Source organism: Armigeres subalbatus, chromosome 2 (assembly GCF_024139115.2).
Source record: "Armigeres subalbatus isolate Guangzhou_Male chromosome 2, GZ_Asu_2, whole genome shotgun sequence".
Taxonomy (NCBI): Eukaryota; Metazoa; Arthropoda; class Insecta; order Diptera; family Culicidae; genus Armigeres; species Armigeres subalbatus.
Genome location: NC_085140.1, coordinates 462,790,197 through 462,843,454, shown reverse-complemented (window position 1 = coordinate 462,843,454; position 53,258 = coordinate 462,790,197). Strand labels below are relative to the sequence as shown.

The 53,258-nt window shown below is 40.3% G+C and overlaps 1 protein-coding gene and 2 long non-coding RNA genes across 3 annotated transcripts; 2 read left to right on the top strand and 1 right to left on the bottom strand.

Moving 5' to 3' along the window:
• Window positions 1-3,377: 3,377 nt before the first annotated feature.
• On the top strand, window positions 3,378-7,333 carry LOC134213883 (DNA-directed RNA polymerase I subunit RPA2). The gene is made up of 4 exons (XM_062693329.1): window positions 3,378-3,588; window positions 3,661-4,406; window positions 4,612-6,029; window positions 6,098-7,333. Exons 1-4 carry the CDS (start codon window positions 3,520-3,522, stop codon window positions 7,252-7,254), a joined length of 3,390 nt encoding a protein of 1,129 aa, XP_062549313.1. The 5' UTR covers window positions 3,378-3,519; the 3' UTR covers window positions 7,255-7,333.
• Window positions 7,334-12,618: 5,285 nt separating this feature from the next.
• Window positions 12,619-17,660, top strand: LOC134218344 (uncharacterized). The gene is made up of 4 exons (XR_009981310.1): window positions 12,619-12,779; window positions 12,882-13,213; window positions 13,281-13,711; window positions 17,551-17,660. It is a non-coding gene; the product is annotated as an uncharacterized LOC134218344 (long non-coding RNA).
• A 21,495-nt stretch (window positions 17,661-39,155) lies between these two features.
• LOC134213882 (uncharacterized) lies at window positions 39,156-43,060 on the bottom strand. The gene is made up of 2 exons (XR_009979554.1): window positions 41,667-43,060; window positions 39,156-41,599 (listed from the first exon to the last, which is right to left on the bottom strand). It is a non-coding gene; the product is annotated as an uncharacterized LOC134213882 (long non-coding RNA).
• Window positions 43,061-53,258: the final 10,198 nt, after the last annotated feature.

Here is a 53,258-nt window from a genome sequence, read left to right as displayed (position 1 = left end):
TCGATCTTCTCCTGAATCCGGGCTAGGATAATTTTGCACAGAACTTTGAGAACGATACACAGCAACATAATGCCTCGCCAGTTATCGCATACAGTCAGGTCACCCTTTTTGGGCACCTTCACTAAGATACCTTGCATCCAGTCGACCGGGAAAGTTGCGGTTTTCCAGATATTACGAAATAAACGATGCAGTAGTTGAGCGGATGTCATGGGGTCAGCTTTGAGCATCTCGGCTGATATGCGGTCGACCCCTGGGGCTTTATTCGATTTCATGCTTTGGATGGCTGTTTGAATTTCTAGCAGTGATGGAGCTTCGGTATTGACGCGTATTATACGTCGGATCCTAGGCAGATCATGCCGAGGTGGTGATGACCTGGCTGGCACTTGAAAAGGCCGCGTACACGATGTCTTTTGCAGTTGAAGATGACCTGAGGGCGCTCAATGTTCAGGGGCCAGGATCGAGTCCAAGTGGAAAAGGATACTCCATTCGGCGTAGGTTCATCGAAGAGCTGTAGCCCATCAAGTATCAAGTAGGTATTTTGACTTGAACATCACAAATGATGTCCAGTGACGCCCAATCCCATTTTCCGCGTTAACATTGAATTTTGACGTACGGTTGCTTTTTAGTTGGGCCATGACCCAGCCAGAGGCCCAATTGAAAAGTGACTCAAGTATTAAAATCCCAACCAGCGATTCCCGACTGTTTACAGTTCGGAAAACGTGTCCCGGGATTTGGTCTCCCATGTAATTTAAATGGGAGCGGGATTTGCGTTTCCCGCGACAGGAGCAGAAGTCTACATGAAAAAATATTTTCCTGAAGTGTAAACTCAATCGCGGGAAAAGTGTACGGTTAAAAATCCCATGTGTAGAGATGCAAATCCCGCGGGGAAACAATTCCGTTTGAATTGATTCCGCACGGGAAATGTGTAATCTATGACGGAAATTTATTATGGGAAAAATTTAGTGAAGTGGATAGTGAAAATTGAGAAATGTGAGAAGTGTGAAGAGAAAACTAACGAATGATAAGCGAGAAATGAAAAAATGAGTAAGTAAGCAATGAGCAATGAGTAATGAGAATAAGAAGTAAGAAGTGTAAAATTAGAAGTGAGAGTTGAGTAGTGAGAAATGAGTAGTGTAATAGGTAGTGAGAATGAGGCGCGAGAAGTGAAGAGTATGAAGTGATTTATGAAGAGTGAGAAAAGAAAAGTGAAAAGTGACTAATGGAAGTGAGAAGTGAAGAATGATAAGTGAAAAAATGAGTTGTGAGAAATGAAATGAATAGTGAGAAGTGGGAATTGAGAAGAGTAAAGTGAGAAATGAGTACTAAGAAGTGAGAAGTGCAAAGTAAGCTGAGAAAATTGAGAAATAGTGCATAGTGAGACCCGCTCTAACTCATTATCACTCACTCGCTCTAACTCATTCTCACTCACTCGTTCTAACTCATTATCACTCACTAGCTCTAACTCATTCTCACTCACTCGCTCTAACTCATTCTCACTCACTCGCTCTAACTCATTCTCACTCACTCGCACTAACTCATTCTCACTCACTCCCTTAACTCATTCTCCCCACTCACTCTAATACGCTCCAACTCATTCTCACTAACTCGCTCTAACTCATTCTCACTCACTCGCTCTAACTTATTCTCACTTACTCACTCTAACTCATTCTCACCACTCGCTCTAACTCATTCTCACTCACTCCCTTAACTCATTCTCACCACTCGCTCTAACTTATTCTCACTCACTCACTCTAACTCATTCTCACCACTCGCTCTAACTGATTCTCACGCACTCGCTCTAACTCATTCTCACTCACTCGCTCTAACTCATTCTCACTCACCTTCTCTCACTCATTCACTCTCTCATTCACTCACTCAATCTCACTCATTATACACACATTCTCACTCACAAGCTCAATCTCGCTCACTCCTCACATTCACTAACTCTGGCTCACTCTGGCTAACTCTTATTCACTCTCACTCAATCACTCACTAACTCTTTCTCACTCACTCACTCTCTCTCATTCACGTACTTTCACACACTCATTCTCACTCACTCACTCAACCTCACACACTCATTCTCATTTACTCACGAATTCTCACTTACTCATGAATTCTCACTCATTCGCTTTAACTCAATCACTCGTTCACTCACTCACTCACTTTGACTTACTCACCCACCCTCACTTACTCATTTTCACTCACTCGCTCACTCATTTCCTCTTTCTTTCCCACTCAATCGCTCTCTCTCACTCATTCTCTCCCTTTCTCTCGCTATATCTCCCTCTTCTCGTTATCTTTCCAACTCTTGTATAAAGAAATCCAAAAGATATTTTAGTTACTAGATAAAGATTGTCGCTTCTGTTCCCTTTGTTCTGCTGTCCGAAACATGTGTGGTACATACCTGTCAAATCGTATGGATTTTCCTTCTTTGACATTTAGCTCCCCTATCCTCGCCAGCAAAAGATGTTCCGGACAGCGACGACAGCGACAATCTTTATCTAGTAACTAAAATATCTTTTAGAAATCCGAACCAAACCGAATAACGGTGTAACGAACGGTGTAAACCGAAGTGTAAACTCAAGCACGGGCGAGGATACGCAGATTCTCAAATCCCGAAGCAAAATCCTGAAGTGTAAACCCAATCACGGAAAATGTTTTGACAGTGGAGACTTATCGGCGGAAAATTTTCCCTGACAAAACCCGGAGCAAAATCCCGTATCAAATCCTGCGGACACGTTTTCCGAACTGTAAACCAGTCTCTAAGGCGGATACTGTAATGTGAGTGTAAAGCCCCAAACGCAATACAACGGAACGGCGACGGAAACGGAAAATTTGACAGTTAATCCATATATTTTCTGTCAAATTTGCCGTTTCCGTCGCCGTTCTGTTGTATTGCGTTTGGGGCTTAAATTTTCGGAAGATTTCTTCGGGAACCTGCTTCAGACCATTAAAAATGGTTGAACGAGTATAATTTTGCCTCATATATTTACAATAAAGTACAAGTACAATGTACAAGAAGTATTGAGTTCTCCAAGCGCAGTTTTTTGCACACTAACGTCACTGTATAGAATATATAAAGTCAAAGTGGGTGGTAATCTTGTTGCGGCAAAAATATCACGAATACTTTTGGAGGAAGACAGCACACATTGACAGGAATACAGCGAAGTCACGCACACCTCCATTCATTTGGAGAAGTCAATTAATATCGAAGATATGAATCGATTGATCGATATATTTGGCGGTAAAGTCGATTTGAGTGAAGCGTCACCCAATCGTCACCAGTCTATTTGGTGAAAATCATGACCACCCTGTTATTTGTGCGACTCAGCGCTTGTTTACATTTACAACACACAACTACAACTACTCCTTGCCTGTTCTGTCACTTTTCATTCGCATTTTACCAAGCAAAGCAGCATGTTTTGGTCAACAGTGCTTCGATAGCGGAGGAAATTTTTTGGAATATTTCTTTAATATATTTAGTTTCATCTTGTGCTTAGGAACTCAATTGGATGTAAAATGAAAAACCTACCCAAACTTACCAATCTGCAGCCTCAATTCAGCAGAATTCCTGCCAAACAAAATGAGGTAAGTGAGGAATATTTCGATTTTGTAAATTAACCTCTACAAGTCACGTTTTTGTGTTGCACTAATTTCTAGATTCTGGCCAATCTCGGAACACCCCACGTTGATTCCTTTAATTATATGCTAGAGGAAGGTATTGGCGATGTGATAAGAAATCTAGATCCGGTAGAGTTTGAACTCCCGAACAAAAGTCGTATCAGTTTGCGCATCAGCAGTTGTTCGATAGCAAACCCAACGGTTCCACTGAATCAAATAAATGTGAGGGAGAAAAGGATCTTCCCTTCCGAGTGTCGACAGAAGAACGAAACGTACGCCGGAATGTGTACCATAGTAATCGACTGGGACGTGGATGGGCAGCCGAAACCTCCCATAACGAAAGACATTGGACACTTACCAGTTATGCTGAGGTCTAAGGCGTGTAATTTGGGAGGATTGTCCCCTCAAGAACTGGTTGAACGAGGCGAACATGAGGACGAATGGGGTGGTCACTTTATAGTAAGAGGACTGGAAAAATTAATTAGAATGCTAATCATGACACGGAGGAATTTTCCAATTGCCTTGAACAGAAACTCTTGGAAGGAACGTGGAAAAGAGTTTAGCAGCACCGGTGTATTAATTCGATGTGTAAGAACGGATCAAACATCTACGAATAATGTACTTCATTATCTGGTTAATGGATCGGCCAAATTGATGTTTTCCATCAAAAGATCGCTTTCGTTTGTTCCCCTCGTGATGCTGTTGAAAGCATTTTCGAATTATACCGATAACGAGATCTTCAAACGTTTGGCTGCAGGCTTCGAGAATAATCAATATTATAAGCAGTGAGTAATTAGTAAAACATTGAACGATAAAATGCGGTACACTAATCTGTTGGTAGTACCATACTTGTTGGATAAACTTATTTCTGCTCCAAGTTCATTGAAAAAAGTTTTTCCAGTCAAGAGGTTTATTGCAGATGCAGAATAGCGTCTTATCGTTCATTATCATTTGATTGCGGAAATACATGATACATTTTTACATTTTTAGTTGTATACAAAATATGCTCCGGGAACTGCATGAAGAGGGAATCCACAATCAAATCGAGTGCAAAAATTATATAGGAAATGTTTTCCGCCAACGACTGTACAGTTTACCGTCCTGGTACACAAACGAGGAAGCAGCCGATTATTTACTCAAAACCTGTGTGCTCATCCACCTGGATAACGACTTGGATAAGTTCAATCTACTTGTTTTCATGATGCAAAAACTGTTTACCGCTGCACAGGGCGCTTGCAAGCCGGAAGGAGCTGACAGTGTAATGATGCAAGAACTGCTCCTTGGAGGCCATCTCTACCAAAAATTGTTACGAGAACATTTGCATACGTTTTTAAACAGTGTAAAGTTCAATGTTTTGAAACTGTGCAATGATGCCGATGCTCACATCTCTCAAAACGAAATGCTTATGGCATGCAAAAATGCTGCAAACTTCGATCGTTCCTTTATCAATTTTCTTTCAACGGGGAATATGCCAAAGGCCAGTGAAATGGGTTTGATGCAGGATTCTGGATTGGTTATTGTGGCCGAGAATATCAATCGTATGCGTTATATGTCCCACTTTCGCGCTGTTCATCGTGGCTCATTTTTCGTTACGATGCGAACCACAGAAGCTAGACAGTTACTGCCCGATGCCTGGGGTTTCATTTGCCCTGTTCACACGCCAGATGGAACTCCTTGTGGTCTACTGAATCACATGACTTCCGATTGTGTTGTGTCTAAAAGTGCAGAGCCCAAAAAGATAGCAAACATTGAAAGATGCTTAATCCGATTCGGAATGACGCCCATCAACAGCATTAATTTTGACAGCCTTAACTTTGAGGACCGTTATTCGGTTATGCTGGAGGGAAGACTTATCGGACATATTCCTAAAAATATTGCGTCAAAAGTGGTCCAGAAATTACGTCTGCTGAAAATCGAGGGTCAAGAAATTCCGGAGGCAACCGAAATAGCCATGGTTCCATCGAAAGAAGGCGGTCAATATCCTGGACTGTACATCTTTGTTGGAGTAGCAAGAATGATGCGCCCTGTTCTAAATTTGTATGCCAATAAAATCGAGCTCATTGGAACGTTCGAGCAAGTCTATATGGACATTTGCATTACTCAGGAGGAAGCCTATCCAAATGTGACGACCCACATGGAACTATCAAAAACGTCATTCCTTAGCAACCTTGCGAAACTTATCCCCATGCCAGATTGCAATCAGTCACCACGAAATATGTACCAGTGTCAGATGGGTAAACAGACTATGGGGACGCCTTGCCACAATTGGCAGCTGCAATGTGTCGCCAAGTTCTATCGTCTGCAAACCCCGGCAACGCCTCTGTTCAGACCAGTTCATCACGATAACATTGATCTGGACAACTATGCCATGGGCACCAACGCAGTCGTTGCGGTTGTTTCTTATACAGGTTGGTCATGTGGATAATCCATTAGAAAAATAGTAAACTTTATTCCAATTTTTTTACCAACTTCACAGGTTACGATATGGAGGATGCTATGATCATCAACAAATCGGCATTCGAGCGTGGTTTTGCACATGGCAACATCTACAAAAATGAATTCATCGAACTCAAAGGGGATAGTTTCTTCGCACGTGATCCACGTGATGACAACCTGAAACCTTTCTTGGATAACGATGGCCTTCCCTTCAAAAGTTCTAAACTCACGTTGAAGTCTCCCCTTTACTGCTATTTCGATACAAACGACCACAGCTACCATGTGGTAAAATTCCACGGCCACGAAGATGCATTCGTCGACAACGTGAAGCTTTGTGGGTCCACATCATCTACCGCGCCTAAACGGGCAGTAATCACCTTCCGGATAGTAAGGAATCCCAACGTTGGTGACAAATTTGCTTCTCGAGCCGGCCAGAAAGGTATTTGCTCCCAAAAGTGGCCGGCCGTTGATCTACCCTTCACCGAGTCGGGTATGATTCCGGATATCATTTTCAACCCGCACGGTTTTCCGTCGCGAATGACAATTGCCATGATGATCGAGACAATGGCAGGGAAAACTGGTGCTTGCCACGGTCTGGTGCACGATGCTACACCCTTCAGATTTACCGAGAACAACACAGCCATCGACTATTTCGGACGGCTGTTGGAAGCTAGCGGGTACAATTACTTCGGTACTGAGCGGATGTACAGCGGCGTTGATGGTCGAGAAATGAAAGCTGATATATTTTTTGGGATAGTCCATTACCAACGGTTGCGTCACATGGTTTCGGATAAGTGGCAAGTCCGATCCACGGGGCCCTTGGATCAGCTAACCCATCAACCAAACAAGGGGCGATCCCGCGGAGGAGGAGTGCGATTTGGGGAGATGGAACGCGATGCTTTAATAGCGCACGGGGCATCATTCTTGCTTCAGGACCGATTGTTCCACGGATCGGATAAGATTACTACTCTGGTTTGCAGAAGCTGCGGGACACTGCTTGGGCCAATCAGTAGCATTACGAAAAAGGTAGCTTCAAACACCACGGAGACACAACGCACGCCTGCGACGTGCAGGCTCTGTCGTAGCGATAGAGAGATTGGGTACGTCGAAATACCGTACATTTTTAAGTTTTTGGTGTCACAACTGACGGCAATGAACATCAATGTTAAGCTGGACCTGGAAATGCCATTACTGTGAAAGGTAATTATAGATTATTTTTATTTTCCTTAGGATTGTTTCAATAAATGTTGATGAATTTATATTAATTCAAACGACAGCATTCGACTTTCTTCCTTCATTCGAGAAATTTCCCATCATATAACAGTGATTTCAGTCAATATCAGTCCCATGTGTTGATCTTAATATGTGAATTTAAAAAAAATAAGATTAAAAAAATCAATATCAGTCCCATACTGATTTATCCCACACTGTGATGTCATATCGTTTACAGACAACCGCGGCAATTACTTTACAGGCCGTGCTAAACCCTCTGCGACCTATTCATGGTGGCAAAGCAGGTTTGAGGAGAAAAATCTGTCTCGTTACCAACGAAAGGGAGTTCGCAGTGAGCCAGGCTAGAAAGGTTGCTTAAGAGACAGAGCGTTAGATCCGTCTCTTTACAAAAGAAAACCATATCGAGAAGTTGCGTTGATAATTGGCCGTCACAGATGCAAATCCCGGACTGAGTAAGGTCGTGCAGGTTGCCGATTCGAAATCTTAAGTAAACCAGCACCTCCGAAACGAAAGGCGGCGTAGAACACATGGAGAAGGTCATGCAAATTACCGACCCTGTGGAAAAGCACGAAACAGTGCCTCCGAAGTGAAGCGTAGTTGAAATTTGCTGCAAGGAATGTTGGACGACGCCTCGGATGAAGATGTGCAAGAAGCAGGCGCGGGTTAGTTGTAGTTGCTCTTAGGTAAAGATTAAGGAAATGTTTGTTATAGATGATTGTGTATACCCGTTGTGTTTGAATAAAAGAGAGCTGCAGCTGCTGGCAGAGTATCAATGTAGATAGGTGAGTTCTAGTTTTTGTTGTTCTTTGTGAGGGGGTTCCCTTCTTCGACCAACAAGGAAGGCCTGCCCTGGATGGAGGTCGTAATACAGCATCCGTTCGCTAACTGAGCTAAAACACCTGGGCGCCCAGTTAACGAACGCCGCTTTTAACTGGGCTGACGAGGAATTCACGATGCATTGTTGTGAACGTGTTTTACATGAAGCTTAAAGAATATGCCATTCAAAGTCCCCTCGTCAACGAGTCTTTGTTGTTGTTTTTTGACGGATAACTGCTTTTTAACTGGGCTTTGGCCCAGTTAGCGAACGCCCAGTTAAAAAACAGTCCAGTTAAAACGCGCCCAGTTAGCGAACTGTTGCTGTACCAAGAAGTGTGGCATGGCAGCGGAATTCAGTCCGAAGTACGTAGAAAGGCTAGATGACTCTCGTACAGGATACAGGTTGTACAGCAGGATGGTGCGGAAGAGTTAAGTTAAGAAGCCGCTTCTCACCTTATCTTTTTTTGTTTGAAGTAAACTAATGTCGTTTTCGGTTTTAGACCTGGGTCAGGTCCGACCCCGACTCTGAATAACCGAACGAAAAACGAATCGGGATCGAGTCAGTATGATGGTGTTAGTGAGATCTCAAGCCATATCATCTGTTTTGTTTTCAGTTCGCACTGCCAGCTGATAGGCAGAAATATAAATATTTTATCAGATTTCATACAGATTTCATTTTTTGAATTTTGTTATTAGTGTTATTTTGTTTCTTATTATATAAATTGAATGGGGAAGTCAGATTTTTCTTCTGTTTATTGTTTATTTTAAAAATGACAGTTAATCCATCAATAAATTTATGTGATTAAAAACTTGTGATGAATGGCGACGGCAATGTGGATTGCCGTGAAGGAATTTTGGCGCTCTGGAACATTTCCGGTAATTATGCCAATCCGTGTTTCCCGATAGTTATACTGGTTCTAAGTAGCGTTCTGGATAACAGTGATTGTGTTACATTTGAATTATCAATTATGCCATTCAAATGTAATAGAACAAGAAAATATGGAAACACTTTGTAAAAATCCAATAGAAAATTTATTGAGATTTGGGGCCTTTTAGTTTAAAATAAAGAATTAAATCGCACAAGAGTTGACTAACATTTTGTATTTTTCTCCCAAGAGGGATCCTTTGGGATAAACCGCGATTTCGCCAAAACTGCAAAACCAAATATACAAGAAAGGCGAATAATTTTTCTCTACATAATTTTCCACTACATAACAGGAGATTCAACATAATAAATATCAACGGGGTAAAATATGTCTTTGTCGGTTTTAACGAATTACAACTAAAAATCCTTCTTCGACTTTAAAATTATGCTCAATTCGTATGAAACTGTTCCTAAATTTACATTTGAATTTATTTTCTGGCCAAGTATCATCTGGAGTGTTACTAGGTAGCAAATATACCCTCTGCAAGGTAAATGATTAATAAAACTTTTGTAAATAATCAGAAAAACGTATCATTTGTTGATGGCAATATAGTTATCACTGCCTTATAAAGGGTTAATACATTATGTTTATATTCTTCAAATCCGTAACCTTAAACAAATTATTCATAGACCTGCAATAACGAATAAAATAATGGTATGAACATTTTGGTATAAATAATAATCCGATACTCCGGTACGCTATTTTCCCATTGAGAAAGCTATTATACCTAAAGCATATAATCGAAAACACAACGTAATAGTGAATAAGTAGCAGCTACAGCTACTTCTCGTCATTGCATTTATCAATCACATTTTCATCAAAATTTTTAACCACCATTTTGTTTATAACGGAGCTACCGTCTGAAGTAATCAGCAAAAAATATGTCGGTATCTGAATCCATTTCACCATCAGAGAAACTTGACAACACACAATTAAAATAATCCATTTTTACGTGCAAGACAGCAACACAATTGATAAATTCAACAAATGAAACAAAAACGATTAAAATACCCATACCCAAATACCCATCCGCACCCTTCCGTGTCTTTCATGTTTTCATGTTCCTTTAGCGTAAACATAAACACCTGTTTGACAGTTTGTGTTGGAATGTATTGGTGAACCTAGGTTCGATCTCGATAAATCGGCAGAGCGAACCTCGTTCGTTTTGGGTCGGATCTGGTGCGGATCGCGATCCAACCTGAACGAATAACCGAACGTTTTGACAGCTGTTAGAGCCGTTTTTCTGCTCTCAAGCGAGTAGAGGGATAGTTTGAAATCACTCCCATGAGCAAAATTATTTTGCAGTTACTTAGCTGTCAAACATTTCCCGCTCTTCGAATTTCTCTTTCCATGCTTCATGAGGGCGCTCAAATGCGTGAGACTCTACGTGACTTTATGATGGTTTACATACATTATTGCTCTAGTCAGCTGTTTAATCTCGTGAAAATTTGTAACGAGTGCTTTTTAATTGCATTCCTACTAATTTTCCACTCGAAATATAATGTGAAAATATTTGTTGCAAAGAATACAAAATTCAAACTAATATTATTTTTATATTTTTCCAAAATAATAACAATACTTCTCAATATAAGATCTGAAACGTACATAACCACAATCTTCAATGTTTGGCTCCGGCACAATAGAAACTTTTGGCTTCAGTTTGACAACCAAATTGATTCTATCCGCACCACCCAGGTTCGACCCAGCAATAACCGAAAACGACATAAGTGTTACGACCCCTCGGTCGGCGCATCTCACTACTATGTATAAATACAAATGTGTGGTGGTCAGCTGTGGTAACGGCAAACGTCATCACAACGAACCTTGGACAAAAGCTGAAAGCAAGAAGAGAAGACTTGTATGGAATGTGTTTTGGCTTCATGCGACTAATTTACAATTTATAAACAACTACTAGAAGTTTAGTGCGTTAACTTATTAGAATTCTAGTGCGAGAAGTTTACCCAATTCGCCTTATAGTATCGGATATGCTGTGTAATCCCAAATTAAATAATAAATTCGCTAATCGTGTATAACCTATTTCCTATAGCTAAACTGAATATATCATTCAGCCATAATAGACACTGTACTAGAATTGATAGTGTAGCTAGATTTCATAAGGGGGAATATATTCTATTGTTACAAGTCAAATTAATAAGATTTAGTTCAGCAGATCACACACTCAAATCCTAAGTCGTAAACAATAAGATCTATTTAGAACTAAACAAACTTAATCTAAGGTAATTCAACAACCATTTGGAACTGAGAAAACTTTATGATAACCAGTGTTCAATTGCGCAGAACCTTGAATTGTTCCTTCAGTAAGGTGAACGTCCCAACTAACAATTTTGGTGCTAAAAGCTTCAACTTCTAGCCTTTGGCTGTATAATATTTGAATAAAAGCAGCCAATGCTGAATAAAAGAAAGGCCTCCGCAAATAATCCCTTAAACTTCAACTCGACTATTACCCAAATATCTATCAGCTAGTCAGTTTGTACCGAATATATTTCATCTTTTATCGTTTATGCAGCTTTCATATATTCATAAAACAGCTCTGTCTGAATTAGCAACAAAGCTCATCGGTTAAGAGCTCATGTATGTAATTGAGTTGCTTGTTAGCAACTTCCCATATTACGGTGAGTAGCATTCACAATGAAAACGTTTTCGCAAAAACGTTAGAAGGGCCTACACGTGGAGGCGGTTCGAGCTGCTGCAGGAGATCGGTAGCGAAACGTCGTCGACGTCCGACATTGTGGATGAAGAAGAATTGTATAATGAGAAGCTTAATTCATGGTTGCAGTGTGACATGCCAAACCTCAATATTACTCGGAATTTGGCTCCTGCTTCTCAATTACAACACTTCAATCCTGTAAGATCAGCGTCCGCAGTTGTACCCCAAACCGGGGACATACCTATACCATTGACGAATACATAGACCGAAATGTCCGGTACAAAGCCATCAGAAAATCGGGCACCATGTCTTCTTCTTCATTTTGAAGAAAATACCCCTCGTGGGTGACGAATTACATAAATATTTTACGAGCGCTGACTTACCCCTCTCGACGTTTTGACAGTTTGTCTGATTTGTTTTTCTCCCTCACCTTGCGTCGTCGTTTCAGTTTTGAATCACATATTTCACATATTTGTGCCATAAAATCATTTAGTATCCTTATTCGTATTACATCACAAAGATCCGAGATATCCGGGACGAACAGAACGACATAAACTAGACAATAGTTCGCATCATAATGCTGGCAGTGTGGCCGCTCGCCTTGTTTGAAACTAGAACCATTAGAAGGTGTTCGGAATTAGCAGTTTGTACTGAAAAATACCCCGACGAAGTTGGACGAGATTCGCCGTTAATCTCGTCGTTTGATTTGGGTATCGTGCAGTCCTTAGGATGACATCAGCTCGAGCCAAAATCACTCTGGAAACACGGGAAACACAAATCCACTAGTATCAAAGAGGAAATACCGTATTCAACCCGATTCCCAGTAAAGCGGCTGGTAGCTCATTTACCATCGACCCATCTCCGCAGCCATCAAACCACATATTTTCCTGTATGGAAAAAGTGTTTCCCTTATGTACTGGTTTGTAAACTTTTCGACACAAAAATAATGTTCACCTCGGAATCAAAAAAGTATTTACCTGTGCATTTGTATACAAATAGAATACCTATAGGATTTGTTGGCACTAGCCGAAGCACTATTACGTCGATTACCTACCTGACAGCGTTTAGCATTGATCAAGGTGAGAACATTTTTATTATAATCGTAAAATACTGTGTAAATTAAAACACCCATTTCAGCACAGCTTTATTAATAAGGTTTGATTAATAGACTCAATGTTAAGATGGATGAAACCACGACACCAAGGAAGAAAACTTCACCACGATTTCTACTTCGAATTACAGCCTACTTTAATCAAAAGCTTTACTTCAAACGACGTCAGGATTAAGATTTCAGTGAAGTCGGAAACCATGGACAAGCTATATTTACATAGTTTTAAATATGCCGATCACATTTTCATTCACGACTGGCAAAAAAGACCCCCTCTGTTAACACCTGAAGGGAATCAAGTCGGTGGAGCCGCACAAGTTAGTTGACGGAGTTTACGGAATATTGCACCACCAGAAATAACAGTTCAAGGGAGTCTTCGTACTACCATCATTACAGCCGGCACAGGTAAAGTATTAATATGAAAGTATCTCATGTACATAATAATTCATCTTGTAATAATGATTCGTTACAGCTCCCCGGATGTCGCACAACTTAGTTCATCTATTGCATTTGCACCAGTCCCAGTTGCATTAATTCTGGGTATACCAATAGCTAATCAATTATTCGAATCAACCGGAAATCGATGTCCTACGCCTCGGGACCTCAACGAATGCTGTCAAACTTGGACCGAGATACTCGATGAAGCAAAAGCGCTCCCAATACACGCATAGACTACCAAAAATGAACTGAGATCCGGTGAAGCTTCCAATGAGGAAAATAGCGGATCATTGGAACCACTGCTATGCTGGATGTCAAAAAGTTTAGTTGCCGCCAGAGCAGATACAGTAACATTTACAGCAACAACATAGCGGCCAAAGCAATGAGCTGAAATACTAGGACCGAGGGAAAAGTATCCGGGTTTGAACCTGCCTACAGCAGTTGAGCATTTTGCAGTTGTAGACGGTAAGTGATAGGAATGTTCATCAATCGTTGTGCATTGTCAGATAGATGTTATATATGTACTACGATTTGACAGGACAAGTGAATTAATGAACTATAGGCTAATTTACAAATTACATAACACTTTAGAGAGTGGGTGACTCTTTGTTTGAGCAATACGGCCAATATACGTTTTCAAACTTTTCCTTAACAAAAGAGTTACGAGGGGTGGGTGCACCCATGGGTATACCCATGGGTATTGAAATGGTCAATTTTGGCGTAAGGGGCCGTACACTAATTACGTAAGCAATTTTTCAGGGTTTTTCAACCCCCCCTCCCCCCATGTAAGATTTTTCCCATACAAATGATTTTTTATTTATATGGAGCGTAAGAAAATGCAGACCCCCCTACCCCCATAAGTGCTTACGTAATTAGTGTACGACCCCTAATGTAATTTGTGAAAGAAGCCATTCAGTTGAATTCAATTGATTTACCAAAATGTGTAGTAGGTATTTACATATACAACTTTTTTTTTTCGTTCGAGTAGTTGAACGAAGTTTTTTTATACGTCCAATTCAAGCAACGAATAACATGACATTCAATGTGTAGTGCGAACGTAGGTATGATGAACACTAGAGAAATCTCGCTTAACTTTTCAAAAGGACCTAAGTAACATTTTTTTCATGAATTAATTTGAATAGCGCAATCAACAGAACAACATGAAAGCTATTGATTGCAGTATTCAAATTAATTCATGAAAAAAATGTTACTTAGGTCCTTTTGAAAAGTTAAGCGAGAAATATATATATTCGCGACTACTATACTATTATATTCAGCGACTATACTGCGTTGAGACCACAGATCCTCATGTTCAATGGTTTTGTAAAGACTGTCATTTCCGCTGAATGTTATATTCTTATGCAAGCGTAATATTGTTAATGAAAGTCTTCGTTTCTATATTCTAATTTGGAATCTATTTTTTCTAAATCATTTAGTCGTCAAACTGCATTCATACAAAACACCTAAATCATTTCCAGGGTTTCCAGGAGCTATTTAGCGAACCATAAAAATCAATTCAGGACCAATTTGCGATTTGGGCGTAACTTATTTTGTAAACAAACCTTGTTTTTTTTGGATTTGGATTTTTCTCCAAAACTAATTCCCTTACCTGCTAGAGGAAACCCTATTCTATAGGATACATACCGTGGTTTTCTCAGGCAATGCTTGCTGTAGCTGGAATTCACCTTCCAATGTTTATTTTCAAAATAAGCTACGCCCAATCAAAAATCAGTCCCGAATTGTAATTACGTAACTGTTATTCCGCTATGTTGGAAGTGCAATGAAACACAATGAGATTCTGTGTCAATGCACAGTTTTAATAAAACTAAAATTTATCAAGTAATTAAATTTAGCTGGACGAACAAAGATATCCATGTATAATTCAAACATTATACTTATGTAAACAGTTTATTTGAGTTCCTGAATATGATAATGATATAACATGCTTGCTATAAGCAAAGATAGCCCATTCTTCAATATTACATACATGCCACTGGTGAACCATTTTTATTGATACCAGCGCATCCTGGTGCTGAAAAGTCGGAACATTTTAGTGAAAATAATCAAGTTGACCACGAATTTTAATTTTTACTGAAATGTCACTGTTCCCTCGTAAACCTAATTGAACTGTTGTGATGGAAGACTTTGAAATCGACAACCATCAAGAACGGGCTTGTTCAGTGGGAAGAGCACCTCCTTTTTTTTTAACTAATTTTATTTGCTATTTATTTGTGTTTTCTTAACACTATCATCCTTAGGGCCGATGCCCACGTAGCGGTTTTTCAAGCTGTATACGTATGCATTACTCTATTTGATGCTGGGTACCTTGCGTGGACGCGACGTTAACGCAGCTTGAAAAACCGCTACGTGGACATCGGCCCTTATTTGCTATGTTACGTTTTCAGTTATTATTAATACATTTCAATTGCCTCTGGCAGTTAGAATGTTTCCTCTGGTTGAATTGAACCATGTAGGAATTACAATGTTTTCTACTTAAACTAAACTTAACCTAATTTATACTAAGGGTACAAGGAGCTAATCGTTGCAATAGAAGATTGCAACGATTTTTGTCTAAAATTGGAAATTATTTTATTGGGCATTTGTTGCAATGTCTCAATATTAGAAATTCTATGAAGTTCATTGGTACTATACCACGGAGGCAACTTCAGAATCATTTTCAAAATTTTATTTGCCTGAAGTGCCTTCTTTCTGGTATTGCAGCAACTAGTCCATATTGGCACAGCATACAACATGGCTGGTCTAAAAATTTGTTTGTAAATCAAAAGTTTGTTCTTAAGACAAAGTTTGGATTTTCTGTCCACTTAATATATTTGTTACATTTAGCTTGAAGGCCTTCGATGTGATTTTTAAAAGTCAGTTTTTGGTCCAGCAGAAGTCCTAAGTATTTGGTTTCGTTAGACCAATTAATTGGAACCCCATTCATAGTGACAATATGTCTGCTAGAAGGTTTCAAATAAGAAGCTCTCGGCTTATGTGGGAAAATTATAAGCTGAGTTTTGGAAGCATTCGGATTTTCCATTTGGATCAGTAGCTGAAGATTGTCGTCAATAATAATGGAGTTGAATTTAACTTCACATTTTGGAATTGCAATGCCTCTGGCTTCGACAATTAAATTTGTCAAAGATACGAGCGCATTATCAATATCACTTTTGGTATCCAAAGGAATATCAACGTCAAATTTCCTATCGATATATGTTTTATATAAATCCCAATCAGCAGAGATGATTGGATTATAAATGGCTTCTTGTGAGATTTCAAATGTCACAGGAAAGTGATCAGAGTCAAAGTCAGCATGAGTTACCAATTGGCCACACAGCTGACTTGAAGCAGTTAAAACCAAATCAATTGTCGAAGGATTTCGAGTGGAATAAAACAAGTTGGACCATTGGGATATTCAATAGTATAATATCCCGCAGAACAATCTTCAAATAAAATTTTGCCGTTGGAATTGCTTTGAGCATTATTCCATGAACGGTGTTTGGCATTGAAGTCACCATCTTCTTCTTCTTATTGGCATTACATCCCCACACTGGAGCCGCCTCGCAGCTTAGTGTTCATTAAGCACTTCCACAGTTATTAACTGCGAGGTTTCTAAGCCAAGTTACCATTTTTGCATTCGTATATCATGAGGCAAACACGATGATACTTTTATGCCCAGGGAAGTCGAGACAATTTCCAATCCGAAATTACCTAGACCGGCGCTGGAATCGAACCCAGCCACCCTCAGCATGGCTTGCTTTGTAGCCGTGCGTCTTACCGCACGGTTAAGGAGATTGAAGTCACCAATTACGAAGAATTTAGATTTGTTGCGAGTCAGAATTTGAAGATCAGCTTTCAACAAATTCTCTTGCTGCCCATTGCATTGAAAAGGCAAGTAGGCTGCAATGAAGGAAAATTGTCCAAAATTTGTTCCAACAGAAACTCCCAAGGTTTCAAAAACTTTGGATTCGAACGAAGAAAATAATTTATGTTTGATACGTCTATTAATGACAATGGCGACCCCACCACAGGCGCTGTAAAGACGATCATATCTATCCAGCTTTCCACGCTAGCCATAATGGCGGCTGCTATAAACAAATCTGACAGTAACTGTTTCCGACGCTGATCTGTAATCGACGCTATAGTCGTATCTTAGCGACCATTTTCACATTGTTTATATACTTTTGTTATCCGAAAACCTACAGCAGAAAACGAAAGTCTCGAAGAAAATATGAGAAAACAATTTGTTACAAGCTTCTGATAATTAGATTCAAGTCCCTAATTGATACGCTTTTTCTTTTTAGGTTGGAGTTATTGTCCTACCAATTTCAGCACGCTGCCTGTTGACATTGAATTTGGATATTCAACAATTATTCCAAACACAGATTTGCAAGCAGTGCAGCATTTTAGCATTCTGATCCGAGCAGTTTTTAGATGTTTCGACTTTAATCAGATGAACAGCTACACTTAGTACTTGGACGTATTTTAGCCATTCACCTAGCTCCACTGGATTACCAAGTAATAAATGAAAATTAATCTTGAAGAAATCCGATGTACAGCTAAATGCTGATGTGCGCAAAATTTGATGTGTTATGATTCTAGTGGCAATATTTTGTGTTCTGTTGCATATTAGAATACAGTTTAGACTCAATAAACGTCAACCACGCCACGCAGCATATTGTTTGGTTCAAATGATAACTTTCTACTCTCGTCTCTACGGAAGATCCATAAAGTACGTCACGCAAAAATTGGCGATTTTCGACCCCTCCCCTTCGTCGCACTTTTGTATTAAAGCTCTAAAATATTTGTATGAGTCGTCACGCTGCTCGAACCCCCCCTTCCCCTAGGAGCGTGACGTACTTTTGTGGATGGCCTTACCCAGTACTGCAATTTCCACATAGTTCACTTGAAACTAATCTACTTAAAATTCCATTCCTAGACTTGTATATTGGATACTTGAATTATTTAAAATATAAAAATATTGAACAATTTTAAAACAGTATTCATTTGTCACTGAATACTTCATTTAGACCGACAAAAGCTGATGAGGTAAATAAAACCTTACGTTCTTCTTCTTCTTATTGGCATTACATCCCCACACTGGGACATAGCTGCGCCTCGCAGCTTAGTGTTCATTAAGCACTTCCACAGTTATTAGCTGCGAGGTTTCTAAGCCAGGTAACCATTTTGCATTTGTATATCATGAGGCTAACACAATGATACTTTTATTGCCCAGGGAAGTCGAGACAATTTCCAATCCGAAAATTGCCTAGACCGGCACCGGGAATCGAACCCAGTCACCCTGAGCATGGTCTTGCTTTGTAGCCGCGCGTCTTACCGTACGGCTAAGGAGGGCCCTTACGTGTATTTTGAATTTAAGCCTTTTGAAAAAAAAAAACGATTTCTGAAAATATTTATTGACGTAGACAAAACAACATATTTTTTGAATTGTTTGTTTTCCGCATTGATGAGGCCGACGTTTGCCTTCCAGATTCTCTTTCAAATTCAAACGGATGTTTGTGACAGACATCATCGTCCGGATCTATCGCTAAACTGCTATGAACTAATGTGCTTCGTCCACTGAAGCATTGGTATACGGTCACCTTCTCGCACGTTCTATAGGAATTCGGATTTCAGGACCCCGTGAATGACAGTTACTGCCAGTAACTTACTGGTCTGCATGTGTAACCAATAAATAATTCGATGAAATCAGAACGCATATCTAAGTGCTTCGGCTCATCTAATTCAGATCAGAATCCCTCAGAACTACTACTACTTAAATCCTAAAATGGGCTGACATTAATTGCATCTACTTTCATTCAGTGAAACTCCACTTAACAGGAGTTATAAAGCTCACACGCAAATTGTTGTATGGGAAAATGGCTTCAACCTAAAACGAAAATGCGTATTATTTTTATGGCACTATAACAAGTTTGAAATTATCAGAAGCTTATTACAAAACAAAATCGATTTCCTCCGAGTCTTGTTTTTTCTGATAACAATCAATAAACAATGTGAAAATGGTTGCTGAGATACAACTAGCGTCGATTACAGTTCAGCGTCGGCTGTGCGTCGGAAGCAGTTACTGTCAGATTTATTTATAGCAGCCGCCATTATGGCTAGCGTGGAAAGCTGGATAGATAAAATAATTTGGATCTCTTTTAATGGAGAGTCCTGGTTTTAAATAGGTTTCAGTTATAATGGCAATATGCACATTATGAACTGTTAGGAAGTTGAATAATTTATCTTCCTTGCCCTTTAGAGAACGGGCATTCCAATTTAGAACTTTCACACAATTATTTGGATCCATTAAAACGGAGTCCGATAACAATTTTTTTGTGTGCACTTTATACCAACCTGAACAGCTTCAGGTATGGTATTCGCTTTGAACATTGCATCAATCATTTGATGCAATTGTTCAATTAAAAAATCGAAATCCGAAGCAGACATGCTACCTGAATTGGCAACATGACCGTTATTTTCCGTTGGGACATGGGTATAAACCTCATTTTGAGAAGAGAAATTTTGTCTACCAGCAGCGATATTTGCATACGTAGGTACATTCGAAAAATGGAATTTTACTCGTGCTCGCTACCCGGTGAGGAGCGGCAAGATTTGTTCGTGGATTGTGGTGGTGCGAATTGCTCGACCGGTAACTGGTTTCGAATTTTGAGCGTTTGAAAAATTTCTAGCCGTCGAATCTGGGATCCGATTAGAATTTCCCGTCATCAATTTCGCACGGAATTCAAAACTTTTCTGCGTGAATGGCATTCCCAGAAATTGATTTATGATTGCCCCCACAATTTGCGCACTTAAATTTATTGAATCTTTCTCTCACAGGACATGCGTCCTTGGCGTGAGAGGTTCCAACGCAAATCATGCATTTAGCATCCATGTGACAATGTTTGGTTCCATGACCCACTTTTACTTTTGGCACTTACGGCACTGGGTGGGGTTTTGAAATTTCCCCAGGCCTGCAGAAATGTTCTTATGTAACACGGACATGGGACATAATACAGGCCTTTTTCCAAACTTTTTCATATTATTTAGTTCACTTTTGTTAAAGTGAACTAAATAAAATTCTTGAGAAATGCCCTCTGGGAAGTACCAGACTGAGATTTCTTTTTCATCTCTTAATTACTTGGACTGGTGAAAATCCAGAAGTAATTGAGAAATTTCAATTTTAATATCATCCAGTGATTTATCAGCACTGGGAGACCTTTCAAGACGACTTCTTGAACAATCGCGCTCAGTTTTGTCGTCGTATGTGAAGAATTTATGGCGCTTCTCAGTTAAATACTGAAGAAGACGTTTGCGATCGTCAGAAGATCCCGGCAAAACGCGGCAGTCACCCTTCCTAGCAATCTGAAATGAAACCTTGATACCCTGAAGGTTACTCAAGATTTCATTCCGAAAGCCAGAAAACTCGGCAACAGATACACTCAACACTCTTTTAACGTCACTTATTGGGGTACGTGAACCGAATGTGACGTAAAAAGATTTTTTGCTGAAATTTCTAGTACTTCACTTAATTTATTGGTAGTGAGGATACTTTCAAATACATTCACTTGCGTCTTATATGAGGTACTGTAAGATCTCTGCGAATCCAGCAGATGTCATAAGATCTCCAAATTGTCTTTGGAGTTTGAATCAAATGGTCTACCGAATCAACCAAAGCCTTCTTGATGTGCCAAGTCGTGGTATCAACTCAGTTATGTCCTCCGAGGATTTGTCTTTCACTTGCGTCTCAAAAACAAGACATATGAGGTGTTGTAAGATCTCCAAATTGTCCTGAAGTTTGAATCAAAATGGTCCACCGAATCAACCAAGGCTTCCAGTATGATGTTCTCTAGTCTCGGTGTAAAAGCCTAATTTTGTCCTCCGATTATTTGTCTTTCACTTCCGTCTTAAATTCTTGCATGTATGAAGTTATAAGATATCCAAATTGCCCTGGAGTTCGAATCAAATGGTCTACCAAATCAACCAAGGCTTTCATGATTTCTTAACTCGCGGTATCAACTCAATTATATTCCCCGAGTGTTTGTCTTTCACTCGTCTCAATTCAAGGCATATGAGGTGTTGTAAGATCTCAAGAGTTTTCCTGAATTTGGATAGTTTGCGAATTGCGCCTCAAATTCTGACATGTAACATGTTGTAAGATCTCCCAATTGTTCTAAAGATTGAACCAAATGGTCTACCGAAGCAATCAAGGCTTCCATTATGTCCCCCGAGCATTACGAAGTCTAGACTTCAGATATTTCTTCGATGATCTGGAGTCGAATAATTGTTAAATGCGTATCTAATATGGATCTATGGATCAAAATGGATGAACCATTAAAAATAATAATCCTAAAGACCAGCACTCCATGACTTTCTTAAATTACCTGAATGGAACAATAAGTTGAAGAGGTATCCAATTTAGTCCTATGGATCAAAACGGGTATGAGCAAGTTTTTTTTAAAGAGATAACAGCCTTTTGGTTACGTGTAGACCGTAAAGCTTATATTTCAAGGGGATGGATGATATTCATGGATGTTCTGCAAATGGAACAATAGTTGAAGCCGTATTCGCTTTGGTTCTATGGATCAAAAAGGGCATGGCCCGTATATGAATTGCCGAATTTAGGTCACAATCAAATTGTTAGAACCATCCCTACAAACATTTTGTAGTTTTATGCTGATTTTACCAAATTCATGTAGAGCAAATCATGGTTTTTCATGACCATTATAGAACTAAAAATGTTCCTTGGGATGATTGGTTCTGACTTATTGCTGCGCAGGTTGTTACTGGGGTTGCTGTTGGGGACATCATAAAGGCCTTGGTTGATTCATTGCAAACCATTTGATTCAAGCTCCAGGACAATTTGGAGATCTTACAACAACTCATATGTCTGGATTTGAGACGCAAGTGAACGAAAATTACTCGGAGGACATAATTGGGTTGATACCACAGCTATGGACATCATGGAAGTTTCTTGGTTGATTCTGGCAGACCATTTATTCAAACTCCAAACTTAACTGAAGGTGTAATTAAATGGACAGTACTTAATTCGTCTTAGGCGGTTTAATACATTCCACTAAAAAGAGCTTAATATATTTTTCTAGAAGAGATGGCTAAGAGGTTGGTGAAAAAACTAGAGAAAATTGCTTGAAAACCACTGAGATATTATAGTCATTTAAAAATTTATTTACAACGATTTTCTGAACGAATGAATCCTAGTGTTAAAAACTTTCTTCCACAAAGAGAGAAACCACTGCACAGCACGAAAGTCATCAGTTTGGTACTGCGGCGAACTCTGTTCGATCGGAGCGTCTTGAGGAGTTCAAAGTACGTTCGATTTAATGCCACGATGCCTCTAAGAATTTACTCTGCTGGTATCGTTTATCGAAGGTCACCAGTGAGTCCAAGCACACGAATTCCCTTCAACCACCTCGATTTCCTGTCACCACCGATATAAACTCGTGGTGGGTGGCTCACATTGTCCTCTCTTGAGCCTCTTCCCTATCATATACTTCGTCTTCTTTGACGTATTGATCACTAGTCCACCTGCTTTGCTTCCTTTCAGCGTCTGATGAAGTGATCATCAAGGTTTCGAATAGAGCCGTACCAAACTGCAAAGAAAGACTGACTTGAAAGATCTCCATCCTGAGCGATGTCCAGCTTTCGCTTTAACTATACTTATTAATATATAACATTATATGGGTCTATTATAAGCATTAACTTTTAATTCGTGGTAAGAAAAAGGCAAAACGTTTCGCTACTTTGAAGAATGCCAACTTTGAAAATAATGTCTCAAAGTTGAAACCCCAGTTCTAGAAACCCTTTTGGAAATTAACTAAAATTCTTGAAATAAAAACCTCAAAAAGTCAATGGCAAAAGGTTCAAAAAACTTGCTCAGCAGTTTGACAGTGTCCATAATTTTTGTCTAGGTCCCACTAGTCCTATTGAGGATCAGGTCACAAGGAGGTTCGAAAACGTCCTCAATTTAGAGAATGTTTTGATCCTTCTTGGGGAACTTAGCTTGGATGAAGTGGAAGATCTATAACTAGAAAATTTAAAAATATGAAAGCCCCGGGTGACGATGGTATTTTTTACATTAAAATATACAATACAATACAAATACAGATTCATTTTTTCAGTGGGAGAAATTATCTTGGGTTTGAATTTTTTTCTCAAAGGTAACATGGGACAATTATGCGTAGAACGGCAGTATACCTATAAGTTCACATTTAAGCACTTCAAATCTGTAACTAGTGGATTTAAATTTGTTGTAGCAAACCAACAACAATATGCATAGTTTAGTTTAGTATGTAACTATTAGAATTATAGTGAGAAGTTACCCAATTCTTATAGTATCGGATATGCTGTTAATCCCAAATTAAATAATAAATTCGCTAATCGTATAACCCAAATCGTAAATCTATTTCAAGCTAAACTGAATTTATTCATCTAGCCATAAGACACTGTACTAGAATGATAGTGTAGCTAGATTTCATAGGGAATATATTCTATTGTTACAAGTCAAATTAATAAGATTTAGTTCAGCAGATCACACACTCAAATCCAGTCAAACAATAAGATCTATTTAGAAACTAAACAAACTTAATCTAAGGTAATTCAACAAACATTTGAAACTGAAAACTTATGATAAATCAGTGTTCAATTGCAGAACCTGAATTGTTCCTCCAGTAAGGTCCCAACTAACAATTTTGGTGCTAAAGCTTCAACTTCTAGCTTATAAATTTGAATAAAAGCAGCCAATGCTGAATAAAAGAAACCTTCCGCAAATAACCCTTAAACTTCAACTCGACTATTACCCAATATTCTATCAGCTAGTCAGTTTGTACCGAATATATTTCATCTTTATCGTTTATGCAGCTTAGTATTCATAAACAGATCTGTCTGAATTAGCAAAAAAGCTCATCGGTTAAGAGCTCGATGTAATTGAGTTGCTTGTTAGCAACTTCCCATTATGGTGAGTAGTATTCAATGAAAAGCTTTTCCAAAAACGTTAGAAGGGCCTACACGTGAGGCGGTTCGAGCTGCTGCAGGAGATGGGCGAAACGTCGTCGACTGTTGATATTGGATAAGAAAGAAATTAATGAGAAGCTTAATTATGGTTGCAGGTGAATGCAAACCTCAATATTACTCGAATTTCTCGCTTCCCAATTACAACACTTCAATCCTGTAAGATCAGCGTCCGCAGTTGTACCCCTAAACCGGGACATACCTATACCATTGACGAATACAGACGAAAGTGTCCGGTACAAAGCCATCAGAAAATCAGGCACCATGTCTTCTTCTTCATTTTGAAGAAAATACTCGTGGTTGACTGAATTACATAAATATTTTACGAGCGCTGACTTCTACCCTCTCGACGTTTTGACAGTTTGTCTGATTTGTTTTTCTCCCACCTTGCGTCGTCGTTTCAGTTTGAATCATATGTTTACATATTTGTGCCATAAAATCATTTAGTATCCTTATTCGTATTACATCACAAAGATCCGAGATATCCGGACGAACAGAACGACATAAACTAGACAATAGTTCGCATCATAATGCTGGCAGTGTGGCCGCTCGCCTTGTTTGAATCAGAACCATTAGAAGGTGTTCGGAATTAGCAGTTTGTACTGAAAATACCCCTGACCAGTTGGACGAGATTCGCCGTTAATCTCGTCGTTTGATTTGGGTATCGCAGTCCTTAGATGACATCAGCTGAGCAAAATCACTCTGGAAACACGGGAAACACAACCACTAGTATCAAGAGGAAATACCGTATCAACCCGATTCCAGTAAAGCGGCTAGTAGCTCATTTACCATCGACTCCATTCCACATCAAACCACATATTTTCCGTATGGAAAAAGTGTTTTGTACTGGTTGTAAACTTTTGACACAAAAATAATGTTCACCGGAATCAAAAAGATTTACTCTGCATTTGTATACAAATAGAATACCTAGATTTGTTAGTACAGCTGAAGTAATATTACGTCGATTACCTACCTGACAGCGTTTAGCATTGATCAAGGTGAGAACATTTTATTATAATCGAAATACTGTAAATTAAAACAATCTGTTTCAGCACAGCTTTATTAATAAGGTTTGATAATAGACTCAATGTTAACATTTATTTCAATCACAGATGGATGAAACCACGACACCAAGAGAAAATCTCACCACGATTTCTACTTCGAATTACAGCCTACTTTAATCAAAGTCTTTACTTCAAACGACGTCAGGATTAATATTTTAGTGAAGTCGGAAACGCGGATGCTATATTTACATAGTTTTTTATCTGATCCCATTTTCATTCACGATTGGCAAAAGACCCCTCTGTTAACACCTGAAGGAATCAGTCGGAGCCGCAGTTGACGGAGTTACGGAATATTGCCCACCAGAAATAACAGTTCAGGGAGTCTTCGTACTACCATCTACAGCCAAGCACAGGTAAAAGTATTAATATGAAAGTATCTCATGTACATAATTCATCTTGTAATAATGATTCGTTACAGCTCCCGGATGTCGCACAACTTAGTTCATCTATTGCATTGCACAGCCCAGTGTATTAATTCTGGGGTTACAATAGCAAACAATTTCTGAATCAACCGGAAATCGATGTCCTACGCCTGGACCTCAACGAATGCTGTCAAACTTGGACCGAGATACTCGATGAAGCAAAAGCGCTCCCAATAACCGCATAGACTACCAAAATGAACTGAGATCAGTGAAGCTTCCAATGAGAAATAGGATCATTGGAACCATCAGCGCTGGATGTAAACTTTGATTGCTGCCAGAGCAGATACAGTAACATTTACAGCAACAAAATAGGGCCAAAAGCAATGAGCTGAAATTAGGACCGAGGAAAGTATCGGTTTGAACCTGCCTACAGCAGTTGAGCATTTGCAGTTGTAGACAGTAAGGATAGGAATGTTCATCAATCGTTGTGCATTGTCAGATAGATATTATATATGTACTACGATTTGACAGGACAAGTGAATTAATGAATCAGGCTAATTTACAAATTACATAACACTTTGAGAGAGTGGGTGACTCTTTGTTTGACAATAGGCCAATATACGTTTCAAACTTTCCTTAACAAAAGAGTACGAGGGGTGGGTGCACCCTTGGTATACCATGGTATTGAAATGTATGCGTAAGGGCCGTACACCTAATTACGTAAGCAATTTTCAGGTTTTCAACCCCTCATGTGAAGATTTTTCCATACAAATGATTTTTATTTATATGGAGCGTAAGAAAAATGCAGACCCCCTCCCACCATAAGTGTTTACGTAATTGTACCCCCTAATGTAATTTGAAAAAGCCATTCAGTTGAATTCAATTGATTTACCAAAATGTAGTAGGTATTACATATACAACTTTTTTTTTTCTTCGAGATAGTGAATGAAGTTTTTATACGTCCAATTCAAGCAACGAATAAATGACATTCAATGTAGTGCGAATGTAGGATGATGAACTAGAGAATTGCTTAATCTTTAAAGGATTCGTACATTTTTTCATGAATTAATTTGAATGCAATCAACAGAACAAAATGAAGCTATTGATTGCAGTATTCAAATTAATTCATGAAAAATGTTACTAGGTCCTTTGAAAAGTTACGAGAAATTATATTCGCGACTACTATCATTATATTCAGCGACTATACTGCGTTGAGACCACAGATCCTCATGTTCAAGGTTTTGTAAAGACTGTCATTTCCGCTGAATGTTATATTCTTATGCAAGCGTATATTCTAATGAAAGTCTTCGTTTCTATATTCTAATTTGGAATCTATTTTCTAAATCATTTAGTCGTCAAACTGCATTCATACAAACACCTAAATCATTTCCAGGTTCAGAGAGCTATTTAGCGAACTGATAAAACTCTGGACCAATTTGCGATTTGGTAACTTATTTTGTAAACAAACCTTTGTTTTTTGGATTTGGATTTTCTCCAAAATTCCCTTACCTGCTAGAGGAAACCCTATTCTATAGGATACATACTCGTGGTTTCTTCAGGCATGCTTGCTGTAGCTGAATTCACCTTCCAATATTTGTTTACAAAATACATACCAAATCGCAAATCAGTCCAATTGTAATTACGTAACTGTTATTCCATGTTGGAAGTGCAATGAAACACAATGAGATTCTGTGTCAATGCACAGTTTTAATAAACAAAATTTATCAAGTAATTAAATTTAGCTGGACGAACAAAGATATCCATGTATAATTCAAAATATACTTAGGTAAACAGTTTATTTGAGTTCCTAAATGATAATGATATAACATGCGTATAAGCAAAGATAGTCCCTCTTTCAATATTACATACATGCCACTGGTGAACCATTTTATTGATACCAGCGCATCCGGTGTGAAAAGTCGGAACATTTTAGTGAAAATAATCAAGTTGACTCATATTTAATTTTACTGAAATGTCACTGTTCCTCGTAAACCTAATTGAACTGTTGTGATGGAAGACTTTGAATCACACCATCAAGAACGGCTTGTTCAGGGGGAAGAGCACTCCTTTTTTTTAACAATTTTATTTGCTATTTATTTGTGTTTTCTTAACACTATCATCCTTAGGGCCGATGCCCACGTGCAGTTTTCGTGACATGCTGTATTTACTCTATTTGATGTGGGTACCTTGCGGGACGCGACGTTAACGCAGCTTGAAAAACCATGGACATCGGCCCTTATTTGCTATTTACGTTTTCAGTATTATTAATACATTTCACGTTTCTGGCAGTTAGAATGCTTTCTGGTTGAATTGAACCATGTAGGAATTACAATGTTTCTACTTAAACTAAACTTAACCTAATTTATACTAAGGTACAGGATCAATGCGTTAAAGAAGATTGCAACGATTTTTTCTAAAATTGGAAATTATTTATTGGGCATTTGTGCAATGTCTCAATATTAGAAATTCTATGAAGTTCATTGGTATCTATACCACGAGGCAACTTCAGAATCATTTTCAAAATTTTATTTGCCTGAAGTGCCTTTTCTGGTATTGATAACTAGTCATATTGGCACAGCATACAACATGGCTGGTCTAAAAATTTGTTTGTAAATCAAAAGTTTGTTTTAAAAAAAGTTTGATTTTCTGTCACTTAATATATTTGTTACATTTGCTTGAAGCCTTATGTGATTTTTAAAGTCTTTTTGGTCCAGAGAAGTCCTAATATTTGCTCGTTAGACACCAATTGGAACCTATCATAGTGACAATATGTTGCTAGAAGGTTTCTAAGAAGCCTCGGCTTATGTGGGAAAATTATAAGCGAGTTTTGAAGCATTGGATTTTCCATTTGGATCATCTGAAGATTGTCGTCGTCATAATAATGGAGTTGAATTTAACTTACATTTGGAATTGTACGCCTCTGGCTTCGACAATTAAATTTGTCAAAGATACGAGCGCATTGTCAATATCACTTTTGGTATCCAAGGAATATCAACGTCAAATTTCCTATCGATATGTTTGAAGAAATCCCAATCAGCAGAGCTGATATATAAATGCATTCTGTGAGATTTCAAAGTCACAGGAAGGTGATCAGAGTCAAAGTCAATGAGTTACCATGGCACACATCTGACTTGAATCAGTTAAAACCAAATCAATTGTCGAAGGATTTTCGAGTGGAGGAAAAACAAGTTGGACCATTGGGATATTCAATAGTATAATATCCCGCAGAACAATCTTCAAATAAAATTTGCTGTTGAATTGCTTTGAGCATTATTCCATGAACGGTGTTTGGTCATTGAAGTCACCATCTTCTTCTTATTGGCATTACATCCCACACTGGAGCCGCCTCCAGCTTAGTGTTCATTAAGCACTTACAGATTAACTGCGAGGTTTCTAAGCCAGTTACCATTTTTTCTCATATCATGAGGCTAAAACGATGATACTTTTATGCCCAGGGAAGTCGAGACATTCAATCCGAAAATTACCAGACGGCCCGGGAATCGAACCCAGCCACCCTCAGATGGCCTTGTTGTAGCCGTGCGTCTTACGCACGGTTAAGGAGATAGTCACCAATTACGAAGAATTTAGATTTGTTGCGAGTCAGAATTTGAGATCAGCTTCAAAATTCTCTCTGCCCATTGCATTGAAAGGCAAGTAGGCTGCAATGAAGGAAAATTGTCCAAAATTTGTTCCAACAGAAACTCCTAGTTTCAAAACTTTGATTCGAACGAAGAAAAAATTTATGTTTGATACGTCTATTAATGACAAATGGCGACCCCACCCAGGCGCTTGTAAAGACGATCATATCTATCCAGCTTTCCACGCTAGCCATAATGGGCTGCTATAAACAAATCGACAGTAACTGTTTCCGACGCTGACTCGTAATCGACGCTATAGTCGTATCTTAGCGACCATTTTCACATTGTTTATATACTTTTGTTATCGAAACCACAGCAGAAAACGAAAGTCTCGAAGAAAATGAGAAAACAATTTGTTACAAGCTTCTGATAAGATCTGTCCCTAATTGATACGCTTTTTCTTTAGGTTGGAGTTATTCCTACCATCAGCACGCGCTCTGACATTGAATTTGGATATTCAACAATTATTCCAAAAGAGATTTGCAAGCAGTGCATTTTAGCATTCTGATCCGAGCAGTTTTAGATGTTTCGACTTTAATCAGATGAACAGCTACACTTAGTACTTGGACGTATTTTAGCCATTCACCTAGCTCCACTGGATTACCAAGTAATAAATGAAAATTAATCTTGAAGAAATCCGATGTACAGCTAAATGCTGATGTGAAAATTTGAATGATTCTAGTGGAATATTTGTGTTCTGTTGCAATTAGGAATACAGTTTAGACTCAATAAACGTCAACCACGCCACGCAGCATATTGTTTGTTCAAATGATAACTTTCTCTCGTCTCTACGGAAGATCCATAAAGTACGTCACGCAAAATTGGCGATTTTCGACCCCTCCCCCCTTCGTCGCACTTTTTGTATTAAAGCTCTAAAATATTTGTATGAGTCGTCAGCTGTCGGAACCCCTTCCCCAGGAGCGTGACGTACTTTTGTGGATGGCCTCACCTGTGCTCGCAATTTCCACATAGTTCACTTGAAACTAAACTTTTAAATTCATTCTTAGACTTGATTGATAAGGAATTAATAGATATAAAAATATTGAACAATTCTAAACAGTATTCGCTTGTCGGTGAATACTATTTAGACCACAAAAGCTGATGAGGTAAATAAAACCTTACGTTCTTCTTTCTTCTTATTCATTGCATCCCCACATCGGATCATAGCGCCGCCTCGCAGCTTAGTGTTCATTAAGCACTCCTACTATTAGCTGCGAGGTTTCTGTCAGGTAACATTTTGATTTGTATATCAAGAGGTAACACAAGATACTTTAGTTGCCCAGGAAGTCGAGACAATTTCAATCCGAAATTTCACTTAGACGGCACGGAATCGAACCAGTCACCCTGAGCATGGTCTTGTTTGTAGCGTGCGTCTACGTAGCTAAGGAGGGCTTACGTATTTTGAATTTAAGCCTTGAAAAAAAAACGATTTCTGAAAATATTTATTGACGTGAAAACAACATATTTTTTGAATTGTTTGTTTTCCGCATTGATGGAGGCTGACGTTTGCCTTCCAGATTCTCTTTCAAATTCAAACGGATGTTTGTGACGACATCATCGTCGGATCTATCGCTAAACTGCTATGAACTAATGTGCTTCGTCCACTGAAGCATTGGATACGGTCACCTTCCAGCGTTCTATAGGAATTGATTTCAGGACCCGTGAATGACAGTTACGCCAGTAACTTACTGGTCTGCATGTGTAACCATAAATAATTCGATGAAATCGAACGACATATCAAGTGTTGGCTCATCTAATTCAGATCAGAATCCTCAGAACTACTACTACTGAATCCTTAAAAGGGCTGACATTAATATCTTACTTTCATTCAGTGAAACTCCACTTAACAGAGTTATAAAGCTCACAGCAAAATTGTTGTATGGGAAATGGCTTCAACCTAAAACGAAAATGCGTATTATTTTATGGCACTATAACAAGTTTGAAATTATCAGAAGCTTATTACAAACAAAATGATTTCCTCCGAGTCTTGTTTTTTCTGATAACAATCAATAAACAATTGAAAATGGTTGCTGATACAACTAGCGTCGATTACAGTTCAGCGTCGGCTGTGCGTCGGAAGCGTTACTGTCAGATTTTATATAGCAGCCGCCATTATGGCTATAAGGTGGAAAGCTGAAGATAAAATAATTTGGATCTCTTTTAATGAGAGTCCTGGTTTAAATAGGTTTCAGTTATAATAAGTACATTATGAACTGTTAGGAAGTTGAATATTATCTCCTTGCCCTTTAGAGAACGGGCATTCCAATTTAGAACTTTCACACAATTATTTGGATCCATTAAAACGGAGTCGATAACAATTTTTTGTGTATTTTATACCAACCTGAACAGCTTCAGGTATGAGTATTCGCTTTGAACATTGCATCAATCATTTGATGCAATTGTTCAAAAAATCGAAAGGCTAATGCTAGAATTGGCAACATGACCGTTATTTTCCGTTGGACATGGTATAAACCTCATTTTGAGAGAGAAATTTTGTTCACAGCAGCGATAGCATGTAGGTACATTGAAAAATGGAATTTACTGTGCTCGCTACCCGGTGAGGAGCGCAAGATTTTCGTGGATTGTGGTGGGAGAATTGCTCGACCGGTAACCGGTTTCGAATTTTGAGGTTTGAAAAATTTCTAGCCGTCGAATCTGGGATCCGATTAGAATTTCCGTCATCAATTTCTTGAGAATTCAAAACTTTTCTGCGTGAATGGCATTCCAGAAATTGGATTTATGATTGCCCCTAATTGCGCATTAAATTTATTGAATCTTTCTCACAGGACATGCGTCCTTGGCGTGAGAGGTTCCACGCAAATCATAATTAGCATCCATGTGACAATGTTGGTTCCATGACCCACTTTTACTTTTGGCTTACGGCACTGGGTGGGGTTTTGAAATTTCCGGTGCAGAAATGTTCTTATGTAACATATTGACATGGGACATAATAGGCCTTTTCCAAACTTATATTATTTAGTTCACTTTTGTAAAGTGAACTAAATAAATTTGAGAAATGCCCTCTGGGAAGTACCAGACTGAGATTTTTTTCATCTTAATTACTTGGACTGGTGGAAAATCAAGCTAATTATGAAATTTACTTTTAATATCATCCAGTGATTTATCAGCACTGGGAGACCTTCAAGACGACTTTGAACAATCGCTCAGTTTTGTCGTCGTATGAAGAATTTGGCGCTTCAGTTAAATACTAGAAGACGTTTCGATCGTCAAAAGATCCGGCAAAAGCGCAGTCACCCTTCCTAGAATCTGAATGAAACCTTGATCCCTGAAGGTTACTCAAGATTTCATTCCGAAACCAGAAAACTCGGCAATCTGATACACTTAACCTCTTTTACGTCATTATTGAGGGACGTAAACCGAATGTGACGTAAAAGATTTTTTTGCTGAAATTTCTAGTACTTCACTTAATTTATTGGTAGTGAGGATACTTTCAAAATCATTCACTTGGTCGTCTATATGAGGTACTGTAAGAGTCTCGAATCCAGCAGATATCAAGATCTCCAAATTGTCTTGGAGTTTGAATCAAGGTCTACCGAATCAACCAGTCTTTTGATGCCAAGTCGTGGTATCAACCAGTTATGTCCTCCGAGGTTTGTTTCACTTGCGTCTCAAAAACAAGACATAGAGGTGTTGTAAGATCTCCAAATTGTCCGAAGTTTGAACTAAATGTAAGTGTTACGACCCCTCGGTCGACGCATCTCACTACCTGTATTCAAATGTGTGGTGGTCAGCTGGTGGTAACGGCAAACGTCATCACAACGAACCTTGGACAAAAGCTGAAAGCAAGAAGAGGAGACTTGTATGGAATGTGTTTTGGCTTCATGCGACTAATTTACAATTTATAAAAAACTACTAGACGGCAACGGCAAATGCTGGGTAAAGCGTACCACTGGTACTTCGCGTACCTGAAGGAATAAAATAGACCCCATCTCGCGGTCCTTAGCCTCTTACCCAGCAACTCCTATCCCTACCTCCCCGCGGTGCTGGCCGGGATACGAGCAACCTTAGGGAAGATCGGGTAACCAACCCCGGTGGGAACTATGGTCGTATGCTGACAGGGAAGGGGGGGTTTGCTCCTCTCCGGAGGTGCAAATCTTATTGAGCGTCTGTACCCCATGTCAGGATCGGCTCACAACAGCGTCTGTTCTCCATGTTAGGGGCGGCTGACCATCGTCCGAGTGCCAGCGAGGGACTCTAAGTAAAACTGTGCACCATGGTCCACCGGAAATAAGGAGGAATGGTCCTCCGGAAATTTAGGGGGTTTGGTGTCAGGCCCTGCAAGCCAGCCTTTAAAAAATCATAAGCAACGAATAATCAACAAGAGAGTACGGACCGGAACCATCGGCGAAGACCACTGCGACGAAAAGGGACTAGCGATTGGAAACTCGGTTCGTGGAACTGCAAATCTCTCAACTTCATCGGGAGCACACGCATACTCGCCGATGTGCTCAAGGACCGTGGATTCGGCATCGTAGCGCTGCAGGAGGTTTGTTGGAAGGGATCAATGGTGCGAACGTTTAGAGGTAATCATACCATCTACCAGAGCTGCGGCAACACACACGAGCTGGGAACAGCTTTCATAGTGATGGGCGATATGCAAAGGCGCGTTATCGGGTGGTGGCCGATCAATGAAAGAATGTGCAGGTTGAGGATCAAAGGCCGGTTCTTCAACTTCAGCATAATCAACGTCCATAGGCCACACTCCGGAAGCACTGATGATGATAAGGACGCATTCTACGCGCAGCTGGAACGTGAGTACGACAGCTGCCCAAGCCACGACGTTAAAATCATCATAGGAGATTTGAACGCTCAGGTTGGCCAAGAGGAGGAGTTTAGACCGACTATTGGAAAGTTCAGCGCTCACCGGCTGACGAACGAAAACGGCCTACGACTAATTGATTTCGCCGCGTCCAAGAATATGGCCATTCGCAGCACCTACTTCCAACACAGCCTCCCGTATCGGTACACCTGGAGATCACCACTGCAGACAGAATCACAAATCGACCACGTTCTGATTGATGGGCGGCACTTCTCCGACATTATCGACGTCAGGACATATCGTGGCGCTAACATCGACTCTGACCACTATCTGGTGATGGTTAAACTGCGCCCAAAACTATCCGTCATCAACAATGTTCGGTACCGACGACCGCCGCGGTACGACCTAGAGCGACTGAAGCAACCTGATGTCGCCACTGCATACGCGCAGCATCTCGAGGCAGCGTTGCCCGAAGAGGGTGAGCTCGATGGGGCCCCTCTTGAGGACTGCTGGAATACAGTCAAAGCAGCCATTAACGACGCAGCGGAGACGCAACGTCGGGTATATGGGTCGAAGTCGACGGAACGATTGGTTCGACGAAGAGTGCAGACAGATTCTGGAGGAGAAGGACGCAGCGCGGGCGGTCGCGCTGCAGCAAGGTACCCGGCAGAACGTGGAACGTTATAGACGGAAGCGGAGACAGCAGACCCGCCTTTGCAGGAGAAGAAACGCCGCCTGGAAGAAGCGGAGTGCGAGGAGATGGAACAGCTGTGCCGTTCTCAAGATACACGCAAGTTCTATCAGAAGCTCAACGCATCCCGCAAAGGCTTCGTGCCGCGAGCCGAAATGTGCCGGGATAAGGATGGGAGCATCTTGACGGACGAACGTGTGGTGATCGAAAGGTGGAAGCAGCACTACGAGGAACATCTGAATGGTGCTGAGAGTACAGGCAGTGAAAGTCAAGGCAGCGGAGGAGATGACTACGTCAGTTCAGCGGACGATGGAAGCCAACCAGCCCCCACCTTGAGGGAAGTTAAGGATGCCATTCAACAGCTAAAGACCAATAAATCAGCTGGTAAGGATGGTATCGGAGCTGAGCTCATCAAGATGGGCCCGGAGGGTTAGGGACAAAAGGTCGAAAGACAAAAGGTCGAAAGGACAAAAGGTCGAAAGACAAAACGTCGAAAGACAAAAGGTCGAAGGGACAAAAGGTCGAAAAGGACAAAAGGTCGAAAGGGACAAATGGTCGAAAGGGACAAAACGTCGAAAGGGACAAAAGGTCGAACGGGACAAAAGGTCGAACGGAAATTATCAATAAGATCAAAAAGGCGAAATGAACAAAAGGTCGAAATAGACAAAAAAAAATGAAACGGAGAGAATCAATCTCGCACCAGAGTTACATAGTTGTCAAAAAAAATCTGCGCTTTTATTTTTCACAATTTTAACAATTAAATAAAATTCATTCAGTGAGTACAACTCATAGATGGATGTTTGAGTTTTCTAAATGTTACTTCGATTTGTCAAAATGGCGCACGCCGCACATTTTGATGTGTATTACACGCAGGTGTACTTTTAATGCAGGCGTCTTTTTTAACTCTAAAAGAACTATCTAGATATTCATAATATTGTTTCATAGTCATTACTCCTTCTTTGAAAGTTGCTCATTCTTCAACTTTCATTAATGAGATGAGTGTTATTTCTGCTTGAAGTTAAATGCATTTCAAAAATTCCTTTGGATTACACAAAATCTCAACTTGTTCATGATCGACCTTTTGTCCCTTTCGACCTTTTTGTCTTTTTCGACCTTTTGTCCTTTTCGACCTTTTGTCCTTTTCGACCTTTTGTCCTTTCGACCTTTTGTCCTTTCGACCTTCTGTCCCTTTCGACGTTTTGTCTTTTCGACCTTTTGTCTTTCGACCTTTTGTCCTTTCGACCTTTTGTCTTTCGACCTTTTGTCATAGATTCGGGCCCGGAAAAGCTGGCCACTTGCCTGCACAAACTGATAGTCAGAATCTGGGAAACCGAACAGCTACCGGAGGAGTGGAAGGAAGGGGTTATATGCCCCATCTACAAGAAAGGCGACAAACTGGAGTGTGAGAACTTTCGAGCGATCACCATCCTTAATGCCGCCTACAAACCCAACTAACAATTTTGGTGCTAAAACTTCTAGCCTAAGGCTGTATAATATTTGAATAAAAGCAGCCAATGCTGAATAAAAGAAAAACCTTCGCAAATAATCCCTTAAACTTCAACTCGACTATTACCCATATATCTATCAGCTAGTCAGTTTGTGCCGAATATATTTATCTTTTATCGTTTATGCAGCTCTCATATAGTACACAGATATAGATATAGTGCAGAAAACAAAACCAGTGACAACCTAAGACAACCAGACACAGCATTTGATGAAAACAAATCACAGACAACAGAGTTGAAAATTTTGATTTTTTTTAATGCATGAATTAATGAACCGTTTATATTAAAAAAAAATACTTGCCACGGGCGCTACTGCGTCCACAAATAAACTAGTATAGTTATAAAACAGCTCTGTCTGAACTAGCAACAAAGCTTATCGGTTAAGAGTTCATGTATGTAATTTTGCTGTAAGAACATGAGAAAATAGAAGCCGTTTTTCCCTCCCAACATCCACTTCGCTCAATATTTTGAAATTTTTCAAAATATATTGTTATGAATAATTTGAACATTTGAAATAGCATAAATGTAAAAGATTCCAATCGTGATTTTTTTTTAGATATTGTTAGATTCGTTATTTTTTGATAACTTTTGAATTTGAAGACGAGCCCGACGGTCCTGCATTATAAGCTGGAGGTTGAGCGTTCAATCCCAGGTTCGTTGTAAATGAATTTTTATAATTTTTGTTTCGTTTTCCACCAAAACGATGTTCCTTTCGCACTGAAAATTCCAAAAACTTTCGTAGCACCTATAACAAATCTGCATTTTTCTTGAGTAGGTGTTCAGCTAATCCAGTGATCGTAATTCTCACACATTCTCATGAGAAGAGAATGTTCATTCAAGCAGATTTTTGCCTAGAAATCATTTTTCGGGAAAGAAAAACAGGTCGTATGAGTGATAGATAACCATGTTTCGCTCACTTCCAGTGGCGCCGCAAACATTTGATTTGTTCGCAGGACTAGTTTTCATAGTTTTGAGTAAAATTTCCTTGGGATAAAAAGAGAAGGCAAAAGTTAGCGTGCACGATTTTTGTTTCTCTTTTGAGTTCGTTATGAGAGAGTGGTGAGCAAAAGATCCGCCACAAATTACGAAAAAAAATTCTCCATCGACCCAAAAACGCTAAATTTCGTCTCATCGAAATTTCAACTGAAACTGAAAGTCACTATTTTCTGCAACTGAAAGTCACTATTTGGTCCCTTTTATCGTCAGCTTTGGTCACTAAAGTCACTATTTTGAGTGGCATTGGTCGCTACCAGCCCTGAGCGATCAACTCCGAGACACCCAACAACTCGGATTGAGTATGGCCACAATCTGAGCGCTAGAGGCTAGAGCTCGCTCAACATAAGACGGAGGTGTTTATCGTCAACAACCGCGAGTCGGTTCAACATGCAGTGATTCACGTGGGTGAAGTGGCGATCGCACACACTAACTTTTTATTTCTCGAGCTCGGCAAAATCGGGCACCGCTGTAGTAAATTTCAGAACTGAACTTCGGCATAAAATTTGGTTTATTACTGATTTTCGGCAAAATATTTACTATATCTCAGCAACTGAAACGTCACTTTTACTGAGATCTCGGCCAAAATCATGTTTGCTGAAACTCGGCGGTGCCCACCTCGGGAAAATAAACAAAAAATGCTAAGATCTCGATGAAAAAAATTTGTGCATCAAAGCGGAATTTGAAGCTCCTTGGGGTCGTAATAGACGACAAGCTGACCTTCGCCAGCCATCTCGACTATGCGTGCAAGAGGGCTTTGACTGCTGTTGCGGCATTATCGAGGATAATTTCCAACAGTTCCAAGACGTAGGCTATTGGCAGGCGTTGGGAAGCTGGAGAGCACGTACCGCTTGATGTGTCTCAGAGTAATATCTGCCTACCGCACGATATCACACGACGCAGCCTGCGTGATTGCGAGCATGATGCCTGTCGGGCTGGTCATCCAGGAAGACGAGAAGTGTTTCGAGATACGTGGTACCAGAGGAGCCCGCGAACGCATCAGGGTGATTTCGGTTGCCAGATGGCTTCTAAAGGTAGGTGGCTGATACCTAACATATCGAGCTGGGTAGGGAGACCCCATGGGGAAGTTCACTTTCATCTGACATAATTCCTGTCAGACCATGGCGGCTTCCGGCGGTACCTCCACAGGTTTGGGCACGCGGAGAGCCCCGTCTGCCCTGAGTGACAGAGCCGCCTCGCAGCTTAGTGTTCATTAAGCACTTACACAGTTATTAACTGCGAGGTTTCTAAGTCAAGTTACCATTTTTGCATTCGTATATCATGAGGCTAATACGATAATACTTTTATGCCCAGGGAAGTCGAGACAATTTCCAATCCGAAAATTGCCTAGACCGGCACCGGGAATCGAACCCAGCCACCCTCAGCATGGTCTTGCTTTGTAGCCGCGCGTCTTACCGCACGGCTAAGGAGGGCCCCAAAGAAGAGCTATGCTAGACGTTTACGGTCGGGACACAACCCCGGATACCCTTCTCCAGAGGATGTGCCAAGCGGTGGAGAAGTGGAACGCAGTTTCGACTGCAACCACTCAGATTGCCTGCAGCTTGCAGAGAATCTGGCGCGCCGAGCAGCAGTCGACAAGCACAACTAACTTGTGATTGGTTAGTTAGAGCGAAAACAGTCTGAGCGCGGGGAAGTGAATGAGAGGTTTGCACATGTCGAGGCATGGCAGAAGAGTGAGCGCTCCCATGGGACTCCCACTGTTGTAAAAAGAACAACATCTTCGAGAAAAGCACATTTGTCGTTCACAAAAATGGTGGGACAGCGTGATCGATCCAGGACCATGCGAGTCCCGGAAAGTTTAATTAAAATGAATAAAGCACAATTGAATTTAATTTTCAATAACTTTTGTATATTTTCCTCATCTGATTTATCTCAATATTATTTCAATATAAGTTTAGGGTATTTATTCTTACATCCGCTGCTAAGATGTTCTGTTTGTGTATTATTCCATTTTTTTGACCCACAAACAACTGTCTGGGTATTGATCGCCCCTTCTGCAATTTTGAGTTATTCTCTATTCTATAGTTTTTGTAGGGATCAGTAGATTTATATTAATAATCAATAGAGAATATTGAATGTATATTAAATTCTGCTTGTTGATCTATTACATATCGAGGGGGTTGGGAAACGAATCTGTTACCTTGCGCTATATATTTGCCATAAATTTTCACCTTTTCTTGCAATCGTCGGAAAGACAGTGAATGAATGGTTGGGTCTATTTAGATCATTCGAAAGAAAGATTTCAGCAAATATTGTACATACATTTCTCTACGAATTTGTCGGTTGTTAATTTCATTATATTTTGTGTTTTTCTTGGCTTTATCAGGATTGCATGATATACAAATAGTTCAACGTAATATATTAGTAATGGTGTATTCATGAACTATACAATAATAGAGGGAAGGATTATAACATTGAAAAACATAAGCTTATGCTTCTATAATTACGTGTAGTACGACGGCATTGGTACGAATTCGTTGACAAACTGGCTAGGAAAAGTGGATTTCAACTAAGCACTGATAATAACGAACTAACGCTGTTTTGGAGTTTCGACTGCAAACTAGAAGCACGGTGCCAAAGTCATGAGTATTCCTAGCTTGCATATAATTTCAATAGTAGCTTATTCATTAGGCTAAAAAGAATATACAATTGCTAATTTTTCGAAAATTTTCGCAAGTCCAGGTATTTCAATAGTAGGTATTTGGTGCTATAAATGCCAGTCGACAAATAAGAAATGACCATTTAAATTTATGTTTTCAACACAAGCAAAGACACTCAATTTTATTGTTCGCTTCAATAATAAACGAAAAATCTACCAAAACCAGTTGGTATATTAATTGATTGTACCACGTTTGGCCTGATGGTATTATTCGAAACACTAAAACTTGGAAGGACTTCTCGTGTTAGAAAGAGGCGTTAGGATTGAGGATTGAGCAAATATTGTTTTCTTCTCCAATAGTAGAACAAAACCAACCGAAGCAGTACATAATTACTCTGTTTCTTTGAGCAGTAGGTACCTTTCCCAAATGTTCAATTATTGCGCTTATAAATGACTCGTAGATGGATATTATCTCAGATGATCCCAGTAACAAGGTTTGTGAGATCTGGTCCTCTGGGAGTACAAAAAATATTTTAAAAAAAGTTCCGGATGTAATATTCGTGACTTTGACACCGTGACTCATCGTTTTTCTTAATTCATAACACGTATTTGTCTGCTGCACCATATGCCTTTGTGCAATACTTCTTCTGGATTTCCCAATACAGAACGAAATGAAACGCGCGAACAATAGCAATACATGTATAACGTGCAGATGTGTGATGATCTTTGAGTTCCATTTTTTTTACTGTGAATTTCAGCCTTGATTCACGATGAAATCTATCTACGTGTGTTTCATCGTTTTCGCAAATATCTTGGTTTCTTGCGTTCCACAATTTCTATTTTTTTACTATTTTTAGTCTATTTGTCCCCTACATATTCCTTAGTTTCTACCGTTCGTAGTATGTCTGTGCATTAAATGAGATTTTTAGATTGCAATTTCAATACAGATAAAACTAAATCAGCTCGTCCTCGGTAGCCCAGAATACATTCTTTGTAATCAAATTCCAACAAAAATGATCAGATTTATAATCGTAATAATATAGGATTTCAATTATTTCTCATTTTCAAATTACACTTTCAGCCTAATTCTTTGATACTTTGTGGCAGACAAACGATAGAGCGAGAGTAAGGAAACCACGATAAATCGTTATCGCCCCTCACGACAAATCAGCGTCAAACAATACGAACGATTCATCCGCTTTTCTTGCGCTCCGTCTATCGTTGGCTGTGTTTTGCAAACAGATTGCAATATTACAACAAGTTTTCGGAACATACATAATCTTCGTAAGTTGCTTATCAACGACCTTCTACGTCTCGTTTGCACACATACTCGTCCCACGATACGAATGTTTTACAACACTATAGGGACCTGCGAAACATTACTCCAGACTATGCCAATAATATATTATTATTCTTATTTTTCTCATTATTGTTGCTGCTGCGGTTTGTGTTGTGTATGCTCTTGCATGACTTCTCCCGTATGGCGAAGAACGAAAACACTATAGTTTCCTACTAATATTAATCAACATCACTACGTACCAGCATAATTTACAACGAAAGGAATCGGAAACGGTGGAGCGTTTCTCTCGTTTGCTTAAAATTGGTCTACCAGTAGATTGCATATTTCCTGTGTGACGTTCTCTAAACTGGAGCGAATCGTCAAACGGAACATCTGTAACAGAGAGAAAATCAATCATTAACAAGCACAATAAAATTGATCTTTATCAATACGAACTGACCTGTGCTTGTTTGTTCGGCTCGAGGCGCAAGAGGCAGCCCACCTTGTGCGCCTGGGTATGGATGATTCCCGCACACACCATGTTGTCCGGATTGGGATCGACACTATCCAGCAGCTGCATTCCGAATCCCATCAGTTTGTTACGAGCGCCGGGCAGATCGAGTGGTTGCTGTGCTTTGAAAACACGTTGCGCTCGTTGTTGCTCGCTGTTGGAGAAAGTAAAAAAGTTTTATTAAAGTACGATACGGAGAAATTATTGGGGGGTGAACAAACTAAAATAGGATGAACAGTTTTAGATGAGGTCATAAATGATCTCTTCAGATTATTCTTCTTTCAATTAATCAATTTAGCTTTGTTAGCTTAAAACAATGGATAATGAATCCATGCATATACATAGAATACGCTTCGATTGGGTTTTGGCGCGAGATTATTTTTCGGCGAATGAGTAAAACAATGCCATTCTGCAGAATCGCAGGCGAATTAGCTCGCCCATGATGCTCCGATGATCGAGATCTGAACATGAATCTACCAGTTCTGTTGCATCCTCTCAAGTGCCTTCTTTCTGGTATTTCTGATGGCACAGCATACAACATGGCTGGTCTAAAAATTTGTTTGTAAATCAAAAGTTTGTTTTTAAGACAAAGTTTTGATTTTCTGTTTATAAGTGGATATAGACACTTATATATTTGTTACATTTGGCTTGATTGCCTTCAATGTGACTTTTAAAAGTTAATTTTTGATCTAGCAGAAGTCCTAAATAAATATTTAGCTTCGCTAGACCAATTAATTGGAACCCCATTCATAGTGACACTATGTTTGCTAGAAGGTTTCAAATAAGAAGCTCTCGGCTTATGTGGGAAAATTATAAGCCGAGTTTTGGAAGCATTCGGGGAAATTTTTCATTTTCACAAGTAAGTGGAGAAAATATCCAAACTTTTTTGCAATCTACTACAAATGACACGAAGGCTTCACCCTTTTGCTGAGAGACCTGTGTCATCTGCAAACAAAGATTTTTGACACCCTGGTGGTAAATCAGGTAAGTTAGAAGTAAAAATGTTATACAATAGGGGCCCAAGTATGCTGCCTTGGGGAACACCAGCTCTTACAGGTAATCTATCAGATTTAGAATTCTGATAGTTTACCTGCAGTGAGCGATCTGATAAATAATTTTGGATCAGTTTAGTAATGTACAGAGGAAAATTTAAATTCATCAATTTTATAATCAAACCTTCATGCCAAACACTGAAAGCACACAAACACATTTTCTCTATATCAAGAAGAACAACTCCAGTCGAATACCTTCAGATTTGTTGAGCCTAATTAAATTCGTAACTCTTAATAACTGATGAGTGGTTGAAGGCCCATGGCGAAAACCAAATTGCTCATCAGCAAAAAATAGAATGAATTATTGGCAGTGGCTGATTTTCTACTCGCCGCTGTCACATCCAGGCGCTATAGTATATGCGCAAAATAGCCAGCAAGAGTTAACCGCCAGAAATTTGTATGGCGAAAGTCATCTAACGCGGGTTTTCTCAAAATAAGAAACTTTTCATGAAAAACTATTTGGTACCGATTATGTAGGAAGGTGTCCGCTACCATGCCTACCAAATATTTTTTCGATGAAAGTGCTTAATTTTGAGAAATCGAACCTTAGATGCCTTTCGCCATACTGATTTCAGAAAGTTAACTCCTAGTGTGCCGCTGTAAGCACGCTCAAAGCAGACGATTCATTATTTCTGCGTGACGTTTCGGTCTACTGCTGTGCCTCGACCATCTTTAGGCGCATATTGTGTATCCGGAATAAATTTATACCGCTTTTTATACCGAAGTTGGATTTTTCTCCAGATACAGGCAACTTTCCCAACTTCGGAAGTAGTGCGCTGGATTCGCCTAAAGATGCGCTCAACAACGCATCAATGAATTATTGGCAGTGGCTGATTTCCTACTCGCCGCTGCCACATCCAGGCGCTATAGTATATGCGCAAATAGCCAGCATGAGTTAACCGCCAGAATTAGATGGCGAAAGGCATCTATAGCAGGATTTCTCAAAAGTAGACTTTCACGAAAAAATATTTGGTACCAGTAGTGTAGGAAGGTGTCCGCTACTACGCCTACCAAATATTTTTTCGATCAAGCTGCTTAATTTTGAGAAATCGAACCTTAGATGCCTTTCGCCATACTGATTTCAGAAAGTTAACTCCTAGTGTGCCGCTGTAAGCATGCTCAAAGCAGGCGATTCATTAGTTTGACAAATAAAACTTCGGAAGAAAGTTCGGTTCGGAAGTCCCGACTTCCGAATTCTAACTTGGTGCTACGCCGACAATATCGATCACTGCAGCGATTACCACCTCGTTTTCTGCTGGGCGATCACTTACCACTCCTTACTATAGATAGTGGAATATATAGATGAGCGAAGATAAATCCTCTGTCTCCAAACGAACTGTCAAACGTGTCTCCAAACGAGCATGACGTCACGATTTCAATGGAAATGTTAAGGGCTGTGACGTCATATGCGCGTGTGCACGGTCAAAAAAATCGACTCAGCCATGCTTTCGCTCATCTATAGATTCTACTATCTATACTCCTTACCACTGAGTGGTAAGTGATCGCCCAGTAGAAAACGAGATGGTAATCGCTGCGGTGATCGATATGCGTCTGGAGATGGTCAAGGCCTGTCGAGGCAAAGCAATAGACCGAAACGTCACGCAGAAATAATTGTGTTGAGTTTTTCACCGAGAAAAATCAACAAAACAACTTCATACTAAGTAACGGTGATTATACCAATTAAAAAAAACAATATTTTCCGTTTCCGTTTCCGACGAGAACCGCACCAGTATTGTCTCTTGATTTGATGGAAAACGAAAACTCGACATCCACACGATCCCCAGAATTAGCCCGGACTCTCTATCTTCGCTGAATCGCACGCACTTGACCCTCTTTTACGTTCTCCCATGGCACTAAAGAAACCTACGGAGCTAGAATCGTAATTGCGGACCTTGAAAGCGACTCCGGATTGGACGTATCGGATCTCTTTCGCCCGCTTCACAGCTTCCTCGATCGTGTTCGCGTAATCAAAGTAGTCGTCGACGTAGTGGTTCGACGATGGCCACCGCCGCCGTCGGGAACTGTCGCAAAGTCCTTCGCGTTCTATGGCGAGCTGAACCGAACACGGTGAGCTGCTTAACCCGAAAGTCGCCACTTTCAACACGCACACGGGTGGCTTTTCAGACCAATAGTTCCGGAATAGTAACCATTGTGCTCACTTTTCTTTTTCACAATCCCGCAGCTGGTGGTATCTCTTATATACAAGGAATGTAATTGTCGCTGAAAAATGCAAAAAACAAGCGACAAAAGAGAATAGCGATAACTCTTTGTCCCCATCTGCAGAGGATAAAGACATTGTTGCGTTCCATTTTATTTGCAACAAACATGGAGAGGTAATTGTTGTGAACTTTTCAAACTGCGATAACTTGTTTATTTTAGAAGTGAAACGCAAATCATGTTAACAGATTGTTAAGTTTATGTCTAATCTATGATAACTGATACTAATTTAACCAAAAACATCATCGGAAACCGACTACATCTCAAAATGCGTGAAAGGCGATAATTGTCCTATTCTGTTGCACTTTGGGACAAACGCTTATTGCGAGTTGAGTTTGTCCCAACATTTACAAGAGAGGATAATGTCGTTGTCATTGGCAATGTTGTTATTCTACATTCCTTGCTTATATATGTTTCGAAACCGACTTACTTGCAGATCACCGAGTTGAGCGATACTGCTCTTTGCTCTTGCTTTCAATCTGGGGTCCAACAATAGACGACACTTCTTTTTTCTCGGATTGAAGACGATGTTCAGTGGAACATACCACACCTTGCTACAATCCAATGCAACCAGCTCTGATGCTGTCACTTTGTGCGCGTACCCTTAGACGAGAAGGTCAGCAATCATGCTGCGAACTCTAGCTCGGGATCCTTTCTCAGACGTTTCTCTAGTCACGTCGTTTGGTAGACCGCCATACGGAATTCGGTATTGTCGTGCTTCCAGCAGACCCGTTTCAAAATGATAACCGTTCCTTTTCATAGTTTCTTCAGAATCCATGTTATGTATGTGTTTAAAAAAAAAGATATTTTAGTTACTAGATAAAGATTGTCGCTGTCGTCGCTGTCCGGAACATCTTTTGCTGGCGAGGATAGGGGAGCTAAATGTCAAAGAAGGAAAATCCATACGATTTGACAGGTATGTACCACACATGTTTCGGACAGCAGAACAAAGGGAACAGTAGCGACAATCTTTATCTAGTAACTAAAATATCTTTTGTTTAAAACCCTGGATTTTATTACACATTTTCTGGCAATATTTCCTTTCAGTTAATAAGAATACGATTTTCGTTATACTGCAGTTTCGTCGGCATTTTCTATTACTAGTTATTTTAATTCGTTCGACATCCGATATTAACAATAAAAGTTGCTAAATGTTATCGCGGCTACCCACTCTTTATCGAGATCCCGAAATATCCAACATTTTGGTGTCAGAAGTGGGATTTAAAGGCAAAAGTTTTCCGGTAGAAAGTAATGCGTTCGTTTCGGTCTCGTTATAATCAAGATGGCTAACGAAGAGCTAATGACATCTCTTACGCAGATTTTAGCCAATGCCCTAAAATCCTCCATGGAAGCTTTGGCGGCAGATCCCGCCAGAACAACTGCAACCTATAGATAGTAGAATCTATAGATGAGCGAAAGCATGGCTGAGTCGATTTTTTTGCCCGTGCGCACGCGCATATGACGTCACAGCCCTTAACTTTTAAATTGAAATCGTGACGTCATGCTCGTTTGGAGACACGTTTGACAGTTCGTTTGGAGACAATGGATTTATCTTCGCTCATCTATATATTCCACTATCTATACTGCAACCCAAGTAAAGCCGCCCTCGTTCTCTGTCTTCGAATACCGTTCAGAGGACAACACCTCCGTATCAGATTATTTTAAACGCTTTGAGTGGGCATTACAGCTAAGCTGTATTTCGCCTGCTCAATATGCACATTATGCACGAGTACATATGGGAACGGAGCTAAATAATGCCATAAAGTTTCTAGTGAGTCCTTATGATCCGGAAGCCCTCTCATACGACGAGCTACGTACTACATTAGTCAACCACTTTGACCAGGCGAAGGATAAGTACGTAGAGTATCAAATTCCGTGAAATTGTTCAGCAAAGAGGCGAATCTATCTCCAGTTTTGCTCTTCGGCTCAGGCAAGGTGCTGCTCATTGTGAGTATGAGGATTTTCTCGACAGAATGCTGATCGAACAGCTTCTGCACGGCCTTGAATCGAGGGAAATGTGTGACGAAATTATCGCTAAGAAGCCTACAACATTCAAAGCAGCTTTTGAGGTAGCCCACTCTCTGGAGACTACGCGCAACACGGCCAAGGAAGTGCGAACGGCTAGACCATCGTCGGTTGCTGAGGCGAGTTAAGTTATGAAAAACCGAAAAAACGTAAAGTGGACTCTTCCTCACAAAATCCATGGCAGAAGTATAGTGACAGTCAACAATCAGAACAGAGTGTGTGTAGTGCAAGTTTCGTGATGCTAAGTGCTATAACTGTGAGCATAAAGGTCACATTTCCAAAGTGTGTAGATTCAGAAATCTGATCAAACCGCTTGTCAAGTGCAAATGGAAGAGCTACCTGATTCCCAAATAGACAAGGTCTATTCGTTAGCAAAAATCCACTCCGTCAATACAACTGGGAAACGAGTCATACACGTCATCATTGACGGTCAAAAACTGGACATGGAAGTTGACAACGGGGCTCCGTGTGGGATCATAAGTGAAACCAAACTCCGCACAATAAAGCCAACTTTTACGCTTCTGAAATCTGATCGACAGTTCTCTAGTTATACCGGCCACCGTATTCGGTGTTTGGGTCGCCTTCCAGTGAGTGCCACAATCGGTTTTACTACACGCAACGTCGATTTGTATGTGGTGGCTCAAGATTATGATATTGCGCATAAGCCCCAACATTTTATTCCCACCTTTGGGTTTCCGCGCCGAGCACTCAGCACAACTGTTGTCGATTGGTTGTGTGAGTGCACCGGTGTCAAAAAATAGAGCTTTTAGCTGAAAATTTAATTGTCAAATGTTGTCAAATGTCAAAATTTTGACAGCAATATAGATGTATGAGTGAATGAAATGTGCAAATGCTCTATCGCGGAAGCAGTCGCTGAAGACAAGTGTCAATGCTTTCAGTGACGAAACGAAAAGTTTCAATGCAAAAAGCAATATTCTGTTTGGTAGAGAGTGGATATGAATACGGAGTGGTGAATACGTTTTCACTGGTGAAGGTTACGTGAAGGTTGGTGAAGCGTTCACACATTAATAAAGCTTAAAAAAATCACTGGTGAAGTGGATTTGCACATGCTGCTCGCTGAAAGTAGTGCAGTACATGCGTTAAGGTCGACTTCCTCCGGAATCGACGCGGAATTTCAACACATCCTAACACTGAATACTCCAACACATGGTCTAGTGCGTCCGACGAGCGCGCTACGGAGCTGCGATCTGGCAACGTCGCATGGAAACAGTGCTTCAAGGGTTGCCAAGAGTTGCCAACCGTTCGAAGTGTGTATTTGCCACCCCGGCTCTCGAATGTCTGGGGCACAAGATTGACGCTACGGGATTGCATAAGTCGGACCAACATATTGAAGCTGTAAGAGATGCACGTCGTCCATCGAATGCAGATGAATTACAGCTGTTTTTGGGAAAAGCAACGTACTACAACGCGTTCATTCCCAATCTATCCACACGGTCTCGATGTCTTCGTGATATGTTGAATGCAGAGTCTTTCCAATGATATTCAGAAACAAGTGCCGCATACGAAGACATAAAACTAGCAATCACTTCGCCGTAAGTACTGATGCCGTATGATCCCGATTTACCATTAATATTGGCTACGGATGCAAGCAAATTTGGATTAGGTGCTGTTCTCTCTCATCGCGTGGCAAGCGGGAGAGAACGACCGATAGCGTACGCTAGCTGCTCTATGTCTGCTACTTAACAGCGCTACCCACAAATAGACAAAGAGGCTCTCGCAATTGTATGGGCAGTTAAGAAGTTTTTCTACTACCTGTATGCTCGAAGATTTACTCTAATAACGGATAACAAGCCCTTGGATCAAATTTTGCATCCAGCCAAATCTTTACCAACGCCCTGGATGGATAAGTGGATTCTCGGTGTAGCCGCCGTTCGCCTAGGAGATCTTCACTATGAAATAGACTACGCAGGAAGACGTTTTAAGCGCCACACTGACCAGATTCGTTCCACTGTCAACCCCAAACAATACGGAAGTTCTCCAGCAGAACAAGGTTCTCCAGAGTTCATCGTGCGTCGTTCAACAAGAGATCATCACCCACCTTGCAAGTATACACCGTAGAAACGTAAGTTTATTCCGAAAGGAGGGAAGAAATGTTGTGCATGTGTTTAAAACCCTGGATTTTATTACACATTATCTGGCAATACCCAAGTAACCACCAAGCATTAATTACTGCATGTAATCAATCACAGATCAGCATATTTAATGCTAATTGCATTAGATCAGTTTTAATAATGTAAAGATGCATTAATTCATCAACTGTCAAGCAACGATACACTAGTTCAGCATTACGAATGCAGCGATGCATTACTTATGTTTTATTTCAACAAGTCAAAGTAATGAAGCATTATTTCGGTCGTAAAAGGGCCTTTTTCCACTTTAAGTCAACTGTAATGGCTGTATTATTTGCAAGCATATATAGCTCCATGGTTACTTGGGTACTGCCTTTCAGTTAATAAGAATACGATTTTTGTTATACTACAGTTTCGTCGGCGTTTTCTATTACTCGTTATTTTAATTCGTTCGACATCCGATATTAACAATAAAAGTTGCTAAATGTTATCGCGGCTACCCCACTCTTTATCGAGATCCCGAAATATCCAACAATCTCCTTTGCTCTTCTATCTTCTTTCGGCTACGGAAATGTCGGATCCCTGTAGCATGTAGTTGCTTTGCAGGAGATCATGTAGTTCTTGATTTGAATTAATTACTTAATGGTTTTGATATCTGCTTATTTAAACGGTAGTATTAGAAAAATTACTTTTAGTGTTCAGAGATTTGGTTTACCATTCAACTGAGAGCAATTCTATTTCATAACAAGATACATAGGTCCAATGCGTCTGTCCAACACCACGTCCACGCATCAGTTAAATAACGCAGTTGTGCATCGATGCGGCTATACTGCGTTACCCCTTTTTCCGATGCATAAATGCGTCTTTTTAACGCTGAGTGCACATAGCGTGGAAAAGACGCTACAGGATTTTACTAGCTATAGTTAGTTTTTTAGGGAAAGAGTGCAAAAAAAAACCCTAGAACTCAGATTTTCCTGAAGGTGTTAAGAAGGGTTAAGGTTAATCCTCCGATGAGCGAGTTTGATGACGTCTCACGGGAAGTTATAACGGATCTCGTAGCCCATCATCGTAGCTTGTGTCGATAGTGTTGACACCGACCAACTTGTAAAGATCGTCGGTAGGATACCAGGGGTTTAGGTTAAGGACCATATTGAGCAGCTCGTTCTGTTTCACCTGAAGTCGTTTGCGGTGAGATTTTGCGCAGTTGCCCCAAACCGGCTATGCATGGGTCAGTGTAGGCCGGATGATGCTCTAGACGACCAGTAACTTGTTTTTGATGTGAAGCTTTGACCAACAGATTTTGACCAACTTTGATTCAACAGAGGGTAAAACGCTTCAGAAGATTAATCTTTATTTAAGAGACTTGCAGCCCTAGGCTGGATCGTCTCTGGATAATCATTACTGGTCATTCCGTTCGAAACTTATATACATACTTTCCTACTTCTTACAGCCCTCTCTCCCCTCCGAAGAGCTCTCTGTGTCCTCGATTCAATTTTCTTCTTCTTCCTCCTCGTGACTTTCCACCTCTTCAGCAAACTCTTCTTCTACTTATTCGGAACTCGCTTCTGATTTCATCTCTTCTTCCGTTCTCCCCAACTTTTAGCTAGGCTTCCGCTTTTCCGATTTGGGAATCTCTGGGCATCCAAAAAGGCGTCGAATTTTCTTCGTGACCGATTAGAAAACTCTCCGGCAGATTTGATGGACCTCCGATCGACTTTGATGCGTGCTTTCGATCAATTGTCACCGTCAAGTGTTTGCGGTACGCACCTCTCGGATCATTCAATTCCATTTCGCCAACAGTTGTTTCTGCTTTAGCTTCAACACTGCTGCAGCTTCTCTTCCATCTCCATCCGCATTTCGTCTAGTTTGCTAAGGTAAGTTTTTTCTCCGGAGATCTTCTTCTCCATGTGTGCCTTCCAGAGCTCCAGTTCCATTTCCCCGTTTTCCTTTTCCAGATTCTGGCGAGCCTCAAACAAACGTTTCCGTGGCAAGATCTTCTATCTTTCCAGCTTTCACGTCTGCTTCTTGGTCTCCTTTTCGAGCATTATTAATTCCTCTTTCAGCTCGGACGAAGCGGAGCCATCACTTCCACTTCCACTACATACACCACCGCCGCGCATTTTTTTTATTTTATTGTTGCTACATCAACAGACTAATTTGTCCCAAAGATGGTGTGGTAAAAAAAAATATTTGGGCGAATATAAAACAAAACTAAAAGTTATACATTTAAAACAATTTACGAAAAAATATCAGTCTTTACGTAGTCTACTGTGCTGAAAAGAACTGGTAGAAACGGCGGCGCATAGTCTGTCGGGGAATGTTAAAGTCGAACAAAGCTGAGACACGATTGAAGTTTCTCTGCAACTAGCTGATAGCACCATGCATGCTGTAGTTAGTTCGGCTGAAAGGTATTCTTAGCATTGCGCCGATTCGTAGTGCTCTGGGACGGACGTTGATGCTAATTTGATTCAGGATAGAGCTACAGTCAATTCGGCCTTGCAAGATGTCAGCAATTAGAAGAGCTCGAGTTGTCTCCCTACGGTGTCGAAGCGGTTCCAAATGTATCAACTGACATCGCGATTCATAGCTTGGAAGACGTTGTGGATGCCTCCATGGAAGTTTACGTAGTGCGAAACGTAAAAATCGGCGTTGCATCGACTTGATTCTGTCGGAACCGTTGTTATAGTTCGGGTTCCACACTGCGGAGCCATATTCCAGTATAGAACGTACCAGCGAAGAGTACAAGAACTTCAGACAATAAATATAGGAAAAGTCCTTAGTAGTGCGAAAGATAAATCCTAACGCTCTGGAAGCCTTTTCCACGACATATGAGATGTGCAGCTTGTACGTGAGTTGGGAGTCGAGGATAACCCCCAAATATTTAACCTGAGTCCTCCGTTCGATCGTGGAGTCAAGTAGCTTATATTCGAAATTGATTGGTTCTTTTTTTCCGGGAGAACGTAATCACAGAGCATTTTATCGGGTTGACCACCATTCGGTTGATGGAACACCAGCCAGAAAATAATAGTAGGGGGAATGACGGCTTTGGCAGGTTTGGCTATTGTCAGGGGTTTTTTTATGACTGATTATGCTCAAATTTGGCCTAAACATTCTTTGCATATCAAAGAATATTGTGGCCAAATTTCATAAAATTCTGTCGACAAAAACCCCCCTGCCAATAATAGAACAAAACCTGCCAAAGCCGTCTTTTCCCCTAGTTGATTCTGCAAAAAGCGACAATCGTTTATCGAGTTGATCCGGAGGAACATCTTCAAATCGTCAGCGTATGAAAGCCTTGGACATTTAATTGTGAAGTTCACGTCATTGAAGTATAATAAGAAAATCAGCGGTCCTAGGTGGCTTCCTTTGTGATATCTCTGATGAAGCTGGAAATCGTCAGATGTGCATTCGCCGACGGAGATCGACAGCCGGCGTCCAGTCATGTATATACGGAGCCATAAGAAAGAACCACATATTCCAAGCCTTTGGAGTTTTGCTATAGCGATAGAGTGGTTCAGCTTGTCGAAGGCGGCGGATAAGTCGGTATATATTACGTCCGTTTGCGCCCTGTCATTCATGCATTACGTAATATATGAAGTAAGGCACAACAAGTTAGAAGTTGTGGAGCGGCCGATCGTAAACCCATGTTGGTCTTCGGACAAATAATGTTTGTAGTGAGAAAGCAGAGGTTCCATGATTACAAGTTCGAACAGCTTTGAAATGGAGCTCAGAGACGTTATTCCTCTATAGTTATCCACGTCTCGTCTATTTCCCTTTTTGTGCACAGGAAACATGTTAGCAGTCTTCCAGCATGAAGGAAAGTGACCATTGGAGATAGATAGCCTAAACAGAGCAAGCAAAGGAGTTAGCAAACTACAAATGTGTTTCTTCAGGAATGCAAAGGGGACACCTTCGGGGCCGGGGTTAAATGAAAGCTTGAGTCGAGATCATTTCGGCGTCGATGTCGATATTGCTCAGTGCTTGGCCGAACAGTGGGACGTTATTCGCTGCGAGAGTAACTTCGGCGTCGGACAGCTGCTCGTCGATGAAAACGTCAGAGCACTTCAACGAAAAAAGACGACAAATGTCCTTAGGAGTTGCAGCGGCCTCACCGTGTAACGTCATTGTCGAAGGAAGACCAAATTCTTTCCGTTGTT

Excerpts from the sequence above, each read along its gene's own strand:
- LOC134213883 (XM_062693329.1), top strand. The coding sequence starts at position 3,520 with ATGAAAAACCTACCCAAACTTACCAATCTGCAGCCTCAATTCAGCAGA. Across the intron at positions 3,589-3,660 it reads TTCCTGCCAAACAAAATGAG|ATTCTGGCCAATCTCGGAAC; the intron begins GTAAGTGAGGAA and ends ACTAATTTCTAG. Across the intron at positions 6,030-6,097 it reads TGCGGTTGTTTCTTATACAG|GTTACGATATGGAGGATGCT; the intron begins GTTGGTCATGTG and ends CCAACTTCACAG.